The sequence below is a fragment of the Lolium rigidum genome, chromosome 1 (genome assembly GCF_022539505.1).
Source record: "Lolium rigidum isolate FL_2022 chromosome 1, APGP_CSIRO_Lrig_0.1, whole genome shotgun sequence".
NCBI lineage: Eukaryota > Viridiplantae > Streptophyta > Magnoliopsida > Poales > Poaceae > Lolium > Lolium rigidum.
Window position 1 is genome coordinate 333,495,110 of NC_061508.1, and position 72,089 is coordinate 333,567,198.

General features: G+C 41.9%; 1 protein-coding gene, 1 long non-coding RNA gene and 1 pseudogene across 10 annotated transcripts; all 3 read left to right on the forward strand.

Annotated features, from left to right (window-relative positions):
• Positions 1–23,099: 23,099 nt before the first annotated feature.
• On the forward strand, positions 23,100–29,235 carry LOC124700075. 9 transcript variants are annotated; one of them, XR_007001618.1, is made up of 9 exons: positions 23,100–23,536; positions 23,745–23,837; positions 24,158–24,263; positions 25,382–25,580; positions 26,287–26,326; positions 26,415–26,597; positions 26,974–28,357; positions 28,494–29,046; positions 29,081–29,235. It is a non-coding gene; the product is annotated as an uncharacterized LOC124700075 (long non-coding RNA). The 9 variants fall into 9 exon arrangements; XR_007001619.1 differs by having other exon boundaries at positions 28,494–28,539; positions 28,774–29,235; XR_007001627.1 differs by having other exon boundaries at positions 26,974–27,075; positions 27,166–28,357; positions 28,494–29,235.
• A 14,414-nt stretch (positions 29,236–43,649) lies between these two features.
• On the forward strand, positions 43,650–44,512 carry LOC124663533 (annotated as a pseudogene).
• A 7,016-nt stretch (positions 44,513–51,528) lies between these two features.
• On the forward strand, positions 51,529–54,355 carry LOC124684405 (myb family transcription factor IPN2-like). The gene is made up of 6 exons (XM_047218721.1): positions 51,529–51,966; positions 52,063–52,139; positions 52,243–52,300; positions 52,638–52,698; positions 52,794–52,866; positions 53,254–54,355. The coding sequence occupies exons 1-6, from the start codon at positions 51,771–51,773 to the stop codon at positions 53,827–53,829; spliced, it is 1,041 nt and encodes a 346-aa protein (XP_047074677.1). The 5' UTR covers positions 51,529–51,770; the 3' UTR covers positions 53,830–54,355.
• The last annotated feature ends 17,734 nt before the right edge of the window (positions 54,356–72,089 follow it).

The following is a 72,089-nucleotide window of genomic DNA, read 5'->3' on the forward strand; positions in this document are numbered from 1 at the left end:
TTTATGTATCAGCGTATGTACACCGAAACAAAAACCTGTCAACATGAAAGTCATGCGGAATGGTGACGTGAACCTACTCCTGAAAGTAAATCTCAAACGGTTGAGCGTGTGCGACGAATTTGACAAAATTCGCTTAAAACTTCATACATGAAATTGATGATTTACGACCGATAAAACTCGAAACCGATTGTGGGAATTGGTTCGTATCATCGACACACATCTTTTTCGTGTACATCTTATTTCGATTCGAACTTTGTTTGTGTTGATTTGAGAGTGGGTGTATGGAGTAGTGTAAGGGAGAGTGAGCTTAAGCAACAAGAGTTGCATCGCTTGAGCCAAAGTGGCGCAAGAACGGGTCTGACCCAGAGAAAATGTCATTCCGGGCATTCCTCCCGGGCCTATCTCAGGAGTGCTTTGAGAACCGGTTGATTGAAGAACGCGACTCAGCCCAAACATCCAAGCGGGCCAAAAATTATTGGCCCGATGCAAGCCAAGGAACATGAAGCCTACCAAACGCGGCCTAATAAACCGCTACACGTCTCAACTTGATTTGGGCGATGTTTGATGAACGTACGTGCCTCATGCTCTGAATTTGTGTGTCATCCAGACCCATTGGCTGGGCAGCATTTCTGAAGAAGAAAAGATGGCGTTCTTGTTTCGTCTGAACAAGTGTACAACCAACTCTGCGGTACGTTTGCATAATAAAGCTAAAATGCTGTAATTCGTCCACCTCTCTTCTCAAGTCTATTCGTCGTCCATTGCTGATTTCGGAGAGCAAGCCAAGCAAATAACTTGTTTATGGAGGGGAGTTCAAATCGTCCAAATCATTTTGTTCATGTCGGTTTAAATTGCCCACAAAAACTGAACCATGTAGGTCGAGGCCGCCGAGTATTGACCACTTGGCGAGAGGGTTAAAATGATGTCGTATTCGATATCTTCACCAAGTTGGATTGTTTGAAATTGGGTTCAAAGAGTCACAACTCAACATGCGAAATTGTAAGGTCCTACATCCTAATTTTTGTGACCCACCCATTATCTCCCAAGGCGCTCTTGACATTCCATTTCTTCCTTTTGAAGCACAGAAAGATGAGAGACGCGATGACTTTCGGCTTCGTGTCGTTTAACCACGTAGCTTCCTAAAAAGACATTTTATCACTATTTCCCAATGACATTTTAGTTGCGGCGTAGAATAGGTCCATATTCTCTTGTGTACACGGGCTTCCCAATCCCACCAAAAATTTATTTGGCTCCTTCCACTCTACCCATTGCCATCGAATCTACAACGTTCTAGCGATTTTTTCAATGCAAAGGACGCCAAATCGTCCAACTTTTTTTTGGTTGGCACACCGTTTGCCAATTGACTTTGGATTGGCCCCATTGACCTTATCATTAGTCGCACACAAGAAAGCCCTCTCTATTTTTCCCATGTTGTCGGTGACCTCCGTAGGGACAAGAAGTGGAGTCAAGTGGTATATGGCTTTTGAGGCAAGCACAGATTTTACCAAGGCGGTGCGGCCAACCATGTTGATGTACTTTACATTCCATGTGGGGATTTTGGCTGTTGTTCTGTCCTCAATATGTCGAAAGTATACTCTTTGTAGCCACCAAACCAAAAATGGGAGGCCAAGATACTTCAAGACAAAGGTGGCACGCTCCGCGGGGAGTCCCTCTGAAATGCCATACAAATCAATGTCGCCACAACAGACTCGGACCACAGAGATCGTTTTGAAGTTAGTGCAAAGTTCGGTCACTTCACCGAAACTACTAAGAATGGTTGAGAGATTTTGGATGTCTTCTTTTATAGGAGACACAAAGACCACAACATAACCGGCGTATAAATAGGTTCTCAAGAGGTGACACACCCTCTAATCTTGTGAAGTAGCCCATGTGCGGTAGCGAGATCAAGACTTTGTTATAAAGAATCAATTCCAATGCCAAAAAAAAGGGGTGAAAGTGGTTCGCCTTGCTGCCTGTCCATGCAAAAATGGTGGCCCGGCCACCCCATTCCCGTGAGCTAGAGGTGTTGAAGATGGCGGTGACCCAGTCGCAAAATCTACTAGGGTATCCCCTTCTTTGAATGAGGTCAAACATATATTCCCACTGGATAGAATAAAAGGCCTAGCGGATGTGGAGCTTGAAAAGAAGGCATGGTTTTTTGCTCTTGTGTAATTTCTTTTTCATATTCCCCACATAGAAAAAAATGTGATGGAAGCTCCTCATATTGATGAATGCACTTTGAGCGTTGGAAACTATCTCGTCCATAAGCAGGGCGAGCCAAAGAGCGAGTTGGCCACAATTTTGCAATCGAATGGACTATGCTAATGGGCGCTTACCCATAGAATTAAGTTTTTGGAAATAGACATGGAATGGCTCAACATGATTAGTAGGCTCACTCCATGCATTTTCCACAACCTCGTTGATGCCGGGGAGCCACACCAAAAATAAATCTAACACTTGATCTCGTCCTCGGAGGGCCGCTATCATCAGTGAGAATGGGGGTGATGTTGTGCAGAGCACACAGTTGGGAAACTCCAAGAGGAAGATATGATGAGCACAACAACAAATTTTCCCTCAGTAAGAAACCAATGTTTAATCGACCAGTAGGAGAAAGAAATCACTTGTGAAGGTGTTGCTAGCTGACTTTGGCAGCACGCACTACCGGTGTCAGCAACAACGTGAAATATGGACACAACACAACCACAATATTTTGCCCAACTTACAGTGAGGTTGTCAATCTCATCGGGTTTGCTGAAAACAAAGGATTAGACGTATAATGTGGAAAGAGATGTTTGTTTGCAGTGAAATAAAGAGAACAGTGTGTGGATGCAAGACAAAAGAGTTGTTGCCGTGGGAGTTGGCAATAAAAAGAACATGTATTTGCAGTGTAAACGAAAGGACCGGGGTCCACAGTTAACTAGAGGTGTCTCTTAATAAAGATAAATAACATGCTGGGTAAACAAATTACAGTTGGGCAATTGACAGAATAAAGATCATACATGACAAGATGATTACTCGAGATTCATTTGGGCATTCACTACAAGAAAAGTTCTCATCCTCAACGTCAAATTTTCGTCAAGTATAGGTCATTTTTCGTCGCCTATGGGCCTAACCCGACGATATGGGTTATGTGGTGCATACTGCGTCAGGTAAGGGCCTACCACAAATGTGCGTCGCTTTTGGGTGCCCTTTGGCCACGAAAAATCGAACCGTTGCAGAAGAGTTTTCGGGAGACCGTTGACTGTTGACGTTATGCAAACTGGCACTTGGTAGACGTCGTTAACCGGCTGAAACCCCGTGGTAGATGGTAGGCCCATCCCAAGGCCTGACACGCCTTAAGCAGCCCGGCCCATTTGGTTGCGGGCCGGGCCAACTGACTTAGTTTGACCGATCAACTATATAACTGGGTGTGATGACCCAGCGTACCACTGCATGGTGTAGTACACAAGTCGTTGACATAACACAAGTGAAACACCGTTCCACCCATATTACATCTCTCAGAGTGGTACAACAGAAACATATGCGAGTCCAAGGTATGTCTATAGAAGTACACACGAGCTATTTACATAAGATCAACACAACCTCCTACTATACAGTGAGGTAAAACTTCAAATAAAGCTCCAGAAGAACGACTCGTAATCTATCTTATTGCTAACTCAAGTTCAAGAGCTACTTGGCTTGCTATAGAAATCTAGCTACTTAGGTGCTATGATTAGGGCAAGGTTCCCTTCTATTACTAGTCTAGGTTTCCATTATAGCTCATGCAGAAGTTGACTCCATTGACTTCTTTGATTGGATTCTTCATCTTGTTGCAGTTGACTCCTTTGTATTCGAGTTCCACGATAGTTTCTCCTTCGGTGCATTGCTCTAAGAAGGGGGTTCAAACGAGATAGAATGAGTACGAGCGTACTCAGCAAGTTCATATTAGGAAATATGTGTATCATGCACTAGCTACAGCCATAGACCAGAAAGTCATAGGCCAATGCAAGTTTTCATAAACATTTCTTCAAAAGGTTTATTTTATTCCGAAAACTATGCCCGTCGGTCTTCACGAGTTGACCGAACTTCGTGGAGTTCCTTTCCGCCGCGTTCGCAGCTCCCTTCCCGGAACAGGGAGTGACGAGTCACAATTCGGTATCCTCTGCAGAGGTGCGTTACTTTTCCCATAAGAGACCTTATCCTTGTTGCCAACCGGGCGTTAACTTTCCCGTCCACACTTCCTTTGGTGTGAGGCCAGGTGTAAGATCCAAGTCCACACCGCCTTCTCCGCGATCGCAAACCCACCCTTTTGTCCGACCCTACACCTCCAGTAGACTTCCCCCGATAATACGGCTTTACTCATGGTGTACTCCGGACAATCCTTCATAGATCGGAAGAGATTAACATCACCAATGGATGGGGATTTAAAAGGATTTCCCAACCTATTGCGGCCAGTGCCTCCAGCACCCCACCGTCTCTCCGATCCGTTGGCGTGCAGAAGGGAAAAGATACAGCTGACTTCCCCAGAGCCATTATAGATCTTATGGTCAACGCGATATGTACGGCGCTAGAATCACTGGACGGCATTGGTAATTTAATCCTAGGGTGATATAACCCATTGCAATGGAACCTCCACCATATCAACACATACCATGGTTCCATTGCCCACCACATAGTCATATTCATAATTGTAAAATAATACTTTGCTTTTCAATGCATGAGTGATAAGTATAGTACTTTGCATATAATTTGATAAAAATAATCAAATGACATGAGCAAGCGATGAACTTGCCTTTCTTGATCGCAAGATTATGCAGGCAAAAGCTTCGATACGTGAGAACTCCAAATGCTGAAATACCATCATCGTCCGGTAAGGACAATGTTTAAAGAACTGGCAAAGATGCTATAATGCATAGTATGAGATGCAATCGTCCCGAGCGTAACCTAATCTTGATGATTTAGGATGTATGAGTTGTAAAGATTTCTTTAGGGTTTGTTGCACTTTTAGAATGGTTCCAAAACAAGGTTCTTATTAGGGTTTGGTTATATTAGCATCATAACCAAGTGATATAAGACATAATAACAATCATACACATAAGGAATAGTGGTGGAATAATATATAAAGAACAGTTGTCAATTTTTAAGTTCTATAGAACATGGTTGACGATTACTTGTATTATACTTCAAAAAGAATAACTTTTGAAGAACATGTTGTTTAAGAAATAATTAGTATTTCAAAGAAGGATTAAGGCTTCTAAGGTTTGATTAATATTTGTACTTCAAAAGAATAACTTTTGAAGAACAGGTTAAATAAGAATATGAACTATACATATATAGGAGCTATGGCTTTCTAGGGTTTACTATTGAATTCATTTAGTTCCACTAATAGGAACTAGTTGGTTCTTAACTTGGAATGGGTTTCTATATAGCAAGTATTGGTAGGTTTATTGCTATGGTTTCTTCTAAGCATAATATCAAAGGATGGTTATCAAGGTGTTGCTATGAGTTAGGTTTACTATGACTTCATATTTGCTTTACCAAATAATCTCTAATAGTTTCTAAGCTAAGTGGTTTATCATTTCCTAAGTAAGGTTTAGTTGGATAGGAACATGTGATGTGATTTGCTACACAAAGTTGATACTAGGGTTTATCATTATGGTTCTACTAGGGTTTAATGATTGAGGTTGATCTTAATGGTATGGTATATAGGATTGATGATCAATGGTGCTAACAAGTGGTAACAAGCTAGGGTTTATACCTAGGTGATACTAATGAATCATATATGTGTTAATTAAAAATAGGAACATGAAATGATAATCTCATGTGACTTAGTTTTATGCTAGTGGATCATAAGCATGCATTCAATTGTTGCTGATTAAGGTTCTATATGTTAGGTGAATCTCACATGATCACATGTGACACATAATTAGGGTTTTAGAGTTGGTTCTAAGGTGGAATGATTACATGAAATAATGGGATCCAGTGTCTTACTCAATTTGAAACTAGGGTTTCTAAATCATGGTACAACTCCTAAAATTATGATTGGTAATAGAGTTGTGGTTACTAATTACTTTGAATCAAAATTAGTAATGGTTTGACATTTTATTAATCTTCACAAGATTTAATAATTAGAGTACTCCTATTCTGGTTTAATTAAGAATCAGGGTTTAATAATTGTTATTAGGGTTTAAAATAATCAACTTGTTAACTAAAAATGTTTAAGTAAATAAGTTTTGATTTACCAAAATAATATTGGCTTATAATCTTTTCTTGAGGTTTTACTATTTAAAGAAAATAGTAAATGGTAATTTGCAAATTAGGGTTTATGAATTACCACTAATAATTAAGTAAATGTAAATATGATAAATAAAATTGATCTTAACATTTTACTTAGTTACTGAATAGTTAAAATTTAATTTTGAAACTTCACTAATTATTGAATTCAAATTGTATTGTAAATAAGGGAAATGGCATATTTAATAAGGTTAAAAATAAATGAATTTTTATTTTGACACACATTTTTGTTTTATATTTTATTTGACTAGAGTTTATTTTTGTGAGCATTTTGACATATTATTCATAATTTTCTGAGTTGAAATGAAATTTCTATGATTTTGCAAAGTTTCACCTATTTATCGGAATTTGAAATTAAAGGAAAATACTAAAGATACCGGTTCATTTTTACTCCTAGACACCGACGAGTGGGACCAATGGACACGTAGACCGCCACGCGAGCAAAGACCGGTCAAAACGGACCGAGGTCGTTGACCTCCCCGACGTTTAAACGCCGGCGGCCAGAGCACGGTGGCGCCGCCGATTTAGGGCACCCCGAGATGCGTGGTTGGTACCAATCGAACGAGATGAAGACGAGGAACACGATGGTGGTGTTGGTTTGGCGAGGGGATCACCGGAACCATGTCGGAGAACATGTCCCGCGGCGGTGCTCTCCGGTGAACTATCGATCGAGGGCTACGAGAGGGTTCTAGGAAGCAAGATCGCGGCTCTTCAGATGCGCAAGCTTACCCTGAACATGATGGCGTGGTCGACGACGACGATTGCTGCCGGAGTTGAGCTCGATTTCATTGTTACCGGCGATGTACTGAGAAAGGGAATCTTCAAATTCGCCCTGCACCTTGCTCCCCTGGACGATTGCTTGTACCCAGAGGCTCTCCTCGACGATGCGCTTCCAACGAGCCACTGCACGGAGCTTGGGGTGGTCTCCTCCGTCGAACTCGTCCACGACGCCGGCGACAGTAAGTGGATAATGGTGAGAGATAGAGGCTGATTGAGAGAGAATGGATGAGCGGCGAAGAACAAGGAGATCACGGTGATGATCCCCACCTATTTATAGGCCAAGAGAACTTTCGAGGCCTCGACACGACGACGGCGACGGTCAAGAGGTGGCGGTCTCTGGATGATCTCGTCTGGCGAAGATCTTTTCTCCCGCGGATAAACTCGGACGCGAGAGAGATTGGGCGTGCTTCTGAGAGGTCTGGCGACGTCCGGGCAAGCTTATCGGCGAGGAGATCGTGGCCCTCGCGGCGTTGCAACGCTGTCGTGCACGGAGACGAGGACGACGACGTGTTTTATTCTCGCACGATTTTTAAAGCGAGTCGAATCGGTATGTGGCTTTGGGTCGGGCCGTGTCTGGGCTGTGTCGGCCTGCTTCGGCTGGTGTGGTGTTGGGCTGCGACGAAGTGGTGATGGGCTGCTGCGATGCTGAGGTCCAGGTAAGTTTCCCTCCAATTCTCTTTTAAATTTCTGTTTTGAATTCTGGTTTGAATTTTGTTATTTGAATTCAATTCTGATTTCTATTTTGTTTTGCAGATTCTAACTTATTTGAATATCATAACAATTTGATAATGATACTCATTGTCTTGTTTTGTTTTTAAACAACCATTTATAATTGATTAATTTTGGTTCTTATTAGGTACAAGTTAAGATTCAAATAGATATTATTTTAGGGTTCATCTCAATTGCTTTTAAATTTAGAAATCAAATCTGTTTAAATGCTTTAAAATTTTAGAACATGTGCATGGTGAATAAATTATATTTTTCTATTGCTTAACCATAGTGATTGCTCACATATAGTTGAATTATGGATAGGGTTTAACAAATGGTATAGGGTATGGAATTGGTTCATTATTTTATGTGGAGAATTATTCCTAAGGTTTTAAGAAGATGGTTAAGAAAGTTCTATAATCACTAATCTGGTTTTAGTAAACTTTAGCTTGAACTAATTAAGATGGATCCTATGTTTATAATTAGCAATGCATTTGCTAATGATGGTTTAATTTATAGAACACTACTCCATTTGGTCTACTAGGATGGAAAGGTAGAGTTCAATATTTTATGTGAAGTAATTTCTAGGTGAAAGGTTTAGGGTTTTGGTGATGCTTCACTAATTGAAGTATTAAATAGGCATGAGGTATGGCAGGGTTCTTTTCATGATCCCAATTGGTACTTGGATTCAAATGTGGTCTAGGGTTTAATTGGGATTACCCATGTAATACACAAGCTAGAAATAAGCATAAGCTTTGATTATGTTTTATTGGCTAGCTAGGGTTACTCCTCCACACAAGGCATGAGGATTGGTCTGGGGTTAACTACTAGTGATATACTTATTATTTTATGTGATAGATGAGATCTAGTAATCATATGGTTTAACTTATCATCTAGGTCTACAAGATATGATCATGCATTAGACAAGATCCACTCATTCCTCACTAATCCTTCTTTAATATTTCTCTCATCACACTCATCCTAGATTCTTAGGGTTTTTAATTAATACCAAATTGTGATGATTATGGAATTGGTTTCCTAAGGTATTGCTATTGTAATAGGGTTCTCACTTCTAAGATCAAATATTGACTTGAACAACTAGGATTAGTACTTCTCTAATATTCTTGTATGAACATGGCTATGGTTAGTATTATAACTTCTCTCACTTCTCAATGTCTTGGAATATCCTAAGGTCCTACTTAAGAGATGATGATATGATCCTCTAAATATATGGTTTGCCTAGTAATACTACCTTGGTATCTTCTGTAGCTTGTTCTTCATGAAATCTGATAAACTTGCATCTTGTGGTATGCCTCCACCTCCTAGCTTCTTCATCTTGATCCTAGCTAATGTATGGAGTGGCTCTATGTGTGTGTTTCCTTGTATCATGCTACAAGATGAGCAAATGGATGAAGGGTGTGGCTCTATTTATAGGCTTGGGCAAGCTCTAGTATCATGACACATAGGTGGTGACTCTTGTGTTGGTTGGATGAGTAAGGTGCTTGGTTGTCATGCCCTCATCCATAGCAATCCTTTGAGAATGAGGTGGCAAAGCTTGGGATGCAAGTCATGTAGATATTTTCATCCCATGTGGCAAGATCATTATCCTCTCATATGATTTATTTTTGGATAGCCAAGTGGCATTTGCTACTAAATATCTTGTGGATAGTTTTATTATTGTGGATGAGTCACTATATCATATTTGATTTGATTTATATTATAATATTGGTGAAAAGGTTAAGGTTGAAGGTTATTTCTCAATTTTGGATAGTTGGGTTTGATTTCACCAAGGCATGATCATATGAGTTTCAAAATACTCATAGTTAGTTTTATTCAAATAGTTTGAACTATAATTCGTAATGTAAATGGATTTAGTTTTATGATATTCCATGTATTTAATAAGTTATGATTTAAACAAGAATGTGTGGCTTTTATGCACTTTAGACCCTGTGGTTTAACTTATTTATAAGTGAATTAATTTACACACAAAGGTAGTTGCTAACTTTTAAGTGTTAATAAGTTAGGGTTTGATTCTTAAAGAATGTGTTGTTGTAAATCTAATTCCATTTGATCTAATTCATAGATCAAATCATCTCTACCCAAAACAAGGTTTAGCAAAGATCACAGTGAAGTTTATAGCGCTTGACTTGATGATCTACTTCAATTCCAGCAAGTCAAGTGAAACTTCAGTGACTGTGGTAAGTTTTATTTGAAAGCGCGAAAATTCCCCGGATTTTCTATGCATGGATGCAATGCACACTTTGGTGTTCTCTCATTTTATTGCCTCTAAACCTGGGAATATTACAGCCTCTCCCCTTAAACCGAACTTCGTCCCGAAGTTCGAACGCTCTCATGTTTCGGAATGTTGAAATGTCTTGAACAGATCACCATCCTTCAACTCCATGGTGATCACACTAGATATAGTGGAATATATCTCTTGTCCAGATCCTTCCTGGAGTCTTCTGATGTCTGGCACTGATACTTTCTTCTATTCTATGATTTTTTCCAACTTCTAAGCTTATAGGCTTACTCTCCAAGGATTCTTGGATTAGAACATCTTATTGAGTTAATGGACTTTACTAATGGTTGTGGTGACATCTTCCTATTTGGGTACTCAAAACTTGGTTCTACCAGCTGCGGTAATCCAGCTGCGATGTAATATGGCACTATGGTGTACCACATTGCGATGTCCAAACCTAATTCTAAAGGATTTGTTTAAAGTAAGGTATTGTTTTCCCTTACTACCATAACTAAAGTAATGGTACTTGGTAAGGTATTTACAATAGGCATGGTCCTAGTTGTTTAGTCATACGAATGGATTAGACTCATTTAGTCCATCCCATCATGGCTTCTAGTTTATACTAGTTATCTTCCTTTTGGTTTCTTTAGGTTCCATGAAAGGAATCTTTCTAATAATCATTAGTTTTGGTATGGTCAAACTCCTTCGTATAGTATCTTCTTAGGCTTTGATTGTTCTCCGATATCTTCTTCCTCCAACTTCATCATATTAAACTTACTTGAGTTCTCTTGGTTTGGAGTAATCACAATTACCCACTCAAGTTAAGGTCTAACCTTACTTCCTCGAGATATGAACCTCGGCTTCTGGTCTGACAACCTCCTGAGAGTACTATTATATGGATACTTCCACCAATCTTATGAAAATAGGATCGGACTTCCTCTCAGTTCGGACCTTCTTCTTGGTCCGTCATACTCCAAATATTATATCTTAATACTTCTCATTCAGCCTTCCTCTCCCCCTTGGAGTTTACTAATGATCTTCCAACTTCCTTTCTTCTAATCATTAAACTCCAAGGTTAGGTAGTTGGTTTAAGTCTGGTTTATATTTTGTACCTATCTAAAGTCTCACGAGGAATTCTTTGCGGTGTATCCACACAGTTGTGGACATCCATTGTAAGTCCTCCAACTAAATATTTACCAGCTATGGAATACCAGCTGTAAAATACTAGCTGCGGAATTCCCCCTTTCTTTTAGGGTAAAGAAATGTTCAGGCTGTGGGCTATCTGGTACCAGCTGCAGACTACCTAGTACCAGATGTAGCTTATTGGATACCAGTTGTGGCTATGTTGTGGTTGTTAATATCTACCTACCAGCTGTGGCTACTTACATAGCTTTAGTTAAGATATACCTCACTTAACATTCTTTCTCTTCATGGTTGTCCTATATCAGCTGCGGTCTTATTATACCAGCTACGACTTCACTTGTCTATTTTCCTTCTTCCAGGATTTGTTTTGCAAGAAACCACTTGTTGACACTATGAAAATAGTATTGTAAGTGACTTCACTTGCATTCCCTTCTTATATAATGAATACAGCTCTACTTCTTCTGCTCCATATTCACTATTTTTCTCACTTTCATGATACTTCCATATTGAAGTACTACTTGATTAAGGATAGAAGTGAGTTTTGATTGGTCTTTCCTTTAGAGTATTGTGGTTGCTTCCCACAACTGTACTTCCTTCTTCTAGTGAACCTTCATCTTGTCTTCAAAATCTTTAGAATTCGTCACTTCCTCACACGAATACCTTTACCCTCAAGACCTATAACATCAAGTAAGAGCTTGATATTGCAACATGCATTTGCATATCAAAGTCAAACTTCATGTATGGATCTAGTCAATCAATGAAAATCCAATAAAATCCAAGAAGATTCAGCTTTGTGCCCATAATACACATCCTTATATGCCTGAATATAAAAGTTGGGTAAGACATCCCTAAACATCAGGTTCAGATGTGTAGTATATAACACCACATAAGATAGGTTTAGGTTTGATACTTAGCACAAATACGTGAATTTCTACTATTTGTCTCAACATTTATCTCAATTGCACATTTGCAATGAGACAACTTGAAACAAAATGGCCCTGGGATAGTTGAAGTTAACCTAGTTTTCTTTGGAAGTACTAACAAAATAGTATACCTTATATATGTGCTATTGGAAACTACTTCCTATAATACAATTATTTCTAATATGTCTACTCTAAACACATGATTGTTTAGAATATACCACCTATAACTCTAGGATTTCTCGATGTGATATGCTCTAAATAAGCCTTCTTTAAATTAAGGACTATGGTCCTAACATAATTGGTACAGTTTCCAGGATTTTAAGGCCTAAGCTTTCGAACTATTCCCTAAATCCTTACTCCTTATCATTCTTTTATTATCGTACTTATGATGTTCTACTCCCTCATACCATGATTCCCAAGTGATTCATATATGAGTACCTAGTTTATTATTGAAAGTAGACTCATTTAACTCCTATCACTCTTCCTTACCTCCTATGATTGACTCATCATAGACATATACTACCTTATATATCTTATCTCCCTTACTTAACATCAGTCATTTAACATTTTTTTTTTAATGACTCCTACATAACCATAACTTGCATTGGTATACTTCTTCCAATAGGATATCTTCCTTATGGTTGTATCCTCTCTTTGGACTACCATGTATTGTATACCAACTGTGGTCTACTACCACCAATTATCTTAAGCTCCAATGGTGTTCTAGTTATTTGGAATGAAGCAAGATAACTAATTAACCTTATTTAAGAAATATAGATAAGAAAGATTGACTCAAGTGTGTCGGGATTATTCTCAAGTGAATACCCATCTCAAGTCAAAATAATAGTTGGTTTAACTAAGACAACTTCCTATAGACACTACCAAACCTATAGGTCTCCTTTAAAGGGTTTTAATCCTAGGGTCAAAGCATTTGCTCCGATACCAGCTCGTGATGACCCAGCGTACCACCTGCATGGTGTAGTACACAAGTCGTTGACATAACACAAGTGAAACACCGTTCCACCCATATTACATCTCTCGAGTGGTACAACGAAAACATATGCGAGTCCAAGGTATGTCTATAGAAGTACACACGAGCTATTTACATAAGATCAACACAACCTCCTACTATACAGTGAGGTAAAACTTCAAATAAAGCTCCAGAAGAACGACTCGTAATCTATCTTATTGCTAACTCAAGTTCAAGAGCTACTTGGCTTGCTATAGAAATCTAGCTACTTAGGTGCTATGATTAGGGCAAGGTTCCCTTCTATTACTAGTCTAGGTTTCCATTATAGCTGATGCGTAAGTTGACTCCATTGACTTCTTTGATTGGATTCTTCATCTTGTTGCGAGTTGACTCCTTTGTATTCGAGTTCCACGATAGTTTCTCCTTCGGTGCATTGCTCTAAGAAGGGGTTCAAACGAGATAGAATGAGTACGAGCGTACTCAGCAAGTTCATATTAGGAAATATGTGTATCATGCACTAGCTACAGCCATAGACCGAGAAAGTCATAGGCCAATGCAAGTTTTCATAAACATTTCTTCAAAAGGTTTATTTTATTCGAAAACTATGCCCGTCGGTCTTCACGGGTTGACCAGAACTTCGTGGAGTTCCTTTCCTGCCGCGTTCGCGGTTCCCTTCCCGGAACAGGGAGTGACAGATCACAACTCGGTATCCTCTGCAGAGGTGCGTTACTTTTCCCATAAGAGACCTTATCCTTGTTGCCAACCAGGCGTTAACTTTCCCGTCCACACTTCCTTTGGTGTGAGGCCAGGTGTAAGATCCAAGTCCACACCGCCTTCTCCGCGATCGCAAACCCACCCTTTTGTCCGACCCTACACCTCCGATAGACTTCCCCGATAATACGGCTTTACTCATGGTGTACTCCGGACAATCCTTCATAGATCGGAAGAGATTAACATCACCAATGGATGGGGATTTAAAAGGATTTCCCAACCTATTGCGGCAGTGCCTCCAGCACCCCACCGTCTCTCCGATCCGTTGGCGTGCAGAAGGGAAAAGATACAGCTGACTTCCCCAGAGCCATTATAGATCTTATGGTCAACGCGATATGTACGGCGCTAGAATCACTTGGACGGCATTGGTAATTTAATCCTAGGGTGATATAACCCATTGCAATGGAACCTCCACCATATCAACACATACCATGGTTCCATTGCCCACCACATAGTCATATTCATAATTGTAAAATAATACTTTGCTTTTCAATGCATGAGTGATAAGTATAGTACTTTGCATATAATTTGATAAAAATAATCAAATGACATGAGCAAGCGATGAACTTGCCTTTCTTGATTGCAAGATTATGCGAGGCAAAAGCTTCGATACGTGAGAACTCCAAATGCTGAAATACCATCATCGTCCGGTAAGGACAATGTTTAAAGAACTGGCAAAGATGCTATAATGCATAGTATGAGATGCAATCGTCCCGAGCGTAACCTAATCTTGATGATTTAGGATGTATGAGTTGTAAAGATTTCTTTAGGGTTTGTTGCACTTTTAGAATGGTTCCAAAACAAGGTTCTTATTAGGGTTTGGTTATATTAGCATCATAACCAAGTGATATAAGACATAATAACAATCATACACATAAGGAATAGTGGTGGAATAATATATAAAGAACAGGTTGTCAATTTTTAAGTTCTATAGAACATGGTTGACGATTACTTGTATTATACTTCAAAAAGAATAACTTTTGAAGAACATGTTGTTTAAGAAATAATTAGTATTTCAAAGAAGGATTAAGGCTTCTAAGGTTTGATTAATATTTGTACTTCAAAAGAATAACTTTTGAAGAACAAGGTTAAATAAGAATATGAACTATACATATATAGGAGCTATGGCTTTCTAGGGTTTACTATTGAATTCATTTAGTTCCACTAATAGGAACTAGTTGGTTCTTAACTTGGAATGGGTTTCTATATAGCAAGTATTGGTAGGTTTATTGCTATGGTTTCTTCTAAGCATAATATCAAAGGATGGTTATCAAGGTGTTGCTATGAGTTAGGTTTACTATGACTTCATATTTGCTTTACCAAATAATCTCTAATAGTTTCTAAGCTAAGTGGTTTATCATTTCCTAAGTAAGGTTTAGTTGGATAGGAACATGTGATGTGATTTGCTACACAAAGTTGATACTAGGGTTTATCATTATGGTTCTACTAGGGTTTAATGATTGAGGTTGATCTTAATGGTATGGTATATAGGATTGATGATCAATGGTGCTAACAAGTGGTAACAAGCTAGGGTTTATACCTAGGTGATACTAATGAATCATATATGTGTTAATTAAAAATAGGAACATGAAATGATAATCTCATGTGACTTAGTTTTATGCTAGTGGATCATAAGCATGCATTCAATTGTTGCTGATTAAGGTTCTATATGTTAGGTGAATCTCACATGATCACATGTGACACATAATTAGGGTTTTAGAGTTGGTTCTAAGGTGGAATGATTACATGAAATAATGGGATCCAGGTCTTACTCAATTTGAAACTAGGGTTTCTAAATCATGGTACAACTCCTAAAATTATGATTGGTAATAGAGTTGTGGTTACTAATTACTTTGAATCAAAATTAGTAATGGTTTGACATTTTATTAATCTTCACAAGATTTAATAATTAGAGTACTCCTATTCTGGTTTAATTAAGAATCAGGGTTTAATAATTGTTATTAGGGTTTAAAATAATCAACTTGTTAACTAAAAATGTTTAAGTAAATAAGTTTTGATTTACCAAAATAATATTGGCTTATAATCTTTTCTTGAGGTTTTACTATTTAAAGAAAATAGTAAATGGTAATTTGCAAATTAGGGTTTATGAATTACCACTAATAATTAAGTAAATGTAAATATGATAAATAAAATTGATCTTAACATTTTACTTAGTTACTGAATAGTTAAAATTTAATTTTGAAACTTCACTAATTATTGAATTCAAATTGTATTGTAAATAAGGGAAATGGCATATTTAATAAGGTTAAAAATAAATGAATTTTTATTTTGACACACATTTTTGTTTTATATTTTATTTGACTAGAGTTTATTTTTGTGAGCATTTTGACATATTATTCATAATTTTCTGAGTTGAAATGAAATTTCTATGATTTTGCAAAGTTTCACCTATTTACTGGAATTTGAAATTAAAGGAAAATACTAAAGATACCGGTTCATTTTTACTCCTAGACACCGACGAGTGGGACCAATGGACACGTAGACCGCCACGCAGGCAAAGACCGGTCAAAACGGACCGAGGTCGTTGACCTCCCCGACGTTTAAACGCCGGCGGCCGCGAGCACGGTGGCGCCGCCGATTTAGGGCACCCCGAGATGCGTGGTTGGTACCAATCGAACGAGATGAAGACGAGGAACACGATGGTGGTGTTGGTTTGGCGAGGGATCACCGGAACCATGTCGGAGAACATGTCCCGCGGCGGTGCTCTCCGGTGAACTATCGATCGAGGGCTACGAGAGGGTTCTAGGAAGCAAGATCCGGCTCTTCGGATGCGCAAGCTTACCCCGAACATGATGGCGTGGTCGACGACGACGATTGCCGCCGGAGTTGAGCTCGATTTCATTGTTACCGGCGATGTACTGAGAAAGGGAATCTTCAAATTCGCCCGCACCTTGCTCCCCGGACGATTTCTTGTACCCGGAGGCTCTCCTCGACGATGCGCTTCCAACGAGCCACCGCACGGAGCTTGGGGTGGTCTCCTCCGTCGAACTCGTCCACGACGCCGGCGACGATAAGTGGATAATGGTGAGAGATAGAGGCTGATTGAGAGAGAATGGATGAGCGGCGAAGAACAAGGAGATCACGGTGATGATCCCCACCTATTTATAGGCCAAGAGAACTTTCGAGGCCTCGACACGACGACGGCGACGGTCAAGAGGTGGCGGTCTCTCGGATGATCTCGTCCGGCGAAGATCTTTTCTCCCGCGGATAAACTCGGACGCGAGAGAGATTGGGCGTGCTTCCGAGAGGTCCGGCGACGTCCGGGCAAGCTTATCGGCGAGGAGATCGTGGCCTATCGGCGTTGCAGCGCCGTCGTGCACGGAGACGAGGACGACGACGTGTTTTATTCTCGCACGATTTTTAAAGCGGTCGAATCGGTATGTGGCTTTGGGCCGGGCCGTGTCCGGGCTGTGTCGGCTACCGCTTCGGCCTGGTGTGGTGTTGGGCTGCGACGAAGTGGTGATGGGCTGCTGCGATGCTGAGGTCCAGGTAAGTTTCCCTCCAATTCTCTTTTAAATTTCTGTTTTGAATTCTGGTTTGAATTTTGTTATTTGAATTCAATTCTGATTTCTATTTTGTTTTGCAGATTCTAACTTATTTGAATATCATAACAATTTGATAATGATACTCATTGTCTTGTTTTGTTTTTAAACAACCATTTATAATTGATTAATTTTGGTTCTTATTAGGTACAAGTTAAGATTCAAATAGATATTATTTTAGGGTTCATCTCAATTGCTTTTAAATTTAGAAATCAAATCTGTTTAAATGCTTTAAAATTTTAGAACATGTGCATGGTGAATAAATTATATTTTTCTATTGCTTAACCATAGTGATTGCTCACATATAGTTGAATTATGGATAGGGTTTAACAAATGGTATAGGGTATGGAATTGGTTCATTATTTTATGTGGAGAATTATTCCTAAGGTTTTAAGAAGATGGTTAAGAAAGTTCTATAATCACTAATCTGGTTTTAGTAAACTTTAGCTTGAACTAATTAAGATGGATCCTATGTTTATAATTAGCAATGCATTTGCTAATGATGGTTTAATTTATAGAACACTACTCCATTTGGTCTACTAGGATGGAAAGGTAGAGTTCAATATTTTATGTGAAGTAATTTCTAGGTGAAAGGTTTAGGGTTTTGGTGATGCTTCACTAATTGAAGTATTAAATAGGCATGAGGTATGGCAGGGTTCTTTTCATGATCCCAATTGGTACTTGGATTCAAATGTGGTCTAGGGTTTAATTGGGATTACCCATGTAATACACAAGCTAGAAATAAGCATAAGCTTTGATTATGTTTTATTGGCTAGCTAGGGTTACTCCTCCACACAAGGCATGAGGATTGGTCTCGGGGTTAACTACTAGTGATATACTTATTATTTTATGTGATAGATGAGATCTAGTAATCATATGGTTTAACTTATCATCTAGGTCTACAAGATATGATCATGCATTAGACAAGATCCACTCATTCCTCACTAATCCTTCTTTAATATTTCTCTCATCACACTCATCCTAGATTCTTAGGGTTTTTAATTAATACCAAATTGTGATGATTATGGAATTGGTTTCCTAAGGTATTGCTATTGTAATAGGGTTCTCACTTCTAAGATCAAATATTGACTTGAACAACTAGGATTAGTACTTCTCTAATATTCTTGTATGAACATGGCTATGGTTAGTATTATAACTTCTCTCACTTCTCAATGTCTTGGAATATCCTAAGGTCCTACTTAAGAGATGATGATATGATCCTCTAAATATATGGTTTGCCTAGTAATACTACCTTGGTATCTTCTGTAGCTTGTTCTTCAGGAAATCTGATAAACCTGCATCTTGTGGTATGCCTCCACCTCCTAGCTTCTTCATCTTGATCCTAGCTAATGTATGGAGTGGCTCTATGTGTGTGTTTCCTTGTATCATGCTACAAGATGAGCAAATGGATGAAGGGTGTGGCTCTATTTATAGGCTTGGGCAAGCTCTAGTATCATGACACATAGGTGGTGACTCTTGTGTTGGTTGGATGAGTAAGGTGCTTGGTTGTCATGCCCTCATCCATAGCAATCCTTTGAGAATGAGGTGGCAAAGCTTGGGATGCAAGTCATGTAGATATTTTCATCCCATGTGGCAAGATCATTATCCTCTCATATGATTTATTTTTGGATAGCCAAGTGGCATTTGCTACTAAATATCTTGTGGATAGTTTTATTATTGTGGATGAGTCACTATATCATATTTGATTTGATTTATATTATAATATTGGTGAAAAGGTTAAGGTTGAAGGTTATTTCTCAATTTTGGATAGTTGGGTTTGATTTCACCAAGGCATGATCATATGAGTTTCAAAATACTCATAGTTAGTTTTATTCAAATAGTTTGAACTATAATTCGTAATGTAAATGGATTTAGTTTTATGATATTCCATGTATTTAATAAGTTATGATTTAAACAAGAATGTGTGGCTTTTATGCACTTTAGACCCTGTGGTTTAACTTATTTATAAGTGAATTAATTTACACACAAAGGTAGTTGCTAACTTTTAAGTGTTAATAAGTTAGGGTTTGATTCTTAAAGAATGTGTTGTTGTAAATCTAATTCCATTTGATCTAATTCATAGATCAAATCATCTCTACCCAAAACAAGGTTTAGCAAAGATCACAGATGAAGTTTATAGCGCTTGACTTGATGATCTACTTCAATTCCGAGCAAGTCAAGTGAAACTTCGGTGATCGTGGTAAGTTTTATTTGAAAGCGCGAAAATTCCCCGGATTTTCTATGCATGGATGCAATGCACACTTTGGTGTTCTCTCATTTTATTGCCTCTAAACCTGGAATATTACACTGGGCTGGTCAATTAGGTACGTGGGTCGGGCCTAACTTCTAAGGTTGACTAGTTAAAACTTAAATGGTTGGCCCACTAAGCACGTGGGCCGGGCCGAATGTCTTCGTTTGACCGGTCAACAAGATGATTGGGCCGGCCCACCGAACAAGTGGACTTTGCAGAATGTCTTGATTTGACCGGTCAACAGGTAAATCGGGCTGGCACAATAAGCATGTGGGTCGGGCCAAATGTCTTTGTCTGATCGGTCAACAGAATAAAAGGGCTGGCCCAATAAGCATGTGGGCGGGGCTGAATGATTTTTTTGACCGGTCAACAGGCCCAATAAGCACATGGGGCTCACTTTCCTGTTATCGGGCTGACCCAGTTAGTAAGTGGGGTCCACCTTAAAGTAAGTGGGTTGGCCTAATAAGTAAGTGGACCGGCCCAAAATAAAAGTGGGCCCCACTTTACAGTAAGTGTGCCGGCCTAGTAAGTATTAGTGTGCAGAATCCTCAACGTTTCAAAGGCGGCAGGGGATCAAAAGAAAAAGGAAGTAGCCAGAAATTAGGGGTAAAAAATAACTGCAAGAAAGAAAACTTTTATTGTTCGTAGAGGATGACATGCGGGACCCATGACCCAGCAGCTTACTCAACGTTTCAAAGGCGGCATGAGATCGAAAGAAAAAAGGCAAGTGGCCAAATATCAGGAGCCAAAATAATCCAAGAAATGAAACTTTATTGTACATAGAGGATGACATGCGGGTCCCATTTTGCAGCAGCGGTCTCAACGTTTCAAATGCGGCTTGAGATCAAAAGAAAAAGAAAGTAGCCAGAAATTAGGGGTAAAAAAACTCCAAAAAAAGAAAGTTGATTGTACATAGAGGATGACATGCGGATCCCATGAGTCAGCAACTTACTTAACGTTTCCAAAGCGGCAGGGGATCAAAAGAAAAAGAAAATAGGCAAAAATCAGAGGGTGAAAAAAATCCAAGAAAAATAACTTTTATAGTACATAGAGGATGACATGCGGGTCCCATGAGCTAACAGGTTCCTCAACGTTTTGAAAGGCCGCTGGGGATCAAAACAAAAAGGCAAATAGCCAGAAATTAGGGATAAAAAATAAATTCAACAAAGGAAAGGTTTATTGTTCATAGAGGCTGACATGTGGGACCCATGAGCCAGCAGCGTCCTCAATTTCAAAGGCGGCACAAGATCGAAAGAAAAATGCGAGTGACCAAAAATTAGGGGGTAAAAAAATCCAAGAAAAGAAACTTTATTGTACATAGAGGATGACATGCGGGTCCCATGAGCCAGCACCTTACTCAACGTTTCAGAGGTGGCATGAGATCGAAAGAAAAAGGAAAGTGACCAAATATCAGGAGCAAAAAATAATCCAAGAAAGAAGAGGAACAGTATAAACAATTGTTTGGCTGCGAGTCTGGTTCTTTGCCTTTCAGATATTTGGGGATCCCGATACATTATAGGAAGTTAAAAAATTCGGAATGGAATCCTGTGGAAGGTAGATTTGAGAGAAAACTAGGGTGTTGGGCTGGAAAATTGTTATCTTATGGGGATCGTCTAGTATTAATTAACTCTGTTCTTACTAGTTTACCTATGTTTATGTTATCCTTCTTTGATTTATCTAAAGGGGTAAGGAAGAGATTAGACTTTTTCCGATCACTTTTTTTGGCAATGTGAGGAAAATAAAAAAATATACGTTAACTAAGTGGAATTTGATTTGCAGACCTAAGGGCCAAGGTGGTCTTGGAATTGAAGTTCTGGAAATCAAAAACATTTGCTTACTTAGTAAATGGTTGTCTAAACTTCTTTCGGAAGAAGTTCTATGGGAACAATTACTAAAAAAATAAGTACATGTCGCAGAAAGCCTTGGTTGAGGTTGAAAGTAAGCCTACAGATTCACCCTTTTGGAAAGGTCTAATGAAATTCAAAGGGAATTTTTTTAGTAGGGGAAAATTTGAGGTAGGTTCCGGAGAAGGAGTGCGTTTTTGGGAAGATAAATGGTTAGATGACCAGACCCTTGCATCCCAATATCCCCAATTATATAACATAGTCAATCGGAAGCATGATTCGGTAGCAAAAGTTATGAGTTCAACTCCGTTAAATATTGGTTTTCGGAGAAGGCTAATTGGTAATAAATGGGATTAGTGGGTACATCTATGCCAAAGATTAATGGAAATAAATTTAAATGATGATCAAGATAATTTTGTTTGGGACCTAACATCTTACAGAAAATTCACTGTTAAATCAATGTATGGTGACATGTTAAATGGGCATACAGGATATCTTCGTAAATATCTTTGGGAAATAAAAATCCCACTAAAAATTAAAATATTTATGTGGTTTCTCAGTAAGAAAGTCCTCTTAACTCGTGATAACTTAGCAAAAAGGAATTGGTAGGGAAATACAAAATGCTCTTTATGTGACGCTGATGAATCAGTTGAGCATTTGTTTATTTCTTGTCCTTTTGCTAGGCTTATATGGCGAGTGATTTTTGCTGCATATAATATTCCACCTCCATCCAATGTCACAAATATGTTTGGAAATTGGCTTAATGGAATTGACAAAAATGATAAAGCTAGGATTCACATTGGTGTTTTGGCTTTATGTTGATCAATTTGGAATTGCAGAAGTGATATTATTTTTAATAGAAAGGACTCTAGTAATTTCTTGCAGGTTATCCACACTATGGTTCACTGGATCCAGCTTTGGCGTTTTTTTGCTCCCGGAGGACCAGCGGGAGTACATGGTTTCTGGATGCAACCGCCTTCGAATGGTTGCCAGGATATTTTCTACCAGGCTACTTGGCGGCCTATTAAGATATTACCTGATGCCTAGTTTGCTCAGTATTTTACTTTTTTTGGTGGTTGATTTTTGTATCGACCTTCGTTGATCCTTGAATTGTAAATGAGCTGAATATTGGAGGTGGCAATTTGGCTCATAGGAGCAAATGCTCTCATTATATAAAATAATTAAAAAACAATTTTAAAAATGTTAAAAAATTCTGATATAAATTTTTTGGTGTACATCGTGACATTCTTTGTTAGTGCATAAATTTTCGCGGAGAAACAACATTTTATATGGCGTGTACAAAAAAGACAAAAAAAAATCCTATACGTAGTCGTGTTGTAGCATCAAAACTTGTCTTTTTTACAGGAGCCACAATTGTTTTTAGTTTTTTTTGAAAACTTGTGTACCAATATAAAATGTCTAGATGTACGTATAAAAATTTAGTTTAGAATTTTTTGATACTTTGAAATGTGCATTCATATAATGGGAGCATATGCTCCTATGAGCCAAAGTGCATTTCCCCTGAATATTTGCCTTATTAATAAAAGACTGTGTGCATCAGGGCGTGTGTGGATTTTAAAACAAACAGTGATGCGCGGTGGCTGCCCCCATTATTTTGCATCCCCGCCAGCCCTCTCATTTGCTCTCAGGGCGGCGTCTGTGGAGAGGACGGCTGTGGCGGCTCGCCGTTCGTCGCCGGGTACGGGGCAGGAGGGTCCTCCCCTTGGCTATGGTCCTCCCTCCTCCCCCAGTCCCACGCCCTCTCTCCCACACCCCTCCTTGAAACCCTAGCCGCCACAACCGGTCGTCGCTGATGCACTCCTCGAGGAGAAGCTAGATCGGCGGAGCTCGTTTCCGGGCGCGCGGGAGGTGCGATGGAGGCCGCAGGGCGAGAGGGAGGCCATCCGGCGGCCACGGGAACAGGCCATGCGCTGCCTCCTGGCCTCCCACCCAGTGTTTCTCCCATGTCCAACACCAGCAGCTAGCTCCTCCCAATTGCCTCGCCCCCTCCAGTAGCAGTAGCAGTAGCAGCAGCAGCAGCAGAGTCTCCACCACCACACCTTAACTCTGCCAGGTGATTCCCTCATCTCATCTCATCTCCTCTCCTCTCTCTCTTTCTTTCTTGCCTGACCGATCTGCAAGCCTACCAATCAAACAGCAGCCTATGGTTTACTTCGTTTTAGCTTCCATGCATGTAGATTGTAGATCCTCTAATACATCTAGATCTGTTTCTATTATTTTCTTCTTTTGAGACTTAACTGATGAAAGTGGTATGGCTGCAGGCTGACCATAAATTATGGTAATGCTTTGTGAAAGTATTTTTCTGTTGATTTAGCCTCTGGTTCAGATAAAGGATGGCACATCATATGAGATAGGTATATTTCTGGTTTCACAAACCATGTGCCACTGGCTTACAGTACATGTAATTGAGTATTTCAGTTAAAAAGTAGTACCGACGAATCTGCAATTACTTTACCATATGAGTAATTAAGCTTTTTGAGAAGCCAATACGGTGATATGATAGTGCACACATTTTTGGAATCAGCAATTACTTAACCATTGTTGAGTGATTGGTTGAAACGGCATGCAGTCTAGCAGCGCACAGCAACATCAAACATTCTTTTTTTTAGGTTCCTTCTGAATTACTCAGTTTGTTCCCTGATTGGTTGATCGAATTCCAACACCTTTCTTGCAGTTTGCATTGCGCATTGGTTGAGGATTGCATGGCAGTTGGCGAGAGAAGAGGATCAAAAGAACGAGAGGGGGCAAGATTATTTTATGGTCTCCCGGATTCTGTTTTAGTAAGCAATCTATTTTGTCACTGTTATAGCATCCCTTTTAATGGTGTTATCATGTTGCCTATTTAGACTTTCTCGACATAGAGAAATATGTGACAGCAAAAAACATAGAGAAATATTTGGGTCATTCTTCTTTGTTTAGAAATGTTCCTTTTCCTCACATCATTTATTCCTTGAAATGCCAGTACCATGGTAATATGTATAAGTTATAGATGGAGTTTGGTACCAACTTGGATGACCGTATGGTATAATCACTCAATGTACTATTTAGACAAATGACCGATGGAAAGTTGTTTTGTTTTGTAGAGGTAATAGCTGATTCTATCTGTAGACAACCATGTCTCCTCTTTTTTTTTTTTTTTTTTTTTTTTTTTTTTTTGCAGAGCATTGGGCTAACTCTTATGCACCCTGCCTCCTCAAAATTCAATTTCAGCTTACTTGAGTTTTTTCTGGTACTTAAACTATAACCTGGGTAAATGGTGTGGAATATGATGATTGTGCATCTACTGAGATACGTGACCAAGATGATGTGATCAATTTTGAGTGAAGCAACTATATGGAAAGGGTTTTCTTGAAGCTGCTTTGGCAATAATGGTTCTCATATTTTTATGATTTATAAATCTTCATATTATAGCTGTTTAAAAAATAATTTTCATTTATTAGCTAATTTTGAGTTGTGCCATATAAGATCTCTCATGTTCTGGATATTTGTTGTACAAATCTGCAGCTAATGTTTGATATGTCATACGTGTAATTTCTGGTACAGCGTTTGGAGAAAGTCAACGAGCACTGTATGTTATCATATACACATGCACTTCTTATTTTCCATTGTTTCCTGGAAGGACACTTATTTGTTCTGTCTAGATTACTGGGTGCTGCATTTACATTCTTATAAGTTCAGGTTTTTGTGCATTGTCTACTAAATATACGGAAGGCCATTGTCTCCTGAATAAAAATAATGAATCATGGGGCTTGTCAGTTCAGACCTTTCTTTGTATAGAATGTGCCAGCTTATTCTTTCCGTTGTAGTTGGGTTTGATAAATTTCAGTTATTTCTTTTGGTGTGCTGCATAGTTATCTTGGTCTGGATTCTAAATTATTGTTAATCTTTGCTAATGCAGGTTTCAGTTTCTACTAGATTGGTTGTTTAGCAAGAATTCTTTCATAGGATTTGTGAAGAAGGAAGTTAGGGCTATTCTAGCTGAAAATAATGGAGCATGAAGTCGATCAGGTGGGATGAGCATTTTTATTGCAAGCCCAGATGGTCATGTTGTCAGTGGTGGAGTTGCTGCCCTGCTGGTGGCGGCAAGTCTTGTTGAGGTGTTGCTACTTACCTTTCATAAGAATTTGAATGCTTATGAGTTTGATTTTTTCTAGCAATATTTACATATAGGTGAAAAAACTTGGTTTACATATTGGGCATTCGTTTTATGAAATAGAGTAGCTTAATTCCTCCTCTTTACATATATTTTTATTAGATTAGATCCACCGTCTTTGGCATATAGTACTTCCTGTTATTCAGATTGATATTTATTAGATTAGTTTTATGTCTTTTCCATGATTAGCTTCTCTCAATTTATCTTGAGAAGAGTAGTTTACATCAGATTTTTCGGTCCAGTACCATCAAGGACATGGAGGGTTCAGTTTCTGCCGGTGAGTTAGAGGCTGTCAACCCCTTTGTTGGCTTCAGAGAGAGATAGAACTTTATCTTCTTTGTGTATTAATACATATTATCGAGTGAGATGTTTTGTTACTGCCAGTCCACTAATTTTTAAATGTATTCGAGTTGAAAAGAGTTGCTTACATAAGATAGATAGTTACCAGGATTACTTTTCGGTTGAGTAGCGGTAAGGATGCGGAACAGTTTGTCTACACCGCTTTGTTGTTTCTCCGGATTTTGTTAGCTTCAGGTTATTACATGAGAATATTGCCTATCGGTAAACATAGGACGATAATAAATGTAGTGAAGATGTATTATTTTTCACGATGCCTGACATCTTCTTCAACTTGTTTTCGGTGTGCAAAGTCAAGCCCAGAATGGTTGGTCAAATATTGATATTTCATTGGTATGTATCGATCTGTATATCCTATAGCAGAAGTGTCCATTCTTCATCTCCATGCATCAAATTAACAGCCTACATGTTTCCTTTTCAGGCACCCCAACATAGCTTCGGCTTGTGGGATATGATGGCTAACTATAATAGGAGTCATTGTGAGAGTATGCTGATGACACATGCTCAATCTATGGCAACAACCAGTGGTCATGGCCATCGCAATAGCAGCCAGCATACCTACCAAAATTTGCACCTTGTCCCATTTGGTTCTCACCAAAATCAGGTATACCATTGGTAAAGATTGTGGTGCCCATTATTTGTAAAGCTATCTTGAAATGATTTGCTCCTATTAAAATTTGTTTGCTCTTGGAAATTTTTAACCTTGCAAGATTGGTAAACATTGTGCTTCTTGTCATGATTTTAGGAATGTATATAAAATTGACTCACCAGGTTGTCATTCTTGTTATAGATTATACTTACCAGTATTGATTTTTTCTAATTAGTTTTTATTGATACAGCATGTGCACCATTTGGGTTGATGTTTGATTTTACATGGTAGTGGCGGATCTTTTTCGCTAGCAGTTCATCTTGATGTACTTAAGCTTGGTTTTCTATGAATAAATGAGAAAATGGTTTTTATGCTTTGACTTTCTATGTAGGTTCTGTGCAATGGAAAGGAGCTTGGAACAAATGAAACAAACGTCTGGATGATCAATGAAGAAGCAATGTAGATGGGCTCAGATACATATCATCATCTGAAGGTACCCTCTATTTCTAAGAACTTTCTTGGGTATATTAATGTTGTCCAGTACCATATTTGGACCAACCTTCTACCTTCCTATCAAGTGTAGGAAACATTGTGCGTGTATGCGAAACCTAACGTCCTATGTGAGCTTTCTAATGCTCTTTTCCGTCTTCTTAACCTGGTCGTCACTAATTCATGTCAGTACATAATTCCCAAGGCAGAGCACTAATTTTCGAAACATGGGTTGTGTAGCTGTCCCAAAGTTTATTTTATACTGCAGCACTGACAGATAAGTTTGCTGATTTTGATCAACAAATTTCTTACCAGTGATATGTTAGGATATCATATGGGAAAAGTATGGCTGCAGACAGTTGCAAAATTGATGATGATGGTGGATATATTTTCTCCAAATATTTCCAGGAAAGTAAGGAGTTGATTTTACCTTTTCCTCGTGCGGTTTCGTTCTTACTTTCCACCTGGGGAACCCACATATGGATTTCAACATAATCGATGTCGGATTAATGTTCAGTATGACTGAAGCCTGGATTTTTCATCGCCACTATAGATAGAGCTGGATATAATGGAAGGATCAAGTTCAGAGTTGATGACTTGTTGTTGGGTATATGTCAGTGTGCATGTTGGTGCAACAGTGCAGTAAATGTTTCCACTTCACTACTGCTGTTATGTTATTATGCAACTAGAAATTATCCTTTTCATCATACAATTCCACAGACTAATAAGGAAGTTTTTTTTTATTTTGTATTGTGGGCATCAGATGGGCTTAATTTACTTGCTTGCTCAAATATTACATGACCTATTGAACTTTGTGTCAGATACATAATTCAGGTTTTTTAAAATATTGCTTTAATTGATCAGATGTCTTGAGACATCAATACATTTATTAATGATATTTGACCTGTCATGTCAAAGTCAAGAAACAGAGATCCAAAGAAGTAAGAGTTGATTTTCATCATCTATAGTTGTATTTCTACTCTAGATTTCAGTCTGCTGTCAAAAGTTCAGAGATATCCCTATACTTTCTACCACACACTCTCTCTGACTTCCCTAATGATTTAATTTTTCTTGGTCATCTCTGCAGACATCTAGAGCATCCATGGTGATGATGTTGTCCATGTGAAATCCTTGGTGAGGTTGGACGTCCCCAAGAGACACATGGTCTCTATTGACATGAGAAGTAAAGCATTGGAAGCATTGGTACCTTATGCTGCAACTAAACTGGATGCCTACTGCCCCCACTTCCCCCTGCGTGTTGTTAAGTCATCTGAGCGACAGTCCAGGTAATTGCTGGGTGCGTTGCATTAAGCGCTGTTGAAAACAAGGGGTATCTGCTTTTTTTTGCCGTGTGTTGCATTCTGTTGAACAGAGGTGTAATAGTGTGATGAATAAAGAGATGGTTCCTTTTTTTGTTTTCAGAAGAAAATAATACTGTGGAACCTTGGGATGGGGGTCTGGGTTGAAGGTTGGTTCTTTTTGCTGAAGGAAACTTCTTCATGGCTAAACCCTGACGGTGTTGACTCACCTTGCCTTTTGCATCTTTCAAGTGACTATGCATTGCTAAATCGATGCGAACTACCGGCTAACAAATAAATAACTTGATTGTGCAATTCCAGCTTCATAGTGAACCTTCTTTATGAGGACTACTACAATGGTTTGTCTTGAATTTAACAGCTTTTTTTGTGCCTCGGCAATGCAGATTTGCCGGGGCTTGTACAAGCAAGTAACTCTGAGAATGCGAATGCAGCTCTGCCCCAAATTTGTCAAGCAAGCCACTCTCAGAACATAGCTGACAATGAATGCCTAATCAGGCAAGTCTTAGTCCTTCGAGAGAACTTCCATACTGTGAAGATCTCCATTGTTTCTTTTTTAAATGACAGTTTGAGGAGAGTTGCAGCAATACAAAGAGTATTTGCAAGGCTATTAGTATTTTGCTTGATTTGTTGATTAATCGTGCAAGAGTATTGCTGAAGTAGTAGTAGTAGTAGTAGTAGTAGTAGTAGTAGTAGTAGTAGTAGTAGCAATTTTCTATGTACTTCAGCTCTATTGCTTTTAGACAGGATGGTTTTGTCATCGTTTTTGATCTGTTGCCTCAGTCTTTTGTTTCTCTTGTATGTGTACTTCAATATTTAGTCAACAAAAACCTGAGCCCTGGATTGTACTTCTGATGACCGAGATCTTAATTTGACACTCTTCATGTCCAGTATATTTCTGACTAGCTTGAGTACTTTGACCCCATATGACAATAGATTCCATTGTCTCAAAATGATCACACAGTACATTTGGGAGGAACCGTTGTATTTGATATAGCAGGTGGTGAGTCTCGAACTCTGGCTGTTTAGTACAACTTCACATGTACTCCCTCCGGTCGGATTTAATCGACGCGGAGGGAGGGCTGTGCACGCATGTCATTAGGAGGCGCACGCGTCGATTAATTGCGTCCAGAGGTAGTACTAACCAGGAAGCCTTGGAGTCTTTCTCGGCTAAATTGTCTTTCATATGTTGTCTACATTAGCATTTCATATATGCATATTATAGGAATATGGAGATAACACGTAAATTTTACTTGAAATCTAATGGTAATTATAATTATTCATTTTCATTGGTTATTCATATATGCTTGTTCGCTGTAGGCGGGTACCTAGTAGACATAGATAGTCACACACAAACTAATCCTAGGCGTTATCCACTCGTTGTCTGTGCCTACGATGTCCAGCCACCTCCTCTCGGAGTTGGGGCGAGCAGCGACGATGGTCCGGCGCCTTACTCCTCATGAATTTCAGCCTTCTTCCTCCTCATCTTCTCCACCTTATTCGCCTTCCGGAATTAGTGCTCGTATTCACCGTCTTTAGGATGGTCGTGCTGCGACTGCACCATGGCCCGTTCGTCCGCCTCGGCAATGGCAAACCGTCGCTGCCCCACAAAGTGGTGCCACTCGTCCTCTTGCGACACAAAGTGTGGCTAGGGAGCGATCGCATCGGCTTGCAATCGAGACCTGATTTTTTGGTAAGTTATGTCGCGGCGCGACCGATCAAATCTCCACGTCGCGGCGTCGTATGCATGGCTGGCCTCCTCCTTGGTGGTGTTGAAGGTCCTAAAGCAACGCACACGCTCTCCAACGAAGCATATTTCAGCCGCGAATGCCCCCCCCCCCCTGGCTGCAACGGTCTCCGATGTAGCCCGTTGATCTCAGGTTGGTGCGGCGACGTGGAGGCATTTCAACGGTGGTGGGAAACGGCCTAGCAGGGGTTGGTTGTGGTGGGGAGAGTGACTGGAACAGGTGGAGGAGAACCGGGTTATGAATTTTGCATCTGATACATGGTTTTATATAGTGGAGCAAGGGCGCAAAGATGTCTTGGAAAAACAGTGGGAATGAATTAGCGCAAAGAAAATGGAGGGAAAAACTCGAAGGCTAGAACCGATGTTGCCATGTGTATTTAAAGTACACATGACAAAACCAGTTCTTTTCGGTGTGCATACACACTGCCTTTGCCGTGTGCATATACAATACACATGACAAAGGAAAAAAGGGAAATTCCTCACCCCCTACTGCCACCCCCCATGGGCGGGAAAGTTTACGCGGAAAGAAACGACACACGTGAAAGAGGGCATCGACGTGGCAATAATTATTTGTCGTGTGTCCAGCAAAGCCTTGCTATCGAAACACCTCCGCCAAACGCGACCAGCTTAGCCACATGTCCCACGTCTTTGCGGTGTACATTTCTTTACTGTGTATTTTTCGATCTCTATGCCATGCATATTTCTTTGTCGTGTGTTTTCATGAAAATGTGATGCGTACAGTTTCTTTGCCGTGTGTTTTTTCACCATGGCCATGATCTATTCTTTGCCCTGTGTTTCTGTGACACAGGCGAACCCGGCGAAACACAGCACCGCCAGATTTTCGGGTACTGAGCGTGCTAGTGGTCGTACACATACAAACTAGTACAACGGCAACTACCTTTTTCGAGTTGTAACGGCAAAACTATCAAACGAACATGACTTAAACTCAACATCATGATTAGGGGTAGTATATAGTCTGGATTATTTCCAAGAGGCAAGGTGCTCATCTGAAGTAAAAATCGGTTTTCCATATTATACTAGTATGTTTCTTGGGAAGATCTGAAGGGATTTTTTTGTCCGAGTTGAGAACGTATAGTACGACTCCTTCCGTAATCAATACATAAATGTGTGCCCGATGTATCAACAGGAACGTGAATCAATCGCTCGCAATGGCAGAACCTTACGCGAGTCCACGCTGGTCAGGCCTCTCCATCGATCTCCTGATCCACGTCGTTCACCTCCTCGAGCTCCCGGAAGCTCTCGCCTTCCGCGCCGTCTGCCCGTTATGGCGCTCTGCCTCCACGGCCGCCGCCGGCGTCCCCCGCACTCGCCAAACGCCATGGCTCGTGTCCTTGGTGACGGACCCACTTCCCAGAGACAAGCAGAGTCGGGATCCAAGCGTTTCTTCCCAGTTCCTTAACATGCTGGACAAGAAAACCTACCAGGTCAGCTTCCCCCAGGGCAAGGGCAAGGCCGTGGCCTTGTGCGGTGCCTCCCAAGGCTGGCTGGTCGTGGCCAACGAGCTCTCCGACCTCATCCTCTACGACCCCTTCGCCATGACCACCATCCCGCTGCCGCCCATCACCGGCTTCTCCAAGTGCATCCAGGGGGTCTACGCCGACGGCGGGAAGAACCTCGAGGGCTACCGCTATCTCTTTTACGGTGCCGGCGACGCTACTCACAACGTGGTGTCTCCCGGCATGGCCTTCTATACGACAATCTCGTGCTGTCCGGCTCCCCGTCCGCTGCGGCCGGCGCCATCGCTCTGGTCGTCCACACATCCGGCAAGCAGCTCTCTTTCGCGAGGGTCGGATCCGGAGCAGGCAGCAGCCGGAGTCCTTCTTGGCCGCTGCTTACTTCTATCGTCCAAAGCGATGATCCTGACAGCTTCGCCGATATTGTCCACCACTCCCGTGCTGGCACCAGGTTCTACGCCCTCACGATCAAAGGGCTACTCCTGTCATTCACCTTTTCCCGCGGACGGAACAAACACAAGAGGGAAGTGATCATCGCCAAGGACGACGACCAGGATGTCGTCACCAGGTACCTGGTCTCGGCTCCCTGGGCACATCTTCTGCAGATACGCGTCATCCTCGACAAGGACCGGAAGAACGGCGTCACGGTCAATGTAGACAGGGTAGACCTGAAAAGTCGCACACTGGTCGGACTAGCCCCCACCGAGGCTCTACGGGGATACGCGGTGTTCCTCGGACAGAATAGCCCGGGCGTTTTATCCACCGACACATTCCCGAAGATGAGACCAGACTGTATATACTTCACAACTCCACGGCTCAGGAACGAAATCTCCTACGAAAACCGCTACAACCGATGGAGGAGCGGCGTAAAGGTTTACGACTTGAAAAAACAGACCTTGGAGCCTGAGTTCCCGTGGAGGGGTGAGAGTTACGGACCAGCCTCTAATCCGCTCGAGGTCTGGTTTACGCCGAGCCAGCGGCCATACTCGACATTCAGTGCATCGCTTCCTTCTCTCGACGACTCGCATTAGACCTATAATCATTTCATGGCCATCTTGTTCATGGTTGTCGTCATTTTCATGAGAAAAAAAGATGGCCACAAGTTGACGCTTCCTACTGCTGGATCTTGGATCATTTCTCATGTTTGTTTGTTTTACTTTTCAAGTATGCATGAGACCTTTGTATTACTGCATAATAAGAATGTATTCCTGGTCATGCCTACCTCAATTCTACTCAAAAAATGATGGAATTTTTGTGTTCTTGTGAACATGCCTTCCTTGCTTATTATCTAAGACGATCCAGCCGCCTGTTAACTAGTGAGAATGTAATTGCAATGCACGTACAAGTTGTACCGTGAGCTTAGATAAAGAAATGTAGAAAAAAATAGTGGGCACAAGTTTTTGTGTGTGTGTGTGTGTGTTCGTCAAGTTTTTGATGCGATGAATCCGTGTGCGAGATGTATATCCATTATCTACACAAACCAAAGCATGTTCACGAGATGTATCCGAGAAAACCTACTTAAAAAAAAATTAGAGCAAAAAACCTAACGTTGTGGTTGCACTGCATACAATGAAACTAACAAGAACATGTATCTTTGCTCAAAAAGAGGGCAATCGGGGACATGGCGTTTTGGCTATCTACACCTATTAAGAAAAATAAATTTAAATCAATTTCAAAATGTCATAAAAATTCAAATAAAATTATTCGGTGTGCATCGGGACATCCTATGTTAGAGCACAAAAGTTTTGCAGGAAAAAACCATTTTACGTGGCCTATGTAAAAAGATAAATAAATGTCTCGTAGTAAACTTTTTTAGAGAAAAAAATTGATTTTTTTGCAAATGCCACATAAATTAATATTTTTTCTCACATTTTGTGTGCATGCATAGAACATGTGAAAGTACACCATGATTTTTTTTCTGAAATTTTTCGACATTTTAAAATATGTTCTTTCGATAATAGGTGCATCTACACCTATGAGCCAAAGTGGATTTCAGGGCAATCGGTCATTTTGCCAGTTGTTGCAGGAGCGAATCAATGGCATGGTTAGATTATGTCTGCTCATAGAAATCGACCTTACAAGTTTTTGTTTTGTTTTGTTTAGGATGGCTTCAAAACTCAGTAGTAATGACATATAATATGACTCATAACGCATTGCACTGCCCCAAACGATACTTTTCCTGACAGGCTGTTGAATTCGTGAAGGCCCCGCGCTGTAGGTTAGGAACGTTTTTTTTTTTTGAGAGAAAACGACACTTTATTGATCATAATAAATCATTACACAAAGTCTACCGTATACAATTCGAGGCAAAGTTTCTGAAAACAGTAGAAGAGAAACGCTCCGTGAAGCGAGCTAAAATGTGTGCCGCCTCATTAAACTAACGATGAACATGGCTAAATGAGATGTCACAAAAATTATTTGCGAGAGCCTTGATGTCTTAGATCACGACTCCAACTAGACTACGATCTGTCATCCCTGAATTGATGTGTTGGATCACAGAAAGTCAGTCCGAGACTACCACTAGCTTCCGGAAGCCCTCTTTATCAGCAAGGGACATAGCGCGGCACACTGCCAACGCTTCTGCCATTTCTGGCGCCGTGACTTCCTCTCGGAGCTCGTTGTCGCAGGGTCTAGAGAATAACCTCCAGGAATATGTTGTACTACCAGGAGCATATATCCTCGTTCGTGACAGGGCACATCGATCCATGTCAGGAACTTCTAGACCCACTGTCACGAAGCTCCACGTACACCATCAGGAACATGAAATTGAGGCGCGGTATTCGATTTTGCGGGTTCGTTCTCTCGCGGGAAAAAATGCGCCATTTTTTTTTGCTATTTGGCATGTGTCACGGCTTGTCTTGATGTTGATGGGGCCACCGTCAGGAGATCATGGGGTATACGAAGATGAGAGAAGGTTTAGCAATTCTAGCCAAACTGTGCTTTAGTAGGATTGCTATAATAAAAACGAGCCCCCGCGTCGCCTAGCTCTGGGCGACACGGGGAGCGACCCCGGCCGCCGGCGCTCAGACTCCCCTCACCTCGTCTCCTCCTCCTTCGCCGCCGCCGGAGGACCGCCGGGCGAAGCCCAGGCAGCGACGGCGGCGGCGGGGGCCTTCTCCTTCGCGCGGTGGTGGCGTTTGCTCCTCTGGCGGCGGCGACTTGGTTCCCGGCGACGTTCGGCGGCGAGGCGCTGCGGAGCTCGACGGTGCGCGCGCCATGGCGTCGGCTGGTGGGTGGCGCGGCCTCCCTGCGGTGGAGGCGCCCCCGTTGCCATGGCTGTGAGCTCCAGCCCGCTAAGCCCATTTGGGCCTATGCGGGCCTGTAGATCTGAGCTATGGTGGTGGGCTGGTGCGGTGGCGCCTTCGGCGTCGGTTGCTGGGCTCCGTGGTGGTGCCAGCGGCCGGCCAGGCGATGGCGGGCTGGGATCTCGTCGGCGGTCGTCGTCGTGGCCGTCCGTCCTCCAGTGCCGGTGGTGGACGGAGTTGTTGCTCCGGTTGCGGCGGTGTGCCTCTTGCCCCGATCTGACCATCTCGGTCTCGGTCCGGCGAGCGGTGGCTGCTGCGGTGGCTTTTGGTGTGTTTCGCCCTTCTCCGTCGACCCCTAGTTGCCTCCTGCTACGGTGGTTCAGGTCGGCATTTGGCGCGTCCCCATCTTGCCGTTGGGCGGTCTTTGGCCCGGGTGAAAACCCAGCTCGGTTCTTCCGTTGCGGACCACGGTGACACCTGTGGGTGCCATCTCCCTCCTTGGAGGCATGGTTTTGGGTCCTAACCTGCTACGGTGGTTCAGGTCGGCATTTGGCGCGTCCCCATCTTGCCGTTGGGCGGTCTTTGGCCCGGGTGAAAACCCTGCTCGGTTCTTCCGTTGCGGACCACGGTGACACCTGTGGGTGCCATCTCCCTCCTTGGAGGCATGGTTTTGGGTCCTAACCGTTTCTACCCTCGACGCCAGGGGAAACCCTAGGTCTGACTTGCCGGACCGGGCAGCGGCGGCGCAGCAGCGTCGTCCCCTTCTTGAAGGCGCTGTTTTGGCTGCGAGGTGCGAGGGATGGCTCTCGGTGATGGTAGCCTCGCTGGTGTCTTCTACTGCTCTAGGTGTGAGTCTCTGGAGCGCAATGTACGCCATCGCCAACGCGCTTGTCGACCCATTCCCAAGTTTTGGCCACACCCTAGGCGTATGATGTGGTACGTTGGTCTGGGCAGCTTGGGAAGTTGGTCGTGTTGTTGGAGTTGGTTGTGACGCGGTTTGGAGACTCTATGCCCCGCCGCCTCCCCATTCTTGGGTTGAGGTTGGGCAAGGTGTGCTTGGGCGTCGGTGTTGTAGGAGTGTGTTGTAAGCCAAAAGGCATGTGTGCTGTTGTAGCCATTCTTGACGTTTCTTGTCAGCTTAATACAATGACGCGCACACTGTTGCGGGTTCTCAAAAAAGGATTGCTATAATAGCAACCCAAAACAGGACCCACATGTAAGTTTGTTACACTTTTTTCCTCTTCTTTTTTCTTCTCCCTTCTTCCTTTTCTTTTTCCTCTTCCTCTGCTGCAAGGCGTTTGCAGGACATGGTGCACTACGGTCGACCTGCTGCTCCCAAGTCCCAAGACGTGTGACGGCAGCCGACCAGCTGGACCACCGCCAGCCAAAGCACCGCGCTCGACGGCTCGGCGGCGGCCACCACGAGCGTCCCGCGCAGGCGCGCACGAACATGGCAGAGATGCATCGGGCTGCCGCGGGAGGGCGTGGAGGCGGGCAAGGACGTTGTGGGAGGGGTGAGATGGTGCGGGGTCGACAGATCTGGCGGCGCCGGCAGGATTCGGCCGGAATCGAGCTCTGGCGGCGCGGCTGGAATCAAGCTCGGGCTGAAAGCGCGCAGGCAGGACGGCGGCCGTTGTGCCACGGCGGCGGCGAACGAGGCGGTGCAGCGCCAGCGACGTGCAGGAGAAACTCTCCTGAACTTTCAAGAAGTGGTAGTTGGCCCTCCTGCGTGCGTCTTGCCACTTATACGAAGTGCCTCTTGCCTTTGCAAATATAGCAAGTGTAGGTGCAAATATAGCAAGCTTGCTAAATTTTTGTGTGGGGAGACCACTTATACACATGCTCTTGGAGCACCGTTTCTAGATCAAATTGCTATATTTTCAGTTTTTACTAATCCTAGCTAACTCTAGCAGATCCCGCATACCCGGCCTGCATCGCCCTATGCAGGCCGGTATGCCGGTTTTAGGTCTTTTTTTGACCCCGAGCAAATACCGCATATCGGGGCCGGCCCAAAAAAGCGATGCAGGCCCCCGCTCTCGGCCGCCGAAAACCCAGATATATGGCGGCCGAGAGGCCGTTTGCAGGTTGACCTGCGTCCCATTTTCCCCTTCTTCCTCTCCATCTCCGCCGCCCACCTTCCACCTCCCGCGCGAGCACTCCGGCAACCCCTCCGCTCCCTCGTCGCCTCCCTCTCCAGATCCGGCCAAGATGGTGTCCCGGCGGACCCCCGGCGGCGGCGGCAGGACTCCAGCGCGGGGAGAGCGCGGGGAGAGCTCGCCATGACCCCCTCTCTCAATCTCTGAGTCTTTTCTTTATCCTCTCCTAAGCTTCTTTCTATCCATAGTCTCTGGCCATGACCCCCTCTCTCAATCTCCGAGTCTCTCTCTCTCTCTCTCCCTGTCATTTGATTTTCTACTGGACTTTAATCTTCTGTTTGAACGTTATCAGAAAACTCCTTGCTTTAGGTCTCTCAAAAAGTCATTAAAGACAAAATGCTAACATTTCACTAAAAAATACTCCAGATAACAACACTACCATTTCCTCCAAATAAACAAAGCGTCTGATGTGCATGCCTCTTTCATATGCCCGATTTTGCCGTACACAACACATAACATACTATTTCAGAACATAAATAATAGTAGATGGGTGGTAATTGTTGGATAATCCAAAATACCTGATAAAATTAGATAACCATATCATTCCTCAGGTAGTAGAATTTCTTACCTAGCCCTCATAAACAAACATCATCCCTTCCCATCCATCGTCTGAGAAGATTAAAGACTCTTGACCCAAAAGAGCAAATAAAGAGCAATGCCAACTTGTAAAAGAGAGACATATCGTAATTGAAGCACATAGTGACACCTTGAATAATCTAGAATTTCATGCTAGGTACAACTAAGTTAGAAAACCCTACATTAGAATCCTCTATTGGGATATTTGGTGGGCTCGTACATCACAAAACCATCTATCAAAATATTTAAAAAAACTAAAATATACACAAGCGTATCGACACACTATATTCCATGGAGTGTTGCAAACATTTTTAGATGAATGCAATTTAAATAACTTTATGGATGATCATAAATTTAACATATTTTTCAAGACTAAATATATCTCCAATTTAGCATTATTTGTAACCAAGAAAGTTTCAACTGGATGATAGTGAAATTCTATTTATGATATTATGTAAGGTTAGTCTTCTTAGATAAAACAGAAAAATAGTAGTTAAGATTTTATCCATAGAAAATATTTTATTTGTGGTGGTAAAACTATCTATATAAAAAGTAAAAATGTTTAGTATAAATAGTTGACCAGCATCCCATCTCTCGCGATTGAAAAAGCCACTCCAATCTAACCCATATGTTAGGGATCCTAAGAATTATTTTGGCAAATGGCATCAGCCGCGGTTAAGGTTTGCCGCACCAAAGCTTCGTCCCATGTCCTGGTTTGTAAAGGAATAATTGTGCCCAACGAAAAGACCCACGTTAAATAAAATAAGTCCAGGAAAACAAGGGAGAAAGCCCGCTAACTCCACCCAACCGCAAGGCAATGTCTAGTAGCGGCTAGCGAGGCCTGACACCAAGGAGAACAAAGAAAAAGACTGAAGCACTTTCCCCGGTCTAGAATATTTTTTTAAAAAAAATAATTCTAGAATATTTGCTCTACCTGAAGCCCAACCCAAGATGTGTCCCTCTAGATCGGTTGTCGGCGACGTAGCGGTGTTCTCATCGCCGATGAAGCCGCCAGGAAGCGGTAGCGGAAGTTTGGATCAGCTGGAGACCCTCAAATGGGGTGGCGCTAGTGAATTTATCTATGCTAGAGCTTGCGGCTCCACCTCGCGTAGTCGTGGTTGGCGGTAGGCTTCATTTGAAAATCATTTGAAGACGGAGCATAGTGTTACTTCCTGTGATCCTGTTGTTGCTCAAACGGTATTTGAACACAAAGTCATCGTGGGCCTGTGGGGCACCCTAATTGTCATCTCTAGTATTGGATCCCGTCTTCCAGCGATCTTCAGCTTCGTTGCGCAGTCTCGCGGCCACACGAGCGTACGGTAGTAGCTGTGCAATGCCACGACCTGACCATCTTGGACGAGGGCGACATAGATTCACGTTCAGCGACCGAGCCTACGGCCAACCACGACTACGCGAGGTGGAGCCGCAAGCTCTAGCAAAGATAAATTCACTAGCGCGGCCCCATTTGATGGTCTCCAGTAGATCCAAACCTCCGCTGCACCGCTTCCTGGCGGCTTCATTGGTGATGAGAAAAACGCTGCATCACCGACAACCGATGTAGAGGGACACAGCTCGGGTTGGGCTTCGGGTAGAGCAAATATTCTAGAATTATTTTTTAAAAGAAATATTCTAGACCGGGGAAAATGCTTCAGGCTTTTCTTTGTTCTCATTGGTGTCAGGCCTCGCTGGCCGCTGCTAGACATTGCCTTGCGGTTGGGTGGAGTTAGCGGGCTTTCTCCCTTGTTTTCCTGGACTTATTTTATTTAACGTGGGTCTTTTCGTTGGGCACGATTATTCATTTACAAACCAGGACACGGGACGAAGCTTTGGTGCGTCAAACCTTAACCGCGACTGATGCCATTTGCCAACATAACTCTTAGGATCCCTATCCTTGAACACTAAGAGAGGGTCACTTGGCCTGTCACTCCGGTGAAAAGAGACAATTTTCAGTGAAATCTGCGTACCGTGTACATGCAGTATCAGCGAATGATTCAAGACAAGCTGGCTCATCTGAGGGTGTCTGTAGCAGCAGATGGAGGCCAGCGTGTGGCGGCGGCTATGGAAAATTGAGTGACTGTTTCCAAAAGAACATGAGTGCACGCCCTGCCAAGTTCAAAGGCCCATAGCTTCTTCAGTTCTTCTGGGGGTCGTGCCAGCCTCCCTGAAGTATTTTGTCTGCAATCGTTTGTTGGAACACAATATTTTCTCATGAAGAAAGTGTGGCGTCTTGTCCTTCGTGGTGACATCCGTGTACGACTAGTCCAATGCAACTCATCGCTTAGAGTTCATGCACGAGGGGCTCAACTTTCCATATGAAAACATAACGAAGCTGGTGTGCTGGTGGAGGGAATGGCATAAATCCAACCGTGGAGAAAAGTGACCGTCAAGGGAGGAATTCAGTTTCACCATTTGCAGGTACACTGCTGAATCCTGAATGGGCCGAATTTCGAAGGAGGAAGCCCAGAACTGAAAGATGGCAAACCAACAAAGATGGACTGGATACGTGGATGGCTTCGTGGGAAGCATGTGGTACATTTCATCCAGACACAGGTTTTCGATAAAAGAAATATATTAATATCGATAAATATTAATTACACCCAGTCCTCTACAACAACACAATACCTTAATGATAGTACGGATGCACACATCCAAATAAAAAAATAAAACTAAGAAATAAAAAGTTCTGTTACGATATTCCAGCCCTAGCAGTAACAACACATCCACCACCAAGACAACACCTGAATTTCAGACTTTTCAAAAGCGACGCCTTCAAGAAGGGAATAGTATATAAGCGTCATATGTCGCCTGATCAAAAGACCTTAGCTTTTCACCCTGAAGATAGTTCCCGCTCTTAAAACAATGCCAACAAGGTTATTGTCAGGCACAATGACTTAAGGCCAGACCTTGGATTTTCATCCTGAGTGGTAACACTCTAAACTTCACTTGTGCTGCCGCTCCCACTTGCATACTGCTGCGGAGCCTAGAATACCAAGCAATTCCCTCAACATTGAAGAGACTCGAACCTCCATGCTAGTCCTCCTATCCGGCCTTTCATGATATTCTCCGCCTTTGATTTCACCATGGAATAGAATATCATCTGATGGCAACACAGAGTAGAGCTTCGCGCTGCTCCCTCGCGAACCAAACGGTCGTAATAAAAGCATGGGTGCGCACGATCGAATACCACCCGATCCAACTCCAGGTGTAACGTGCACTGCTACATTCACCGGCGGAGCATTCCGGAACTCGACACTCCAGCCAAATCCAGTAGGACATGCATCAAGCAGATCTTCGTCTTGGCGCGAGAGGAACAATAGGACCGCCGAGGCTGAGCCACCACGCAACTGGACATCCTCCCGCCGTCACACCGAAACCAGCAGAACAAACGACCCTAGGATGCGGGCGGGAGCCAGCAGGCTGAAAGTTCAATGTCGGTAACCTAGAGGGGGGATGGTGAATAGGTTCTACAAAATTTTCCTTAACTTGTTTGCAATTTTAGTCTATGGGGATAAATAATGTGGCCTAATGCAAACTAAGTGGAGCACCCTATATGACAAAATACATGTATAAAGAACTTCAAGCTCGATGGCTATCACAAAATAAATAAGTGAAAAGAAATAACCGAAGCATGCGGAGACGACGATGTATCCTGATGTTCACTTCTTTGAGCGGAAACTAGTCACCGTTGGAGAGGTGCGGTTACCACGAAGGACACCGAACTTCACGAAGGCTCACCTTCTTCTCTGTGAGATCCATCCACGAAGTAGGAGCTCTTTCCACTATGTGGAGACCTTAGGGAGGCCTTCGATCCCGTACAAACTTTCCGGCTCGATCACAAGTTGATCGCTACTAGCAACTGCTACCGCCTAGGAGTCCTCAACCTCCAAGAGTAACAAGATCGGAGAGGGAAACTTAAATCGATGGCTCAAATCGAAATATGTGTGGTTGAACGAGAGAGGATGATAAAATCTTCAAGATGCACGGATCAACTCTCAAATCGTCGGAGGAATCACAAGGGATCAAGGATTTGAGTTGGAGAGTAGAGATAAAGTTCTTTAGACCTTCACAAATTGAATCTAGATCAAAAGAAATAGTAAAGGTGAGGAAAAAATAGGATCAAGCATTTCCTTATATAGGCAAAATAGCTGTTACTGTGTAAAAAACATGCATAAAAAAGATTTGGCCGGTATAACCGGTCATGGGCCAGTTATACCAGCACAGAGGAAAACAAAACAGAAAGAGCAACCGGTACAACCAGCCGGTTATACCAGCCCGAGAAGCAGCAGGCAACGCGTGAGAATCGCGGGGGCACGAGCGGGAGAGGGTCCAAGCAACAGGAGCCAGCTGGGCACCCGAAGCGCAGGGGAATGGTGGGAGCGTGGCCGTGTAGTCCACGTGCGTGGACCTAGGTACAACCAGATGGTGTACTAGGTTCTCGGACAAAATTTTGAGTTCCTTTATGTTCGTGGATATTTTGAACAAAAAGATTCTGAAATTCTGTAACTTCATAGATTGAGTGCCGCTAGTCAAGATGTGGTTTCCTCCCAGGCTTGCATCAAGGAGAAGGTTAAGGAGGAGTGCGATAGGTGGAAGCTCGCGAAACTCTTTCGGTCTTTCATAGTTGCTTTTTTGTTTTCCCAGAACCGGTAGTTACACCGTGGCAGTTAGGAGAGTAGGCGAGTGGTGAGGACCTGCCACCTCTAGTTGGTAGCCCTTCTTTACCTGTTGGCAACCTTTCTATGTGATTGATACATCTCTCCATGATGTATTCTCGAAAAAAATGATGTGCCCCGGATAGAATTATGGTGGATCCCCCATCCCCACGCACAGAGAAACAGGCCCAACGGCACGGCACAAAGCCTGACGCACCGACGTGGATCATGCTCCTCGGCGAGAAGCTACTGGCGCACGACCATGGCAATACAGGTGCAGACTATAGCGTGTAAGAGAACACAGAATCTCCGAACACGTGGTTAAAATGCAAGCAGCCACCCACAGGTTTCCTTCAGAATAGCGAGAGCTGAAATTTAGCAATTGCCAACTTTAGAAGGTGTATTTCGTACGCATTGGCTTGCTACGCTTTGCACGTGTATCTTCATTGGCGAATCTCTCCGGCTAAGCATTATTCGCTGTAGCTAGGCACTTCAGCATCTGGGGTAGAACGAGCTGTCGGCGTACGAGCGTGAGCCGTCTTTTGCCGGATGGATCGCTGACGCCTATCAGCGTTCGATCTGACTTAATTAGTACTTCCTTTCGTGCGGAGTAAATTACAGAAAACTACCACATTTCGGGCTAGGTTAACAAGTCAGTACCAACTTTGCTAATTTTTGCAAAAACGTACCACTTCTGAGGCGAGGGGTTACAGATTGCACAAATGGGCAGTTGATCGCATTCTAACAGGGGCGGACCCACTGTCAGGCGTCACGCCGGCAGACGACCGTTGATCATCCGTTTGCTACTCAACATTCCGACTGGTTAAGATCGAACATGGTCAACCTGCTAGCCTACAGAACTTGACTTTGGTGTCTTGGCTTGGTGTGGTGCTCATCTAGGTTGCCTGGATACGGCGATATGGATACCGCGATACGCCGATACGTCGATTTTCCAAAAACACTGATTCGGGGATACGTTTGTATACATATAATTATTAATAATATATATACAAATTACTGATTTTTTTACTAGAAAAACTACCAATAGGATTACCTATATGTTGTTTGCCTAAAAGCTTCACAACTATAGCGCTCTCTTAGTCGCTTCTCCACCTAGCTCTCAAGTAACAGTTTAGTTTCTTTTTTAAAAAATGAAAAATTAGCTGCTATGTACGTGATAGGTATCCGTAGGTATCGGATACGTATCCGCGTATCCGGCAGTATCCGATACGGATACGTGAGTTTTCTGAAGTATCCGTGCATCGTAGGTGCTCATGGCCAGCTTGCACCAGGCACCACTAAACTGCGACAAGATTCTCGAGTTTCTCAATCACTCCAGATTCTATATCACGGCAGCCAGCTGCGAGAAATGAGTGTACAGGGACGGGGATATGCTGGCGGCGTGACCGGGATGGTGCCGACAGCGGTGAACGCGGCGACCGCTGCCGTGGGCTTCCCGGGTCGGTGGAAGGCCATCGCGGTGAAGCTGGGCACGCGCCCAGCACGCCTGTCGGACCTGTCCAGCCACCCTTGCTTTGCTCGAAACGCACTCTGCCGCGAAGTGCTGCAGTACGTAGCCGCCACCCTCGCCGACGCGTTGGAGCTCGCCGCGCGGCCGCCCGGCATCGCAAAGCTTCAGATGCAGAGCGCGGTTGACACACTTGCAAGCAGGCTGGACATTAACTGCGTGTCCGATCCGGCGTGCTATCAGACGCCTCGACTCCTCCTCCAGCGGCGGCCAAGACGGACGTGCGGGAGCTGCTCGCGCGGCGACAGATCAGGCACGGCGAGGCCAAGGCCCGAGCGATGAACGGGAAGCTCGACGCCCTGAATAAAGACGAGAAGAGCGTCGTCTCCGCGCTAAGTCGCCGCGCTGGTGAAGATGGTCGCGGCGCCGACGACGGTGATATGCCAGCTCGTGGAATCGGGGGTGGCGTCTGCGACGCGCTGCTCGTGTCGGAGGGCGCGGTGCCGCCCCTCATCCGGCTGGCCGAGTCGGGCAGCAGCCTCGTGGGCCGCGAGAAGGCCGTGCTCACGCTGCACCGCCTCTCCACGTCACCCGACGTCGCCCGCGCCATTGCTGGCTACGACGGCGCCTGCCTGCTCATCGAGATCAGCCAGATGGGGGACTCTGTCTCCCAGTCCGCAACGACCGCGCCCTCAAGAACCTTTCCGCGACGCTGGAGGCGCTGCACGCCCTGACCCGTGCGTGTCATGGTGAGCTTGCTGGAATACGGCACGGTTCTCGGCTCCAAGGAGCATGCATGCCGCTGAAAAATAGCAACAAAGAGGCATGGCACGAGTAGTAAACGGACGACCAACGGCCGTCTGCTGACGTGGCGCCTAACAGTGGGCTCACCGCTCTTAGAATGCGATTAAGTGTCTATTTGTGCAATTTGTAACTCGTTGCCCCAGAAGTGGTACGTTTTTGCAAAAATTAGTAAAGTTGGTACTGACTTGTTAACCTAGCCTGAAATGTGGTAGTTTTTTGTAATTTACTCTTTCGTGCGTGCCGCCGGTGAAAGAACAGTAAAGTGCCAAAGTCAGGGTAAGCTGAACTAGCTTTGAAATTTCGGGTATATTTCTTTGCTTCTTTCCCTCTAGTTTAAACTTTGTGACTTTTTTTTACATCCTATGAAAAATATTGTTATACTCCGTATTTGATCCTATATACAGTTATATTTCAGGTTCAGGATCCCAGATGTTCGTTCAGTTCTAGACCAAGTTAAACCCAAGTTGATCAAATGGTAATTAAACCTACTAAATCAGCATGTCTCGCCGATGCTTAGGCACTAAATCATCAGGTATATATTAACAAATCTAAACCACCAATGCTATGTTGGAACAAACCCTAGCACAAGAATAATAGTATAGCCGGCAGCCGGCTATAATAATTTGCCGCATCATCTATAGTCAACTTATAGCTACCATTTACAATAGTAAACTATAAAATTGTAGTACTTTTACATTACATGGCCCACCTTTTAGTCTCACATAGTGCCTAGGAGCACGTGCTAGAGCTGGCTATTAGATAAGAGTCCACTTCCCTTCTCTCTCCTAATCTCTCTCCTTCAACTAAGCAAACTTATTATATTTTATCTCTTATAGTCAGCTGACTGTACCTTATTGTACTTGCTCTTAGTATGTGTGAACGTACAACCCGACAGTTCGGACCAATTAATTTCTCATGGACGCGACACCGCTACATAACCATCATAATGACTTACTCCCAATCATAAAATGGGTCCCACATCAGACATGGTCGAACAAAGTGCTATCTAGACGATGAGGCTAGAAATTTATGGACCTCTCATACCCAGTACGCAGACCATATTGGCCAGGGACATTTCAGATGGAATGTTCCCATACCAAAGCCACATCGGCCACGAACATTTTCCTTTGGTTGTGTCTGGGTTAAATAATCTTGCAGTGACTACTTATATGTAGCTAAATGTAGGGTTAAACTCTCCGGAAATTCAATTCGGCTCCCGGGTGCGTATGCTCCCTCTACTAAAAAAATATATTTCGAAATGTTGAAAATTTTGGACAATAAATTCTACATGTACATCTTCATAATATACGTGCATTCGTCAAGTTTCACAAAAAACCAATATTTTGTGTGGTCTATATAAAAAAGAGAAAGTTTATCTTGTGAAAAGCATTATTTTTAGCACTGAATTTTGTCTTTTTACACACATCACATGATAAGTCGATTTTTTATGAAACGACTTTGTGAGCACGTAGCACGTGAAGATGTACGTGCGAACTTTTCGTTTCAATTTTAAAAAAAATTTAAAATGTATGTAAGATGCATTTCGAAATATAGAGAGCATATGGACCCATGTTCCAAAACACCGCTCCCGCATACTATGTTACTTGTTAAATCTAGGGTTCAGATCTAGTTATTGGTTTATATTTGCGATTACTAGTCAAGATATATTTACTTGTTATACTGATGCATGTAAAATGCATACATAAACTTTGTCCTTTATCATATTGAATTCCCACATATTTGAAACATATATGATGTTATTACCATGTTTTACATTGATTTATGGATATTTACCAATGATCCCTTTTATTTGGTTTATAACTCTGCAGAACAGAAAACCCATGATTTGCGTATTTTTCACTTTCAGAGACCTATACGGAGTTCAATTGACCTGGGAGAAGCACCCTGGAGCTTTGGAAGAGGCATGGATGGGCCTGAGGCCCAAAAGAGCACATGTGGCGTGTCCAAACATGTAGTGCGCGCCACCCATGCTCTTTCGACCGTCGATCGTCGAATTGACTTGATTCTTTTGCCCACCGACGTATTTTGACCCAAAAATCACTATATATATATATGGCCTCGAAGAGTTCTCGATAGGAGAGCATCGTAGAAGATAGAAACACGAAAACAACGGCATGCAGATGAGAAGATTGGATGGGGAAACTCCGCCAGGATCACCGCCGTAGGGATCTCCACCTTCTCCAACATCTTCATCAACATCACCATGATCAAGGGGAGTAGTCCAACTTTGGACTACAGGTTTGTGGTAGTAGCTTGATCTATTTCTCTCATGTTCTTCATGGTTCTTAGTGCCATATGAGCTGCCTCACATGATTATGGCCATATTTGTAATACCTATGTGGTGGATTCTTATTATATGATATTGTGCTATGAGATCTGGTCGTATTGTGTGTAAGATGTATTAATAGATGCATATTATGTACCCCGTTCTTAATTATTTATTCTGATCCAACATATATGCAAGAGCTTGTGTGGGGTGATGTGTGTATTAGATGGAGTAGCATGGATTTAGTGAAGGAATAGTGACAACAAATTAATGATCTATTATGGATTTGCCTTTTCTTTTGCTACCCAACTAGGGATAAAGTGAATGCATGTGCTATGTTAGTCACGTGACAAAAGTGATGATCTTATTTGTTCAAGGTAGCATATTTGATATTCAAACATCATGTTAAAATACTTATGGCTATACTCTGTTAATTCTTGATATAAGATTGCATGTAGTTTTTCTTTTCCTGTGGAGTATAAGAGAGATGTGTTGCATCATCTCTATGTTAGGACGTGATTCCCATATGAATGCTTATCTTACTCATATTATTGTTTTGGATCCTTATATCTCATTGATTAATTATTATTTGTACACTACAACTTAAAAGAGAGAACAGTCAAGTGAACCCCTGAACCTCGGTCCACTTTTTATCATAAGAAACACCGTTATCTTGCTTTTATCTTGTTTTCTATTTGTTGCACTATTTTAATACGAAAATACAAAAATATTTACTTTACTTATTTGCATCCAAAACACCAAAAACAATCAATTCTTTTATAATTTTTACTTAGTTAGTTTATTTTATCTAGTTTTACTCGCTTTATTTTTTACTTATGTTTTATATACTTACACGAAAACTTGTGATTGACAACCACACTGTGGACTTGGAGACACAAGGCTTTTATTTTACTTACCAGGATTGCTAGAAGATAAGAGAAGAGAATACTATTTGCTCAGTTCCCCGAGAGTTTGATTTAAACCCTCGAGTCACCCTTGTGGGGAAAATACTTTGTTATCGTAACGCTCTTCACTTGGAGTCCCAGCAACATCATACACATGGTTACAAATTTGTATACTTTATATGGTGGTTTTAATTAATCTATGGATACTAGTTATATCTAGCTAAATTCTTCTAAATTTGTATATTGTGGTATCTACTTGCAAGTACTTGTTAAATCAAGCGTGGAGATCTTGGTTGTATCTTGATTTGAATGTGTTCTGTTTAGATGAAGTACTTTATTCAAATTATTGATTGTGTGCTGCTTACTTATTTATAGGAAATTTTCTTACTTATGTATTCCAAGATTACTTATAATGTGCTTTGTTTAGATTGTTGATCATGTGATGCTTAGTTTTGCAATTCTAGAAATTTGGATTACTTATGGATTTCTAGATTATTTTTTGTGAGCCGTTGTTTAGCTTATTGACAATGCGCTTCTTGCTTGTGCATTTTCAGATTATTGCTATGTTTACTTATACATTTCTAAGATTTTTCTACTTTCTTGTCAAAAGTCCTTTAGAGCAAAGTAGAAGAAGGAGGAGCTCCTCCTGGTCCCTCTCGTCAATCTAGCGAATCCAACGATGGTGGTGTATTTTTAGTCTGTATAGTTCACATAGAAAACTGCTATTGTTTCCGATTAATGTTGGTTATGTATGTCACCAGGGAAACATGTGTATTTTTATACGGTTGACCATTTTCTCACATGGACAATGGCGTATGAACCATTTTCGTAGGTGCCCAGATCAGTGATAGGAATATAGTCATGGAGCCCAAAACCGTGGCCAAAGCTTGTTAGCTAGGCCGTGTTCCATGTGTCACTTGGTACTAGTGCAATTTGGCCTGCTTATATTTTATTAGGGTCGTCCTACAGTTTTCATAAATATAAAAACTTGATGTTGTGAAAGTACTTGTCATATATCATACGCATATGATTTATGTGTATCCAATGTGATTATTTTTCGAGATATTACTAGGATCGAATAGAGTACATCTCAAAGCCAGTCCATAATCAACAGGGAAAAAACATTATTTCCTCTTAATTAAGTGTGAAAGAAGAAATCATGTATTCCCTCGTGGGCATCCATGCATACAGTGGAGACGTGTTATAAAAAAACAGTTATGAATTCACGTTTAAATGCTTTGGGGGCAAACAGAAAAAATGATGTTCCAAAAAAATTGCAGTTCAAACTCATATTCATTTGGGGGGAAATGAATATAAACTAGACATGAATAATGATGTTGTACTGTTTTGTCGGTTATAATTTCTGAATTTCGTTACTCACGCATGTCAAATGAATTTGATTTTGAGGATTTGTATGTTAATTTGTAGAAAATCACCTCCCGAAAGGTGATTTTTCGGGAGTTTCGGAAACATTGAAATATATATTTCACCATTTTACACTGTAACTTGGTTTCGGCTAGATTTCCTTTTGAATTTCCATCATGGTAAAGGCAAATAGGAAGGTATTGTGCTAGTTAGCTTTACAAGGTTCTTCCTCATCCTCTTTGCTTTCCTCTCCTAATTAGATGGGGCCCTAAAACCCTTCATAATATTCTTTTTGTTTGGATTTGTGGGTTCCATATAGGGATTGTTTCAGTGACATCTGTATGCATGAAGGGAGTGGGACAATCTTCTATTCGGCTAAAGGGGGAGTGACACTATGAGCTGAACTTTGTTCGGTTCTCATTCTTTGCAGCACCATTACATGTCTCCGTGTATGTACATGTCGCAATTGCTCTAAAAAAGGTTTCAAATTTGATTCTTCGCACCACCATTATATGTTTCCCGTGGACCCTGTTATTGGTCGAAAATAACACTTGTCAAAGTCTTAGGCCTCAAAACTTGATTTAGCATCCAAGTTTTTTTTAGAAATGGGGCTTCCCGGCCTCTGCATCAATCAACGCACACAGCCGTTTTATTAAAAATCCATCCACAAAGTATTTAAGTACGTATTGCAGACTCATGGATCGCAAAGCGTCTCCACATGAACAAGCCATCTAAAAAGAGAATACAGAAACACACGTTGCTAGTACACCTTGTGAGTGTAGTTTAAGTTCATGTATCTATTTAAACAGGAATCAAGAATTAAGATTGTAGTGTATTTACTCTGTTATTGTAATACTGAAGGACCCTCTTGCTAGAAAAAAGTTCCAGAAGTAAACATTGGAATATATTTGACTTGGCAATCAACACTACGACAAAAAGGCATTGCATGTAGCAGATAAATGTAATTGATATATGTGGTTTCAAGACAAAAAAATGTGAAAATGGAGCATTGGGCTCAGATTATGGGAATTATGGTTGCTCTGGTCGGAGGCAATGTTACCTTTAGCTAGGTTCCTTTTTATTGGGCGTGCTGTGATGTCTACTAGTTCCCAACTAACAAGTTCCGGGGCTCAATGCAACTACATGCCTTTTAATCTCCCACACAATCTGCAGGTCATCATTTAGAAATGATATTGATTGATGGTGTTTGGGGTATACTCCTTTCTCGTGCATCATTGCCTATGTATGCATAGCTTAATGTATTTGATGATTTGATGCACCGATCGGTGATAAAGTATAAAGTATAACTCCTTCCGCTAATGATTAAAGCTTCTTAATTTGATACACCAGACTATAGTTATGCATGATAATTACGTACGGCATGTACAATATGATTTATGCAGCATGGATATAATTGAGTCATTTGTCGAGCAAGAGATGGCTTGAACGCATGAATATAGGTGAACGAGGGAACTAAAAAGAGTACACTTGTGGAGATTGTCTCCAACTCACACCACTAGGATTCGGCGACTTCGATCTAAAAATGACTCAGAGACTTTAACCGGCTGCGGATTACCGATTAACCACATAAATAAGATCAAAACATCCCCGATGGTACCTCATCAAGCATTAGCCACTCTAAGTAGAGCCACATGTACAATTGAATATTAGGTAATTTTTCTTTAGCTTTAGTGTTTTCTGGGAAATCTATAAACTGTAATCGCACCGTTTGGGAAGTCTTGCCTATCCAATGCGTATGTGCTGCACAGTTACGCCGTCAGGAACACATACAAAATTGTCAACTGGAAGAGATTATACAACTAGGTGTTTTTAGATTAGTATACTGTGTGAACTGCGTGCTGGTCGTGCTAAAACAAAAGGTAATTAGATGCAATGAGTTCCAAAGCTTGTCTCTAGATGATATGTGGGAGCCATGCATTTGGATTTTGAAAATACAATCATAATCTTACAGCTACCCAATGAATCATTTATACATAAATCAACCATGTGAAGTACAAAAGAAAAGGGAGATATAACAAACTGTTGCACTAAAATAGCACCTCACTTAACCCTAATGCTTTTTGGAACACGTACTCTTCATAAGCTGCACCCACAAGCAAGCAGATGATACTCTCATTTGATTTAGTGCTGGGTTTAGCTAGTCAACAGTCCATTGCATGCATAAGAAAACTAGGGCATATAAAACTATTTGTTTCGGTCTTTGAAAGAAGCTTAGGGATGACAAAATTCGAGGGTTTCTCTTTACTGAATGGATGGGTCTCTCTCTCATCTTTTGCAAAGGCGTCCCCGCGTCAGGACAGCGGCGAGGCTTCCAGTAGTTGGCGGTGGCTTTTCTCTCCCGGGAGAATATCATCACCCCATGCGCTTTCTAGCAAGGAGGCGAGAGAGAGGGGCATAGAGAGATAAAGAATTAAAGCAACTAAAGTAGAGAGAGAGCATATCAAGAAAGAGGACACCCGAGGAGAGTACCACCACCACTACTATCTCTACTACTAGGACGACTACACCGTCCGGTGCCTCGTTCTGCGTGCGGGAGCGAACCCTATTCCTTGTTCTTGAATCTCTTCCAATTCTGTAGCAGAGATCGATCAGATCGAGGAGAGGGAAAAAGCAGTGGGAATTACCCTCCCAGGAGACCTCTAGAGAGAGAAAGATTTAAGAGGGGGAGAGAGGGAGAATAGAATGTTCCCTTCCTCCAAGAAGCCCAGCAGCACCACGGTGAGCTCGTCACTTAATGATCGGGCTGCCGCCGCAGCGTGCGTGCAAGCCGGCGACTCCGGGCTCGTCCTCACCACCGACCCCAAGCCCCGCCTCCGTTGGACCGTCGAGCTCCATGACCGCTTCGTCGACGCCGTCGCGCAGCTCGGAGGCCCCGACAGTTAGTCTTGATTAGATGCCTGATTGAGTTTAATCATATCTTGTTGAATAATTTCGTGGAGTTTTAATTAATGGTTAATTTGTTTCTTGATGGCAGAGGCTACTCCGAAGACTATCATGAGGGTTATGGGAGTCAAGGGTCTCACGCTCTACCATCTCAAGAGCCATCTTCAGGTGTGCATGCATGCATGGGCATAGTTAGGTTTTTGTTTCAGTGCCCTCTCTCCCTGTCCCTAGATCTCATATATGGTCTGAGCTCTGATTTTATTGTACTCAGAAATTCAGGCTAGGGAAGCAGCACAAGGAATTTGGCGATCATCACTCCGTCAAGGAAGGTAAATATATTATCAAGATCTACCTACTAAATCGATGTACATATTCATGCTTCTATTCTATATCATCATCTCGGTTTAATTACCTAGCTAGCATGCGATGCACTTGCTCACTTCAGTTGTTGCTGAAACCCTAGCTTACTGCTGATCTCGAACATGTTACTTGTTAGTGTTTTCTTCTGAAGCAACCTTTTAGTGCTAGGTTGGTGCTTAACCTAGCCATGAAGTTTACTCTCTCTTTTGGCAATCTCTCTCTTTTGGTCAAAAAGCAAAGTACGATCTCTCTTACTCATAGCATTGCCCGATTAATAAATCCCATCTTAAAATTACCTGCATGCAGCCATGGAGATGCAACGAAATGCAGCGTCCTCTTCGGGTATGATGGGAAGAAACATGAACGAGTAAGCTCCACAAAATCATACCCTATTCAACGAATTATTCCGATACATTTCTAAAACACTATGCTCACATGTTGTGTTCGAATTTAACCACCCAGTCGCAGCACGCACATGAACGAGGCACTAAGGATGCAGATGGAGGTCCAACGAAGGCTCCACGAGCAGCTAGAGGTAAATTACATGTTATTAGCACCTACTAACATTCTTGGGAAGTTTACACATTCGGCACAACTATGATGCATGTGTGTTCATATCCCTACACCAACACACACGCACATGTCTCTTCTGTACTTTGCATGCATGCATGAACGTTCTCAGGAAACTTACATTCTTTGCTGGCAGCTGATATGGCAATCCTATCTGGCCCCCACCGCATGCATGTCATAGACCTTCATGCTTGCTTGCAAGAACCATATTCTTGCAGAGTTTACTACTTTACTTAGCATATATCTTTTTGGTTGCACTCATGAGTTTGTCATATAAGCATGCATTTTAAATACTTTTTCAAGGCAGAACAAATCGATCACTTTGCATTGCAATGACGCCAATCTCATGCAGGTGCAGAAGCACCTCCAAATGAGGGTGGAGGCCCAGGGGAAGTACATGCAGTCCATCCTAGAGAAAGCCTACCAAACTCTGGCGTCTAGCGACTGCGCCACCTGGCCTGCAGCTGCCGGGTACCGATCTCTGGGCGGCACCCAGGCGTCAGCGGTGCTCGACGTCGGCGGCTCCATGAGCTTCCAGGATCTGACCCTGTACGGTGGGACCTCGAGCCATCTGGACCTGCAGCATCACATGGAGATAAGGCCAACAATGGCCATGGATAGCTTCTTGGCGTTCAATGAGAGCTGCATTGGGGCAGCAGACAGGAGCTGCTCCACTGGGAAGACCCCGATGATGTGGGGCGACGGCGATGAGCAGGCGAAGAGTGGTGATGACCTCCTTCAGATGGCACCATCCTCGTCGATGATGATGGATGCTGCCGGTGGCAGTGATGGCGGAATGGATCCGATCATGTCATTGTCTGGCGACTCCCTGGGTAGTAAGGGCTTTGATGGCCCGATCAGCTCCAAGCTTGAGATGAGGGCGTCTCCACAACAAGTAGGAAGTGAGAGGAACTTGTCCTACGGGTAAACGGTAATAAATATCTGAAATATATTATTGTGTTTTATTCTTCATTGAAAATATCATTACGAGGTACTAGGTCTGTTCTAAAATATAAGATGCTTTGATAGACTATTTAGCCTACCAAAACTTCTTACATTTTGGTACAGAGGTAATTAGTTAAGTTAATGCCCTGTTGTCATGGACCAAGCTTGACTGGCTCTTTTGCTAAGATCATAAAATAAGCATGGTATGAGTTGGGTGTATTAGTGGTATATGGTTAATTGGTTATGTTATATATTGATCAGACCTATAAGTAGTTGAGAGAGGGGGGTCTGGGACATGATAAGCTTGGTGATGCCGTATTTCTTTTTTTAGAGTATGTAATTGTGTGTTTAGATGACAATGGTTGAAGTTTTGTAAATTTTATTTTCGATGTAAGAGCATGCCTCGGGTGCGAAACATGCTTCTATTCTAATTCTTTTTCGGTGTATGTATTAACAATAATAGAGAAAATAAATTCTCTGATATTTATTGGAGTTACAATGTTTTGTTACATGTGATGATGTGGGTTCCTTGTTTTACCCCAAGTGATTTTAGACATGGTGCATGTCTATTTTTCGTATATCTTTCTTTTTCTTTTCAAAGGGATTCGTGTTCTTCTAGATAGTACGGAACAACCATCAGCAGGCTAGAGTTATTGTCATACAAACGGGGAGCGGTGTTTTGGAACATGGGTGCATATGCTCCCTATATTTCGAAATGCATCTTACATATTTTTTAAATTTTAAAAAAATTGAAACTAAAAGTTTGCACGTACATCTTCACGTGCTACGGGCTCACAAAGTCGTTTCATAAAAAATCGACTTATCATGTGACGTGTGTAAAAAAGACAAATTTCAGTGCTAAAAATAATGCTTTTGATAAGATAAACTTTCTCTTTTTTATATAGACCATACAAAATATTGGTTTTTCATGAAACTTGACAAACGCACGTATATTATGGAGATGTACATGTAGAATTTTTTGTTCAAATTTTTTAACGTTTCGAAATATGATTTTTTGGTAGAGGGAGCATACGCACCCGGGAGCCGAATTGAATTTCCAAGACCATACACAGTATCCACCCTGCAGGGAGTACGTGGGTAGGGTCAAGAAAAGGAGTAAGGCATTTTGGATCCCGCACACCAAGGGACCTTTTTTTAATGGCATTTCAAGGTAACAAAAAATTGTAAAAAGATCCTAGATATAGTCAATATGATTTATTCTACCAACTAGCAAAGTCTCATGAAATACTTATATTTTGAACTCTGCAAAAATGACAAGCGTGTGGATCCAAATTAATAACCTGCAAAGTAGTCATTCTTTTGTAGCCTAGAATACAAGTATGTCTCATTGAGATTTTAAAAGTTAGTATAATACGCCATTGGCAACGTCTAGAATTCCTTAAAGATTTGTTTTGAAACCTTAAATGTTGTTGATTTTTTTTTAATTGAGCTATACGTAGCCTAGACTTTAAAACGATTTTATGCAAGAAAAGACACCAGCCAACATCGCAGAAATACAACTACATACCACATAAAACAAGCAAAACAACAAGATCGCACTACCAATATCCATTACGTACATCCACATGGCTAGGATGCTCACCTTTCAACCGAACCCTCCAGCGTAAGGAAAAGAGTTAGGTCCATAAAAAAGGGCAAAACTGAGCCGTGCCCGCTTTTAAGAAGAAAATCGTACAACAACGATAATAGGCTTGCACCACCGCCAGGGATACTCATCATGCCATGTTGGGTCAAAATCCCACTAACCAGTCCAGACCCACCGCGACCTGACAAGGGAGAAGGTAACCCCAATAGTGTGCCAGTGGAAAGATGTCATCGAACAACCGGACTAGTGGACTACACAACTCGTATTTACATATCCAAACAAGGAGAAGGGTATACCAAGCAAGCAAAGTTAAGCAACACATTAGAGGAGAAGAAAAACACGAGACCACATGGAAGATGATATGAGACACCGTCGCTTCAGGCCGACACTATAGACCAGCTGGCAGCAGGGGCGGAGCCAACAGGGTGGAAGGGTGGGGCCGCCCCACCCTAATATTTGGCCTAGCCCATATGTCTTATATAGAAAATATAGAAAAAAAAGCCCAACCCAAGTAAGGTTTGCCCCACCCTAGCAAAATGGGATGGATTCGCCACTGGCTGGCAGTGCACCATCTAGAAAACAGTGGCCACACCTATGTTGGTAAAACCGCGGACATCGCCAGCGTTGTTACTCTAACAAACCTAAATGAGAAGAAAGTTTTACGACGCTGGCTATGCTGGACACCGCATTGCAAATCTATACTAAGCAGGCTAGATCCGGAGCCGAACAACTGGTGCGCCCCACTGCCTAGACAGCGAGTACTTTGCCGTCTAGGGAATTTTTCTCCATCCACGGCAGACAACCCCATGATGCAACTCCACCATGTCACCTTGCTGCTACGCCGCCAGTTCCTGGACTAGCCACCAACTTCTTCCGAAGAGTAAACAACCCACCATTGCTCGGCGGCGCGGGGAGGAGGGTAACAAAGTGGGCCTAAAATTTGATTTGGTAGCCACATGTGTCGTACCTAGGGCCGAAGCGAAAGTTAATTTTCCCTTTTGGTGGTTTTTATTGTTATCCTTATTTTTAATAGCTAGTGTGCAAATATTAATGATACTCGTTTGCAATCTTAATTAGTACTCCCTCCGTATCTTTGTAAGGCCTCCTCGAGGCTTAAGTCTAACTTTGACCATAAAATTAACTAAAAAATATATAATTACTTTGTCACAAAATTATACAGTTGGAATCTTCTTTCAAATATTAGTCCGATGACATAATTTACGCAACATATATTTTATATTTTAGATGTTAAATTCATGGTTAAAGTTGGCTGAAATTTTGTTCCCATATAACTAGGTCCCCTCAGTCCTTGATGGCTTGACCCAACAAAGAGATGAAGCACGAAGGAAAGGTGGACGCGCAGATTCCGAGGAAGCTTCTTCTTCTTCTACGGTCTTTTCTTTTGCCTAGTTTCGTGAGGCTGGCACAACTCACGATGCAGATCATCTGCAGGGTTACCTGGATTTCGCCCCGTCCGAAGTCTGAACTGTAAAGAAAACTGGTATAGGTACGGGGCGTCCCTAGCTGCATGGGTACGTGCAAAAGAGAGATACGACCACGCTGCAGGCTGCAGCTGGAAGCTTCCCCTGAGATTGTCTTCCGCGTGCCGTGCAGTACAGCTTTGCCCGATCATGCGGCACGGCGGCAGCGAGCACTTGCATTGGCACTCTGCATGCTATTGCTCTTTTCGCCCGGTCCAACCGAATCTATGCTTCTCGGTGAAAATGCAAAACCAGGTCGAGAAAGCAGCTACCAACTGTATTCGTTTCCAGCTCCGGTGCATATATACGACTTGTTTTGGGCTTCTAGGTTAGCTTCGAGGTGGAGCACCATTGAAGCCCAGTCCTATACATGATAGGGACATAATTGGATCGGACTGGATCGGATATTGCTATTATCGTTCCCCTTGTGTTTGCTTCTGGCAGACAACATTATAGGGTCGGACCATTCCCCTCTCGTCCTTAGCTCCGGGGAGGAGCCGGACATGAGGAGTTCCCGTTTTTTCTTCCGGAAGGGCTGGTTGGAGAGACCGGACTTCCATGACTTGGTGACGCACAAATGGCGGCTTTTGTTAGGCGAAGCGTCTCCGGGCCAAGACCCGATTGAGGTGTGGCACCGGGTCGCAGCTAGCCTTAGACAGTTCTGAGAGGCTAGGGAGCCAATCTTGGGAAGGAGGAACGGGACCTCAAGGCTGACATCTTAGCTCAGATCCGGAGTCTCGGTGGTTGATACGTCTCCGACGTTCGATAATTTCTTATGATCCATGCCATATTATTGATGATACCTACATGTTTTATGCACACTTTATGTCATATTCGTGCATTTTCTGGAACTAACCTATTAACAAGATGCCGAAGAGCTAGTTGCTTGTTTTACTGCTGTTTTTGGTTTCGAAATCCTAGTAACGAAATATTCTCGGAATTGGACGAAATCAAGACCCAGGGTCCTATTTTGCCACGAACCTTCCAGAAGACCGAAAGGGATACGAAGTGGGGCGACGAGGCGCCGCCACCATAGGGCCGCGCGGCCAGAGGGGGGCCCGCGCTGCCCTATGGTGTGGGCCCCTCGTCAGCCCTCCGACTCTGCCCTTCCGCCTACTTAAAGCCTCCGTCGCGAAACCCCTGATGCGAAAAACCACGATACGGAAAACCTTCCAGAGACGCCGCCGCCGCCAATCCCATCTCGGGGGATTACGGAGATCTCCTCCGGCACCCTGCCGGAGAGGGGATTCATCTCCCGGAGGACTCTACACCGCCATGGTCGCCTCCGGAGTGATGAGTGAGTAGTTCACCCCTGGACTATGGGTCCATAGCGGTAGCTAGATGGTTGTCTTCTCCTCATTGTGCTTCATTGTTGGATCTTGTGAGCTGCCTAACATGATCAAGATCATCTATCTGTAATACTCTATGGTGTGTTTGTCGGGATCCGATGGATAGAGAATACCATGTTATGTTAATTATCAAGTTATTACATATGTGTTGTTTATGATCTTGCATGCTCTCCGTTATTAGTAGAGGCTCGGCCAAGTTTTTGCTCTTAACTCCAAGAGGGAGTATTTATGCTCGATAGTGGGTTCATGCCCGCATTGACACCGGGACGGTGACAGAAAGTTCTAAGGTTGTGTTGTGCTTGTTGCCACTAGGGATAAAACATTGGCGCTATGTCCGAGGATGTAGTTGTTGATTACATTACGCACCATACTTAATGCAATTGTACTGTTGCTTTGCAACTTAATGCTGGAAGGGGTTCGGACGATAACTCTGAAGGTGGACTTTTTAGGCATAGATGCAGTTGGATGGCGGTCTATGTACTTTGTCGTAATGCCCAATTAAATCTCACTTGTACTTATCATGACATGTATGTGCATTGTTATGCTCTCTCTATTTGTCAATTGCCCGACTGTAATTTGTTCACCCAACATGCTTTTATCTTATGGGAGAGACACCTCTAGTGAACTGTGGACCCCGGTCCATTCTTTAATACTTGAAATACAAATCTGTTGCAATACTTGTTTCTTACCGTTTTCTCTGCAAACAATCATCTTCCACACAATACGGTTAATCCTTTGTTACAGCAAGCCGGTGAGATTGACAACCTCACTTGTTTCGTTGGGGCAAAGTACTTTGGTTGTGTTGTGCGGGTTCCACGTTGGCGCCGGAATCTCCGGTGTTGCGCCGCACTACATCCCGCCGCCATCAACCTTCAACGTGCTTCTTGGCTCCTCCTGGTTCGATAAACCTTGGTTTCTTTACGAGGGAAAACTTGCTGCTGTGCGCATCATACCTTCCTCTTGGGGTTCCCCAACGAACGTGTGAAATACACGCCATCAAGCATATTTTACGGCGCCGTTCCCGGGGAGATCAAGACACGCTGCAAGGGAGTCTCCACTTCCCAACCTCTTTACTTTGTTTTTGTCTTGCTTTATTTTATTTACTACTTTGTTTGCTGCACTTATATCAAAACACAAAAAAAATTAGTTGCTAGCTTTACTTTATTTACTGTCTTGCACTCTATATTAAAAACACAAAAAAATTAGTTACTTGCATTTGCTTTACTTATTTCACCATGTTTCCTTTTAATTTTACCACAAAAAACATACCGGTAGGTCGCGGGTCTATAATTGGGAGGAACAATATAGAAGATTTTTTCACCCATGTTAGTACCGTTGAAGATTTTGAAGATAGACACTTGGTAGAACTTGCTCCCACTTATGAAATTGCTGCTGCTGCTTTAGTCCGCATGTTGAAAACTAAATTTGTTAATCTCAATCCTATAATCCAACACATGTTTCTTACACTTGGTGATATGGAAGAGGGGAAAAGAAAGATTTTGTTTTAGAAACCCTTCTTAGAGAATTTGGTGGTCTAGCAAGAGAGGCTAGAAAGGTCTTCGCTAAATTTAATATGCTTGGTTCTCATACTAATTTTGTTGGTCTCCTTGAAAAAATGGACATGGAGAGAATAAGGTACACTAATAATATTAATGATGGTGGGGAGATCAAAGCACCAATACCATGTAAACTCCTAGCTATGAATGATGCACTAGAACATAACTATGCTTGGCTTGTTCCTGAAAATTTGTTCGATGAGAGTAGCAAGCCCAAGACTAATGAAAAGGGAGACGCTGAAACTTATGTATCCAATATACTATGCATGGTTGAGAAAACTCCAAACCCCGCTGTAGGTGCACCACCCTTCGATAACACTTGAGTTACACTTTCGCGCCTAGGCTGAAAGGCGTTAAAGAAAAGCGCTTATGGGAGACAACCCATGTTTTTACTACAGTATTTTTGTTTTATATTTGAGTCTTGGAAGTTGTTTACTACTGTAGCAACCTCTCCTTATCTTAGTTTTGAGTTTTGTTGTGCCAAGTAAAGTCTTTGATAGTAAAGTAAGTACTAGATTTGGATTACTGCGCAGTTTCAGATTTCTTTGTCTGTCACGAATCTGGGTCTACCTCCCTGTAGGTAGCTCAGAAAATTAAGCCAATTTACGTGCATGATCCTCAGATATGTACGCAACTTTCATTCAATTTGGGAATTTTCATTTGAGCAAGTCTGGTGGCCTAATAAAATCCATCTTTACGGACTGTTCTGTTTTGACAGATTCTGCCTTTTATTTCGCATTGCCTCTTTTGCTATGTTGGATGAATTTCTTTGATCCATTAATGTCCAGTAGCTTTATGCAATGTCCAGAAGTGTTAAGAATGATTGTGTCACCTCTGAACATGTTAATTTTTATCGTGCACTAACCCTCTAATGAGTTGTTTCGAGTTTGGTGTGGAGGAAGTTTTCAAGGATCAAGAGAGGAGTATGATGCAATATGATCAAGGAGAGTGAAAGCTCTAAGCTTGGGGATGCCCCGGTGGTTCACCCCTGCATATTCTAAGAAGACTCAAGCGTCTAAGCTTGGGGATGCCCAAGGCATCCCCTTCTTCATCAACAACATTATCAGGTTCCTCCCCTGAAACTATATTTTTATTACGTCACATCTTATGCACTTTGCTTGGAGCGTCGGTTTGTTTTTGTTTTTTGTTTTGTTTGAATAAAATGGATCCTAGCATTCACTTTGTGGGAGAGATACACGCTCCGCTGTAGCATATGGACAAGTATGTCCTTAGGCTCTACTCATAATATTCATGGCGAAGTTTCTTCTTCGTTAAATTGTTATATGGTTGGAATTGGAAAATGCTACATGTAGTAACTCTAAAATGTCTTGGATAATTTGATACTTGGCAATTGTTGTGCTCATGTTTAAGCTCTTGCATCATATACTTTGCACCCATTAATGAAGAAACACTTAGAGCTTGCTAATTTGGTTTGCATATTTGGTTTCTCTAGAGTCTAGATAACATCTAGTATTGAGTTTTGAACAACAAGGAAGACGGTGTAGAGTCTTATAATGTTTACAATATGTCTTTTATGTGAGTTTTGCTGCACCGTTCATCCTTGTGTTTGTTTCAAATAACCTTGCTAGCCTAAACCTTGTATCGAGAGGGAATACTTCTCATGCATCCAAAATACTTGATCCAACCACTATGCCATTTGTGTCCACCATACCTACCTACTACATGGTATTTATCCGCCATTCCAAAGTAAATTGCTTGAGTGCTACCTTTAAAATTCCATCATTCACCTTTGCAATATATAGCTCATGGGACAAATAGCTTAAAAACTATTGTGGTATTGAATATGTACTTATGCACTTTATCTCTTATTAAGTTGTTTGTTGTGCGATAACCATGTTTTCTGGGGACGCCATCAACTATTCTTTGTTGAATATCATGTGAGTTGCTATGCATGTCCGTCTTGTCTGAAGTAAGAGAGATCTACCACCTTAATGGTTGGAGCATGCATATTGTTAGAGAAGAACATTGGGCCGCTAACTAAAGCCATGAATCATGGTGGAAGTTTCAGTTTTGGACATATATCCTCAATCTCATATGAGAATAATAATTGTTGCCACATGCTTATGCATTAAAGAGGAGTCCATTATCTGTTGTCCATGTTGTCCCGGTATGGATGTCTAAGTTGAGAATAATCAAAAGCGGGAAATCCAAAATGCAAGCTTTCTCCTTAGACCTTTGTACAGGCGGCATGGAGGTACCCCATTGTGACACTTGGTTAAAACATGTGCATTGCAAAGATCCGGTAGTCCAAGCTAATTAGGACAAGGTGCGGGCACTATTAGTGTACTATGCATGAGGCTTGCAACTTGTAAGATATAATTTACATGATACATATGCTTTATTACTACCGTTGACAAAATTGTTTCATGTTTTCAAAATAAAAGCTCTAGCACAAATATAGCAATCGATGCTTTCCTCTTTGAAGGACCATTCTCTTTACTTTTATGTTGAGTCAGTTCACCTATCTCTCTCCACCTCAAGAAGTAAACACTTGTGTGAACTATGCATTGATTCCTACATACTTGCATATTGTACTTGTTATATTACTCTATGTTGACAATTATCCATGAGATATGCATGTTACAAGTTGAAAGCAACCGCTGAAACTTAATCTTCCTTTGTGTTGCTTCAATACCCTTACTTTGATTTATTGCTTTATGAGTTAACTCTTATGCAAGACTTATTGATGCTTGTCTTGAAGTACTATTCATGAAAAGTCTTTGCTTTATGATTCACTTGTTTACTCATGTCATTACCATTGTTTTGATCGCTGCATCCACTACATATGTTTACAAATAGTATGATCAAGGTTATGATGGCATGTCACTTCAGAAATTATCTTTGTTATCGTTTTACCTGCTCGGGACGAGCAGAACTAAGGTTGGGGATGCTGATACGTCTCCGACGTATCGATAATTTCTTATGATCCATGCCATATTATTGATGATACCTACATGTTTTATGCACACTTTATGTCATATTCGTGCATTTTCTGGAACTAACCTATTAACAAGATGCCGAAGAGCCAGTTCTTGTTTTCTGCTGTTTTTGGTTTCAGAAATCCTAGTAACGAAATATTCTCGGAATTGGACGAAATCAAGACCCAGGGTCCTATTTTGCCACGAACCTTCCAGAAGACCGAAAGGGATACGAAGTGGGGCAACGGGGCGCCGCCACCATAGGGCCGAGCGGCCAAGGGGAGGCCCGCGCCGCCCTATGGTGTGGGCCCCTCGTCAGCCCTCCGACTCTGCCCTTCCGCCTACTTAAAGCCTCCGTCGCGAAACCCCTGATGCGAAAAACCACGATACGGAAAACCTTCCAGAGACGCCGCCGCCGCCAATCCCATCTCGGGGATTCTGGAGATCTCCTCCGGCACCCTGCCGGAGAGGGGATTCATCTCCCGGAGGACTCTACACCGCCATGGTCGCCTCCGGAGTGATGAGTGAGTAGTTCACCCCTGGACTATGGGTCCATAGCAGTAGCTAGATGGTTGTCTTCTCCTCATTGTGCTTCATTGTTGGATCTTGTGAGCTGCCTAACATGATCAAGATCATCTATCTGTAATACTCTATGGTGTGTTTGTCGGGATCCGATGGATAGAGAATACCATGTTATGTTAATTATCAAGTTATTACATATGTGTTGTTTATGATCTTGCATGCTCTCCGTTATTAGTAGAGGCTCGGCCAAGTTTTTGCTCTTAACTCCAAGAGGGAGTATTTATGCTCGATAGTGGGTTCATGCCTGCATTGACACCTGGGACGAGTGATGTGAAAGTTCTAAGGTTGTGTTGTGCTGTTGCCACTAGGGATAAAACATTGGCGCTATGTCCGAGGATGTAGTTGTTGATTACATTACGCACCATACTTAATGCAATTGTCTCGTTGCTTTGCAACTTAATACTCGGAAGGGGTTCGGACGATAACTCGAAGGTGGGCTTTTTAGGCATAGATGCAGTTGGATGGCGGTCTATGTACTTTGTCGTAATGCCCAATTAAATCTCACTGTACTTATCATGACATGTATGTGCATTGTTATGCTCTCTCTATTTGTTTACTCGCTGCCATATTTATTTCAGATTGCTATTACCACTCATATTCATCCATATCACTTGCATCTCACTATCTCTTCGCCGAACTAGTGCACCTATACATCTGACAAGTGTATTGGGTGTGTTGGGGACACAAGAGACTTCTTGTATCGTAATTGCAGGGTTGCTTGAGAGGGATATCTTTGTCCTCTACCTCCCTGAGTTCGATAAACCTTGGGTGATTCACTTAAGGGAAACTTGCTGTTGTTCTACAAACCTCTGCTCTTGGAGGCCCAACACTGTCTACAGGAATAGAAGCGTGCGTAGACATCAAGCTATTTTCTGGCGCCGTTGCCGGGGAACGAAGAAAAGCTACACCACAGAGATTTCTACCTCCCACGTCAACCACGCGCCAGTTGTGGACAGCAAGCTATTTTCTGGCGCCGTTGCCGGGGAGGCAAGGTAAAAGGTATTCACATCCTCCGACTACTAAGCTATTTCCTAGCATAGTTGCCGGTGTGTGAGTGCTCGAAGCTATTTCCTTTAGATCCTGCAATTGCATCTTTTTGTTTCTTGTTTTTATTTTTTACTAGTTAGGCATAATGGAAAACAACAAAAATATTAGAGATCTTTATAGTATCTATCTTGAGTTAGGACATGAGGTGTTTGAAGAGAAAATTAAAAAACCTATGGAACTTTATATGCATGATAATGCCAATGTTATTAGTATGAATGCTTTGAACACCATTGTTGCTAATGCTATGGAAGAATTTAAGCTTGGGGAAGCCGGTTGTGATATTTTTAGTCCCCCAAGTTTTGAGGAGAAAATTTTCTTTGATAATACTTTGCATCCCATTTATGATTATTATAATGATAGTGGTATTTTGGTGCCACCTACTATGGAGGATAAAGTTTATTATGATTATATCATGCCTGCAATTTATGATGATTACAAAGATGGTTATGATAGTTTTACTCCCACTATTACTAATAAAATTGATTATGCTTATGTGGAGAGTAATGATACTTTTATGCATGTGAATAAGAATGCTTTATGTGATAGTTATATTGTTTAGTTTGTTCATGATGCCACTGAAAGTTATTATGAGAGAGGGAAACATGGCTATATGCATCTTAATAATATTAAGTTTCCCCTCTTTATGTTGAGAATCTTGAAGTTACTCGTGTTTTATCTTCCTATGCTTGTCACTTTGCTCCTCATGAATTTATTTGTGTACAAGATTCCTATGCATAGGAAGTGGGTTAGGCTTAAATTTATTTCATACTTGCTTTTTGATGCTCTCTTTTGCTTCAACTCTTATTTCTTGCGAGTGCATCATTAAAATTACTGAGCCCATCTTAATGGCTATAAAGAAAGCACTTTTTGGGAGATAACCCATGTTTTTATTTTGCTACTGTTTTGTTGTGTCTTGGAAGTAGTTACTACTGTAGCAACCTCTCCTTATATTTATTTTATTGCATTGTTGTGCCAAGTAAAGTCTTTGATAGTAAGGTTGATACTAGATTGGATTGCTGCGCAGAAACATATTTCTTACTGTCACGAATTTGAGTAGGATTCTCTGTAGGTAACTCAGAAAAATCTGCCAATTTACGTGTGTGATCCTCAGATATGTACGCAACTTTCATTCAATTTGAGAATTTTCATCTGAGCAAGTTAAGTGCCCCTGAAAAAATCGTCTTTACGGACTGTTCTGTTTTGACAGATTCTGCCTTTTATTTCGCATTGTCTCTTTTGCTATATTGAACGGATTTCTTTGTTCCATTAACTTTCAGCAGCTTTGTGCAATGTCCAGAAGTGTTAAGAATGATTGTGTCACCTCTGAACATGTGAATTTTTGATTATGCACTAACCCTCTAATGAGTTTGTTTTGAGTTTGGTGTGGAGGAAGTTTTCAAGGGTCAAGAGAGGAGGATGATACAATATGATCAAGAAGAGTGAAAAGTCTAAGCTTGGGGATGCCCCCGTGGTTCATCCCTGCATATTTCAAGGAGACTCAAGCATCTAAGATTGAGGATGCCCAAGGCATCCCCTTCTTCATCGACAACTTATCAGGTCACCTCTAGTGAAACTATATTTTTATTCCGTCACATCTTATGTGCTTTACTTGGAGCGTCTGTATGTTTTTGTTTTTGTTTTTGTTTGAATAAAATCGGATCCTAGCATTCCTTGTGTGGGAGAGATACACGCTCCACTGTTGCATATTAACACATGTGTTCTTAGCTATACTTTTAATGTTCATGGCGAAGGTTGAAACTGCTTCGTTCATTGTTATATGGTTGGAAACAGAAAATGCTTCATGTGGTAATTGGTATAATGTCTTGAATAATTTGATACTTGGCAATTGTTATGCTCATATAGATCATATTTAATCTCTTGCATCATGTACTTTGTACCCATTAATGAAGAACTACATAGAGCTTGTTAAAATTTGGTTTGCATGATTGGTCTCTCTAGAGTCTAGATATTTTCTGGTTAAGGTGTTTGAACAACAAGGAGACAATGTAGAGTCTTATAATGCTTGCAACATGTTCTTATGTAAGTCTTGCTGTACCGTTTTATACTTGAGTTTGCTTCAAACAACCTTGCTAGCCAAAGCTTTGTACTGAGAGGGAATTCTTCTCGTGAATCCAAATCCTTGAGCCAAAAACTATGCCATTTGTGTCCACCATACCTACCTACTACATGGTATTTCTCTGCCACTCCAAAGTACATTACTTGAGTGCTACCTTTAAAATTCTATTCTTTGCCTTTACAATATATAGCTCATGGGAAAATAGCCTTAAAAACTATTGTGGTGAAGAATATGTAGCTATGTATCTTATTTCTTATAAGTTGCTTGTTGAGCGGTAACCATGTTTCTGGGGACGCCATCAACTTTTACAGCTTTGTTGAATATCATATGAGTTGCTATGCATGTTCGTCTTCTCTGAAGTAAGGGAGATTTTCATGATCAAATGGTTTGAGTATGCATATTGTTAGAGAAGAACATTGGGCCGCTAACTAAAACCATGAATCATGGTGGAAGTTTTAGTTTGGACAATTAATCCTCAATCTCTTATGAGAATATTATGTGTTGTTGAATGCTTATGCATTAAAGAGGAGTCCATTATCTGTTGTCTATGTTGTCCCGGTATGGATGTCCTAAGTTGAGATCTATCAAAAACGAGAAATCAAATGCGATCTATCTCCTTGGACCTTTGTACAGGAGGCATAGAGGTACCCCTTTGTGACACTTGGTTGAAACATATGTTATGCAATGATAATCCGTGTTAATCCAAGCTAATTAGGACAATGTGCGAGCACTATTGGTAATCTATGCATGAGGCTTGCAACTTATAAGATGTCTTATACATAACACATATGATTTATTACTACCGTTGACAAAATTGTTTCTATGTTTTCAAAATGAAAAGCTCTAGCACAAAAATAGTAATCCATGCTTCCCTCTGCGAAGGGCCTTTCTTCTACTTTATTGTTGAGTCAGCTTACCTACTTCTTTCTATCTTAGAAGCAAACACTTGTGTGAACTGTGTGCATTGATTCTTACATGTTTACCTATTGCACTTATTATATTACTCTGTGTTGACAATTATCCATGAGATAAACATGTTGTTGAAGTTGAAAGCAACCGCTGAAACTTATATCTTCCTTTGTGTTGCTTGAATGCCTTCTACTTTGAATCTATTGCTTTATGAGTTAACTCTTATGCAAGACTTATTGATGCTTGTCTTGAAAGTACTATTCATGAAAAGTCTTTGCTATATGATTCAGTTGTTTAGTCATTGTCTTTATCATTGCTTTGAATCACTTCATTCATCTCATATGCTTTACAATAGTATTGATCAAGATCATGTTGGTAGCATGTCACTTAAGAAATTATCCTTGTTATCGTTTACCTACTCGAGGGCGAGTAGGAACTAAGCTTGGGGATGCTTGATACGTCTCCAACGTATCTATAATTTCTTATGTTCCATGCTAGTTTTATGACATTATCTACATATTTTGTTCACACTTTATATTGTTTTGATGCATTTTTCGGAACTAACCTATTAACGAGATGCTGAAGTGCCAGTTCCTGTTTTCTGCTGTTTTTGGTTTCAGAAATCCTACAAAGGAAATATTCTCGGAATTGGACGAAATCAACGCCCAGGGTCTTATATTTCACGGAAGCTTCCAGAGAGCCAGAGAGGGGCCAGAGGAGAGCCAAGGGGGCCCCACCCCACAAGGCGGCGCGGCCAAGGGGGGGGGGGCGGGCCCCCCTATGGTGTGGCTGCACCAGGACTCCTCCGAGGCTGCCCTTCCGCCTATTTAAAGCCTCCGTCGCGAAAACCCTAAAAGAATAAGCCACGATACGAGAAAAGTTCCAGAGCCGCCGCCATCGCGAAGCTAAGATTCGGGGGACGAGAGTCTCCGTTCCGGCATGCCGCCGGGATGGGGAATTGCCCCCGGAAGGCATCTCCATCGACACCACCGCCATCTTCATCGCCGCTGCTGTCTCCTATGATGAGGAGGGAGTAGCTCTCCCCCGAGGCTAAGGGTTGTACCGAAGCTATGTGGTTCATCTCTCTCTCCCATGTGATCTTTATGTGATCATGAGCTTTGTGATCTAGTTGAATATCATCTATGTGCTACTCTAGTGATGTTATTAAAGTATTATATTCCTCCTCCATGATGTAATGTTGACAGTGTGTGCATCATGTAGTACTTGGCATAGGTTATGATTGTAATCTCTTGTAGATTATGAAGTTAACTATTACTATGATAGTATTGATACGATCTATTCCCCCTTTCATAGCTCGACGGTGACAGGTGTGCATGCTATGTTAGTACTCGGTATAATTGCAATGGTCTATTATGCACTCTAAGGTTACTTAAATATGAACACCGAATGTTGTGGAGCTTGTTAACTCCGGCTTGAGGGAGCTCTTGTAGCCCTACACAATGAATGGTGTTTGTCATCCAACAAGAGAGTGTAGAGAAAGTAGTATTTGTTTATTCAGTTATGTGATCAATGTTGAGAGTGTCCACTAGTGAAAGTATGATCCCTAGGCCTTGTTTCCAAGCACTGAAACTCCGTTTATTTATTGTTCCACTGCATGTTTAGTCGCTGCCATATTTATTTCAGATTGCTATTACCACTCATATTCATCCATATCACTTGCATCTCACTATCTCTTCGCCGAACTAGTGCACCTATACATCTGACAAGTGTATTGGGTGTGTTGGGGACACAAGAGACTTCTTGTATCGTAATTGCAGGGTTGCTTGAGAGGGATATCTTTGTCCTCTACCTCCCTGAGTTCGATAAACCTTGGGTGATTCACTTAAGGGAAACTTGTTGTTGTTCTACAAACCTCTGCTCTTGGAGGCCCAACACTGTCTACAGGAATAGAAGCGTGCGTAGACATCAAGCTATTTTCTGGCGCCGTTGCCGGGGAATGAAGAAAAGCTACACCACAGAGATTTCTACCTCCCACGTCAACCACGCGCCAGTTGTGGACAGCAAGCTATTTTACGGCGGCTGTTGCCGGGAGGTAAGGTAAAAGGTATTCACATCCTCCGACTACTAAGCTATTTCCTAGCATTGTTGCCGGTGTGTGAGTGCTCGAAGCTATTTCCTTTAGATCCTGCAATTGCATCTTTTTGTTTCTTGTTTTTATTTTTCACTAGTTAGGCATAATGGAAAACAACAAAAATATTAGAGATCTTTATAGTATCTATCTTGAGTTAGGACATGAGGTGTTTGAAGAGAAAATTAAAAAACCTATGGAACTTTATATGCATGATAATGCCAATGTTATTAGTATGAATGCTTTGAACACCATTGTTGCTAATGCTATGGAAGAATTTAAGCTTGGGGAAGCCGGTTGTGATATTTTTAGTCCCCCAAGTTTTGAGGAGAAAATTTTCTTTGATGATACTTTGCCTCCCATTTATGATGATTATAATGATAGTGGTATTTTGGTGCCACCTACTATGGAGGATAAAGTTTATTATGATTATATCATGCCTGCAATTTATGATGATTACAAAGATGGTTATGATAGTTTTACTCCCACTATTACTAATAAAATTGATTATGCTTATGGGTGTGTTGGGGACACAAGAGACTTCTTGTATCGTAATTGCAGGGTTGCTTGAGAGGGATATCTTTGTCCTCTACCTCCCTGAGTTCGATAAACCTTGGGTGATTCACTTAAGGAAACTTGCTGCTGTTCTACAAACCTCTGCTCTTGGAGGCCCAACACTGTCTACAGGAATAGAAGCGTGCGTAGACATCAAGCTATTTTTACAGCGCCGTTCTTGAGGAACGAAGAAAAGCTACACCACAGAGATTTCTACCTCCCACGTCAACCACGCGCCGGTTGTGGACAGCGAGCATCGGAGCAAAGCATTAACACTTGGTGAAAACATGTGACCCATCTTAATGGCTATAAAGAAAGCACTTCTTGGGAGATAACCCATGTCTTTATTTTGCTACTGTTTTGTTGTGTCTTGGAAGTTGTTACTACTGTAGCAACCTCTCCTTATCTTTATTTTATTGCATTGTTGTGCCAAGTAAAGTCTTTGATAGTAAGGTTGATACTAGATTTGGATTACTTGCGTAGAAACAGATTTCTTGCCTGTCACGAATATTAGTAGCACGCCCCTGACGTAGGTAACTCAGAAAAATCTGCCAATTTACGTGAGTGATCCTCAGATATGTACGCAACTTTCATTCAATTTGAGAATTTTCATCTGAGCAAGTTAAGTGCCCCTGAAAAATTGCCTTTCATGGACTATTCGTTTTGACAGATTCTGCCTTTTATTTCGCATTGACTGTTTTGCTATGTTTGATGGATTTCTTTGTTCCATTAACTTTCGGTAGCTTTGTGCAATGTCCAGAAGTGTTAAGAATGATTGTGTCACCTCTGAATATGTGAATTTTTGATTATGCACTAACCCTCTAATGAGTTTGTTTTGAGTTTGGTGTGGAGGAAGGAGGATGATACAATATGATCAAGAAGAGTGAAAAGTCTAAGCTTGGGGATGCCCCCTGGTATCCTCTCGGCCTATCAGAAGACTCATGCCATCTAGGCTTGGGGATGCCCAAAACATGCGCTTCTTCATCGACAACTTATCGGGTCACCTCTAGTGAAACTATATTTTTATTCCGTCATCTTATGTACTTTACTTGGAGCGTGTGTATTGCTTTTATTTTCGTTTTGTTATTTTCATTTTCTGAATAAATTCATGCTTGTGTGGGAAGACACGCTCCGGTGCATATGAACACTAGTGTTCTTCGCTCTTACTTTTAATGTTCATGGCGAAGGTTGAAACCGTCCGTTCATTGTTATATGGTTGGAAATAGCAAATGCTTCATGTGGTAATTGGTATAATGTCTTGAATAATTTGATACTTGGCAATTGTTGTGCTCATATAGATCATGTTTAAGCTCTTGCATCATGTACTTTGCACCTATTAATGAAGAACTACATAGAGCTTGTTAAAATTTGGTTTGCATGATTGGTCTCTCTAGAGTCTAGATATTTTCTGGTTAAGGTGTTTGAATAACAAGGAAGACGATGTAAAGTCTTATAATGCTTGCAATATGTTCATATATAAGCTTTGCTGTACCATTTTTATACTTGAGTTTGCTTCAAACAACCTTGCTAGCCTAGCCTTGTATTGAGAGGAATTCTTCTCGTGCATCCAAATCCTTGAGCCAAAAACTATGCCATTTGTGTCCACCATACCTACCTACTACATGGTATTTCTCTGCCATTCCAAAGCAAATTACTTGAGTGCTACCTTTAAAAATTCTATCCTTTGTGTTTGCAATATATAGCTCATGGGAAAATAGCCTTAAAAACTATTGTGGTGAAGAATATGTAGCTATGTATCTTATTTCTTATAAGTTGCTTGTTGAGCGGTAACCATGCTTCTGGGGACGCCACCAACTATTACACCTCTGTTGAATATCATGTGAGTTTCTATGCATGTTCGTCTTGTCTGAAGTAAGGGTGATTTATCATGATCAAATGGTTTGAGTACGCATATTGTTAGAGAAGAACATTGGGCCGCTAACTAAAGCCATGATCCATGGTGGAAGTTTCAGCGTGGACCGATACGTTTCCGACGTATCGATAATTTCTTATGTTCCATGCCACATTATTGATGATATCTACATGTTTTATA

Bases quoted from the DNA above. Each gene is read 5' to 3' on its own strand.
- LOC124684405 (XM_047218721.1), top strand. From the start codon at position 51,771: ATGTTCCCTTCCTCCAAGAAGCCCAGCAGCACCACGGTGAGCTCGTCA. The intron at 52,140-52,242 runs GTGTGCATGCAT...TATTGTACTCAG, and splicing joins ATCTCAAGAGCCATCTTCAG to AAATTCAGGCTAGGGAAGCA. The intron at 52,699-52,793 runs GTAAGCTCCACA...TTAACCACCCAG, and splicing joins ATGGGAAGAAACATGAACGA to TCGCAGCACGCACATGAACG.